Below are 72089 nucleotides of genomic sequence, written 5' to 3'. Positions count from 1 at the left end.
TCATGTTTGGTCTTTCCAAGTATGTCTTGAAAAACTTGTCAAATTTGCATTCGATATTAATAACCTTTGCACGTGCTTTCGATCCTATCTCATCAACGGACATCTTATTATATTTGTTATTGGCTTTAAGTGTAACATCCGTGATTCGAGGTAATGATAATTATTTATTTTGTATTTAATTGTTGGATTATGAGAGCAATGATGGACTAATTGAGTTGGGCCTTAGCAAGTGGTCCGACAAGATTGGGCTACGTGAAGATGTACGTTGGGCTTAAGCTTGGCATACGCGAGGCGTAGTGCAACATTGGATGCGGGGAGTTCATGAGCGTACGCGCAACGTACCAAGGAGTACGCACAGCGTACGCGAGCAGACTCAAAACCCTAATTTTTAGGGTTCAAGCCATATAAATACAACATTATGTCCCAAACCCTAGCCTCTTTACCAGCCACCTCGATTCAAAAACCCTAGAAACCTTTCATTCATCATCCTTGTGTGTTTTTGGCCTTGTGAAGCTTATCTTGGTGATTCGAAGCTTGGAAGAAGAAGGAAGAAGTTGAAGAAGAAGAACTTGAGTAGCTTGAGCTCAAGGATCTAAGATAACATCAATATTTGGCATTCATTTGTGGTAAAAAGCTCTCAACTTGCCTCATGAATGCTTAGATATATGTTAATGGTGTTTTGGACCTTTTAGGTCCCAAGAACGGATTTTTATGGTTCCAATTCGTTTTTAGGCTTAGGGTTCCCACCCATAGTGCCATATGAGTCCCAAGAGCAGAAAAGTTTCAATCTTGAAGGTCCTTTTGTGATCATGCATGAGTTCTAGTTATTTCCATGGAGAATAATTGTTATAATTTAAGCTTGGTTCCATTTCGTGGGTTGCAAGCCACCAAGTAGTCGACTTTATGGGTTAAGACATATTAATGGACTTAGATCTGGTTATAAGCTTAAGTTCTTAAGGGATTAAGCACTTTTGAAGAATATGGCTTAACAGGGTATTACGTTGGGCGTACAAGATAGTACGCACAACGTACAAGCCATCCAACCTGTACACTTAGCGTACAGAGGAGTACGCCCCGCGTACTCACTGGTTTTGGGCTTTTTGTGTTTGGGCCTTGGGTTGGGCTATTCTTTGGACTTCTTAGCTGTTGGGCCTTGGTGGGCCATTAAAATTCAGTTATTGGGTAAGGACATGTTTAGGCTTAAAGGAAGGCCCATTTAGGGAGTTGGGCCCAATTTAGAAAATTGGGCCATAAGTGGGCCATTAGTGGGCTTGGAAAGGTTTTATAAAATTAGACCATTGATGTTATTGATTTGGGCCTAGACTATGTTCCTAATTAGATCAGGGTGAAATGGTCATTTTACCCTAAGAAGGATTATTAGATTTTGACTAAGTGTTATGTTACTTTGATGGCTCGAGGAGTCATCGGAGCAGCCGTTAGGGATTCCGTACCGTGAGATTCTTCTTTCAGCATTTCGAGGTGAGTTTTCCTCCTGTATGAACGGGTCGAAGGCACCAATGTCGGCCCGTATATGTATACTAGTTCCGGACCAAGGTCCGATGTCAGGCAGTGCCCGATGTAGGTTATATGTTTCCGGATCTTCGATCTGATGTCGGGCAGTTCCCAAGGAATGTTTGTATGTTTGATGTCTTTGTGATTCTTGCATGTGTCTGTTTTGTATGTTCCGGATTTTCTCCCTCAAGGTTTGACGACACTACCTCTATGGGATTCGTTGTACCATTTACACGGACCATAAGAGCTTGAGGTACCTGATGGATCAGCCGAATCTGAACATGAGGCAGCGTCGGTGGTTAGATGTGGTGAAGGATTATGACTATGAGATATTTTATCACCCAGAGAAGGTCAATGTGGTGGTCGATGCTCTTATCCGCAAGGCAGTGGCGGCTCCGATTCGAGACATATGTCTGAGGATTACAGTGATTACTCCGTTGTTGGAGAGGATCCGGGAGGCGCAGGTTGAGAGTATGAAGGAGGAGCCGCCAGAGGTGTGAGTGGATCATAGGCCAGGTGGACTCATTTGATTATGGCAGTCGTGGGTTGTTGACCCTGCATCGGAGGGTCTGGGTCCCATACTGGGGTGGAGTGCGCCAGGTTCTTATAGAGGAGGCACATAAGTCGAGATTCTCCATTCACCCCGGGGCAACGAAGATGTACCGGGATCTTCGCCATGATTATTGGTGGCCTTGCATGAAGAGTGACATAGCATGGTACGTAGAGCGGTGCTTAGCCTGCTGGAAATTCAAAGGCCGAACACCAGCGACCTCACAGCAAGATGCAGCCGTTGGATATTCCCGTATGGAAATAGGAAGATATCACTATGGATTTCATCACGAAGCTTCCCAGGACCGCACATGGAGTGGATTCGATATGGGTCATCATGGATCGGTTGACCAAGAGTGCTCATTACATCCCAATCCAGGAGAGTATATCGGCTGAGAAGCTAGTTGAGATCTACGTACATGAGGTGGTGGCACTACATGGAGTGTCAGTTATGGTTGTGTCAGACCGAGATGTTCGTTTCATTTCCATATTTTGGAAGCGGTTTCATGCCGAGATGAGTACTCGTCTTCACTTCAGTACTGCTTTCCACCCTCAGACGGATGGGCAGAGTGAGAGGACGATTCAGACTCTAGAGGACATGTTGCATGTTTGTGTATTAGATTTTGGAGACAATTAGGATACGTATCTTCCGTAAGCGGAATTTTCGTATAATAACAGTTACCACGCTAGCTAATGTGTGTGAAATGCACTTGTTTTATTCCTACTTTTAAATTATAAATTTAGCACACAAAGGCAGTGAACCTGTCTTTTAGTGGTATAGTTAGATAAGTAGGGTGTCGAACTCAGGGAACGGAAATTAAACTAATAACTAATTTTAACTAAGCAAGTAATAAAAGTAAAAGGATTTTTCTCTAGTTTTTCAAGACTAGAAACTTAAACACACCACCTAAGCACGTGATTAACTAAACAACTAGAACAAGTAACAAATTCACCAAGTTTGATAAAGAGTTTCTGTTTAGGTCCAACCAATTCACTCCTATGGTTATTTATATGATAATATGATAAATTAATTGCTATTGGTTACCAACTATAGTGGTTAGGTTCATGTTCATTACTACTAACCCTTAGACAATTAATCAATTCAAGCAGTGGCCAATTGTTTAAACTAATTAATTCCCTAGTTCAATTGTTTGGATTAAATAAGATTTGTAATTGGTTAATCAAGTTGGTGGTTCAATTAACCTCTTGTTTGTTGGTTTCTCAAACAAGCTCACACATTAATTTACCCATTCTCTAATTAATCCTAGTTTCATGTTCATTATTCCTAGGCATATGATAAAGTGTTCACATAAACATATGAGGTTAAAAACTAAGAGATATTCATGTAGCTTAATTGTCTTCCCATTAACAGGAAATAGTTGTGGTTAATGCATAAGGTTCTTTAACAAACTTAATTTAAAAAAAAAAACTCACCAATAAACAATCAATAAAAATAATAATTAAACCATAGGAGTAACTTGGTCTTCCTAAACAGAAACAATACGAATTTAGCTCATGGTTACAGTAAAAACAAACTTAAAAACAAATTCAACTAGGCTAGACATGCTTAATTCCTAAGATTAAGTGGAAAGTATAACCTAAATTGCCTTGATTCTTCAAAAGATCGAAGGTTAGGGTTTCTCAGCTCTCCAGAGGGTTCTTCAATCGCAGGTGTAACTCCCAAAAGCCAGAAAAAGTCCCTTGGAAAGGAGTGATTCGATTCAGGAATAGGGGCAAGTTGGGGCCCCGGTACATTGGGCCATTTCGTGTGATTGCAAGGGTAGGCCGGGTAGCCTATCGTTTGGAGTTGCCAGCAGAGTTGGAGCAGATCCACGACACTTTTCACGTGTCGCAATTGAGGAAGTGTTTAGCCGATGAGTCGGCAGTGGTTCCATTAGAGGATATTCAGGTGGATGCGAGTCTGAATTATGCTGAGAGGCCTGTGGCCATCAGGGATCGGAAGATCAAGGTTCTGAGGAACAAGGAGGTACCTCTGGTGTTGGTTCAGTGGCAACACCGGAAGGGATCGGAGATGACCTGGGAGCCGGAGCGCGAGATGCGGGAGCAGTATCCGGAGCTATTTTCAGAGCGACACTTCGTGGGCGAAGTCTAGTTCTAGTGGGGGAGAATTGTAATAGCCCGGAATTTCAGGTATCTTTATTGTTTAATTATTTTGGGTTTTGAGAGGGGACTCGGCGAGTTGGAGCTCAGACTCGCCGAGTAGGGTCGCGATTCTGGACACGGGGTTCGTCTGGACTAGGCGAGTCCAGGATATGGACTCGGCGAGTCTGCGTTGTTTAATGAAACCCTAATTTCCCGGTCCTAAGCCCTATTTAAAGAACCTTATGGCCCTCATTTGCGGCCACCTTGAACTCTAAGAGCCCTCATACGACTGTGAGCCCTTGTGAGTGTATTTGGAGGCCATTTGTTCACCATTTTGTGTGATATTGCAAGAAGGGAGGGAGAGGATCAAACTTGAGAAGTTGGGGAGCTTGGATCTGTTGCTAATTCATCAAGGGAGTCTTCTTGAGGTAACTTTCAGAGCCAAACTTCGTGTTTTGTGTTGATGTGTTAAATCTAGGGTTTCTTCTTGCTTTTCTTGGCTTAAATTGGAAGTATGAAAGGTTCCATGGAGATATGGAACCTAGATCTGGGCCTTAGCAGGTCCAGGAGACCCCATACGACTAGCTTTATGTTCATCCTTTTGAGTTAGAAGATAAGGTGGTCATATTAGAGGTTGTTTCCCCAAAATAAGCCTTGTACGCATTGCATGGCAACCAAGACTGAGACTTTACGTGACAAATAAGCTTGGGAAGGCGCCGGCGTGATCTGTACACACTGATAGATGTTTTGTGATCTTGGGATTCATATGATTTGTATTTTTACATGACACTTGAAATGTTTATGCCTTGATTGAATGAAAATACTTTGTTTTGAAATGAAAGCTGGGACTCGCCGAGTTGTTATTGAGACTCGGCGAGTTGAGTTGGGGTGGCCCCACGACTCTCCCAAGTGGAACTCGTCGAGTCGGGGGAAGCACTCGACGAGTAAGAAGGGAATCCTAGGGAGTCGACGAATACGTCTAGAATCGCCGAGTTGCCCATGTGCACTCGCCGAGTCCGGTCAAGTTGACCGTTGAGCGTTGACCAGAGTTGACCTATGTTGACTTCTTAGGGATAGTCAAACTTAGAAGATAAAAGTATTGACAAAAGATGTATGATGTTATAGGGAGATTGTATCTCGGCGGATCGAGCACGAGAGACTTCGGGATTTGCTAGTTTTCGATATTCACGAGGTGAGTCTTCTCACTATACCGTACCCGGAAGGGTTTGGCTGAGTGACCGGAAGGTCGGATATGATATGTGATATATGTGCTCTATGTGATAAGTTAATTGTTACGCGTGCTATGTATGTTTATGTGGGCCGGAAGGCATTATGTTATGGGCCAGAAGGCATGTAATGTGGACCGTAAGGTTGGCATGGGTAGGACCGGAAGGTTTACCCAGCAGGGACGGAAGTCCCCTGATACACATGGACCGGAAGGTCAGGGCCTGGAAAGGCGTATGTGCGTAAGTTGTATTTTGGGGAACTCACTAAGCATTTATGCTTACAGTTGTTATGTATGTGTTTCAGGTACTAGCGAGGACCGTGGGAAGGCGCCGGCGTGATCTGTACACACTGATAGATGTTTTGTGATCTTGGGATTCATATGATTTGTATTTTGACATGACACTTGAAATGTTTATGCCTTGATTGAATGAAAATACTTTGTTTTGAAATGAAAAATTTGTTTGAAAATTTACGTTGTTACAATTTGGTCTCCAAACTTCTCCACAATCCTTACCCTCCGATATAGTATAGTGTTGAACGGAGGGGGAGAAATGACGGTCAGCGCCCTCACCTCTTGCAAATCCAAGATCCCAAATGATCTTGCGAGCCTTGTCACGAACATTCCTCCATTGATTTTGGAGGTCACCTTCTCTTTAACAGCCCCATCCGCAAGATATTTGGCTATGCAGTAGGGAAGGCTGCAAAAAAACATCAGGAGTAATAATGCTCCAAAGATAGAAGATATCAAGGGTCGGGACCTTGTCATCGTCCTTCCTTATATTGATTGTGCTGGCGATGAAGCGATGAATGAGACGGTGGATTGGTGAATGGATGTGGCCCTCCTGCGCGGAAGATGGAATGTATACCCGGTTGGCAATAGTATTCCACCAGGTGGAAGCAACCACTTCTTCAGGGAGATCTTTATGGCAATTCTCCAAGAAAGTTTCAAAGTCTTCATTCAACATGGCGCTTTGGTCATAGATGCCAATCCTCCATGCAAACTCTGCCATGCTGCATTGTCGCAGCTCCCCACCAAGAGAAAAGGAAATAACATTGGGGCTATAATACTCACTACCACCCCGGAATGAGATGGTAGCGAAGAATTCCCAACATAATTCCGCGAAGATCAGTTCTTGGATTTTGAACAGTTGTAACCAACCATCACATATGATGGTAGAATCCCCCATATTGCATTCTTTCACCAAATATGGTGTCAACTCTTCCTCCATCCCAACCTTTCCCAGCCAATCCCAGTTTATTGCATTAGGTAAGTGGATCTCCTTCTGCTTCAAAGCTTCTAATCTATTTTTAGCGTGGGCTTGAGAAGATTTAGAGGTGATTTGGCGAAAAGAGAGTCACGGGATGTCTCCTTGGCTTCCCCCTCGTGAAGTTTGGCCTCTTCTGGACATGGTTCCTGCAAAATAACATTAAGAAAGCACAAAAAAAAAAACAACACCCAACAATTAAAATCGAACAGAACAGATCTGTAAAGCATCCTACTCACCGAGTTCAAGAACTACTCGGCTAGTATGAAGAACTTCGGGACCAGATTATCATCGAACCATTATAGGTCAGTTAAAACTTCTAATTCTTCATCAGGGTTTGCTATACTAAGTCCATAAAACACAAATCCAAAAGAAATTTTGCCTAAAACCTCCTAATTCATACTAAATTCAAAACCCTAGAAATTGAGGAAACCCCCAAATCCGAGTCTTGGACAAAATAAGGGCTAAGAAGTGATAAACCTTAACCTTTAACAAGTATTGGGAGTAAAAATCATACCTTTACGCTTGAAAGATGAAGATTCAACACAAAATTGCAGAAATGGCTTGAGAGAAGATACACACGGCGAGTATGAGAGTAATGGGTAAAATGAGTGAAAAACCCTTATTTACAGATTAAAAATTAACCCGTGTAAAATTGCTACTCGCCGAGTAGAAACGCGTATTCGCGATTTTTAGGGAATTTGGACAAGTACTCGTCGAGTAAGTCGCATATACTCGGCGAGTAAAGCTTGTAGTTAAAACTTAATTTTTTTTTATTTTTTTTATTTTTAACCCACCACCCCACACTCTAAGAATTTCTTGCCCTCAAGCAATCATTTTGAACATATTTTCAAAAGAAGAATGAAAATAAAACAGATCCTAAGAAATTAAAAAGAAAATAAAGGAAAAAAGAAATGCAAACTCTAAACTTGGGTTGCCTCCCGGAAGCGCTTCTTTTTAAGGAGTCATTAGTTGGACTCCTTCCATGCTACGTTTCTGCCATTCCTTCCAGCAACAGCCCTTCTTCTATGTCTTCATTCCTTGGGACTCCTTCTTCATATCTTTTTACTCTATGTCCATTGACCTTGAAAGGGGTACCATCTTTTGATAATAACTCTATAGCACCATGTGGAAACACCTTCTTTACTAGAAAAGGACCATCCCATCTTGACTTGAGTTTACCCGAAAAAAGTTTTAGTCCTGAATTAAAGAGCAACACCTTTTGCCCTTCATGAAACTCTTTATTACCCTTGATCCTCTGGTCATGCCAACTCTTGGTTTTCTCTTTATAAATTAGAGAGCTAGTGTTGGCATCATTTCTAAGTTCCTCAAGAGCATTCATTTGCATTAACCGGTTGTTCTTGAGCTCCGCCATGTTGAAGTTGCACATTTTTAAATCCCAAAAAGCTTTATGCTCGATCTCCACTGGTAAATGACATTGCTTTCCATAAACTAGCCTATATGGTGTAGTACCAATAGGTGTTTTGAAAGTTGTTCGGAAGGCCCAAAGTGCATCATCTAGCTTATCCGACCACTCTTTCCTATTGCTCCCCACTGATCTCTCCAAGATTATCTTTAAGGCTCTATTGGTCACTTCGGTTTGTCCACTAATTTGTGGATGGTAGGATGTAGAGAATTTATGGGTTACCCCATATTTCCTTAGCACCTTCTCTAGTTGATCATTGGCAAAATGAGTGTCTCGATCACTTATAAGAGCTTTTGGGACTCCAAATCTTGAAAATAGCTTCTTCAAAAATCGCACCACCACCCGACCATCATTAGTTGGCAAAGCTTGTGCCTCCACCCACTTGGATACATAATCCACCGCCACCAATATGTATTTGTTACCTTTGGACATGGGAAATGGTCCCATGAAATCGATCCCCCACACATCAAATACTTCGCACACTTGAATACTATGTTGTGGCATTTCATTTCGGGATGAAATGTTTCCCGCTCTTTGACATGCATCACATTCTTTGACAAATTGGGTTGCATCTTTAAAAATCGTGGGCCAGTAAAACCCAATGTCAAAGATCTTCTTAGCAGTATAATGTGCTCCATGATGTCCACCCGTGGGCCCACTATGACAATGCTCCAAAAAAATTCGGCTCTCATTCCCGAACACACATCTTCGTATGATTCCATCCACACAGCTTCGGAAAAGGTATGGCTCATCCCAAAAGCAATACTTTATTTCGGAAAAAAAATTCTTCTTTTGTTGGCTGGTAAGATCTTTTGGGATGTATTTGCTAGCTAAGTAATTAGTTATGTCTACGAACCATGACTCTTCTCCCGTGGTCACCATAATGTACTCATCCGGGAAGTCATCTCCAACTTTATCTTCTTGCAGTTGCGGGTTTTCTAGCCTTGATAAGTGGTCGGCTGCTACATTCTCCATTCCCTTCTTATCGCGTATCTCGATGTCAAACTCTTCAAGAAGTAGAACCTAGCATATCAATCTTGGCTTGGCATCCTGTTTGGCAAACAAATACTTGATAGCAGAGTGGTCAGTAAAAACAGTTGTTTTAGATAGAACTAAATAAGGGCGGAATTTATCAAAAGCATACACCACAGCTAATAATTCTTTTTCAGTGGTGGTGTAATTCTCTTGGGCCGGATTTAAAGTTTTACTAGCATAATAAATGGGTCGAAAGTGCTTATCAACCCTTTGACCAAGGACAACTCCTAGTGCAAAGTCACTAGCATCACACATTATTTCAAATGGTAAATCCCAATTTGGGGCAACAATGATCGGGGCATTAGTCAATTTTTCCTTTAAGAATTCAAATGCCTCTAAACACTCTTTAGTAGAATTAAATGGTGCATCCTTTAAAAGCAATTGTGTTAAAGGTCTAGTTATTTTAGAAAAATCTTTTATAAAACGCCGGTAAAAACCTGCGTGTCCTAGAAAACTTCTAATGCCCTTCACATTAGTTGGTAGGGGTAATTTGGCAATGGTGTCAATCTTTGCCCGATCCACTTCAATTCCCAATTTGGAAACCTTGTGGCCTAAAACTATACCCTCCTTGACCATAAAGTGATATTTCTCCCAATTAAGGACTAAGTCGGTTTTTTCACACCTAGCAAGCATTAAGTCAAGATTTGTGAGACAATCATGGAAGGAAGATCCAAAAACAGAAAAATCATCCATAAATACTTCCATGAAGTTTTCCACCATATCGTGGAATATGGTTGTCATGCACCTTTGAAATGTCGCGGGTGCATTGCATAACCCAAAAGGCATGCGTCGATAAGCAAAAGTCTCACTTGGGCAAGTAAACATGGTCTTTTCTTGGTCCATTGGGTCTATGGGTACTTGGAAATAACCTGAAAATCCGTCTAAAAAGCAATAATAACTATGACCCGATAATCTTTCTAACATTTGATCAATAAAAGGTAATGGGAAATGGTCTTTACGAGTGGCATCATTTAGCTTTCGATAATCGATGCACACTCTCCAACCGGTTACCTTTCGTGTTGGAATAAGCTCATTCTTCTCGTTGGTTATGACCGCCATCCCTCCTTTCTTGGGCACCACTTGGACCGGACTCACCCACGGACTGTCGGAAATGGAATATATAATCCCCGCATCTAAAAGCTTGACTAATTCTTTCTTGACCACTTCTTGCATATTTGGGTTTAATCTTCTTTGGTGTTGCACAACTGGCTTTGCTCCTTCTTCCAGATTAATCTTGTGAGAACAATAAGAGGGGCTTATTCCCTTGATGTCGATAATGCTCCATGCTATGGCCCGCTTTCGCTTCTTCAAAACTTGAACTAGTTCTTCCTTTTCAGATTCGGAGAGGTCAAAGGCTATTATCACTGGCTTTTGATGACCATCTTCAAGGAAAGCATACTCCAAGTGATCTGGTAACGTTTTGAGCTCTGTTTTTTCGATCTGCATGGTGTACTCGCCGAGTGCAGGTAAGGGACTCGGCGAGTTGGCAGCTGAATTCACGAATTCAATTTTCTCTTCGCATGGACTCGGCGAGTTGATTTGTCAGATTGCTTCATCAATTCTTCATACTCAGCTTCTTCCAGCAGCCTCTCGATCTCCAGTAAGTCTTTTTCAGCATCAAATTTTCCATCAAAAATGGTGGACTTGTTGGGATCTTCATTATCGCATTCCTCCATCAATTCATCAAGCATGTCAATTGAGAACGCCATGTCATCACTATTCCTTGAATGCTTCATAGTTTGATCAACCCCAAAAGTGACTGAATCATCTTCTACCCGTAAAGTAAGCTTCGAGTCTCTCATGTCTATTATAGCACTTACCGTGTTGAGGAAAGGTCTTCCAAGGATGATCGGGACTTGAGGATCCACCTCCATGTCTAGAATTATAAAATCTGTGGGAAATACAAACTTTTCCACCTTGACCAATAAGTCTTCACATATTCCTCTTGTAAAGGTGACCGTCTTGTTTGCTAAGTGAATCGTCATACGAATTGGCCTTGGTTCCGGGTGATCCAGCTTCTTGAAGAATGAATACGGCATGAGGTTCACACTTGCTCCCGAATCGGCCAAAGCATGAATGGTAGCCAAGTTACCAAATTGGCAAGGCAAAGTCAAGCTTCCCGGGTCACCCTTCTTCTTTGGTAGCTTGTTTAGCATGGCAGCTGAGCAGTTCTCATTAAGAACTACCTTTTTTACTTCCTCCATCTTCCTTCTATTAGTGAGAAGTTCCTTAAGGAATTTTGCATATTTTGGCATTTGTGCGACAGCTTCGATGAAGGGTATGTTGATTTGAAGAGCTTTAATATGATCAAGAAACTTCTGGTACTCCTCTTCCTGCTTTTCTCTCTTAGCTCGGGCTGGATATGGCAATGGAGGCTGAAAGGGCTTTTTAGAAATCTAATTTTTCGAGTTTGGCAGTGGACTCGTCGAGTCCATATTCTGGACTCGGCGAGTAGGCTCTGCTTCATGAAGATCTTGATTTTGGTCTTGAGTTTCTGCATCCTCCTTCTACAATTCCTTGGGTGCTTCATTCTGAATAGGGGTCAGAGGAGTGATTATCTTCCCACTTCTTGTTGTGACTATGTTTATGTGCGCGCCTCGTGGGTTATTTTCGGTTTTACTAGGAAGTTCGCCTGGTGATCTTTGGTTGATTTGTTGAGCAAGTTACCCAAGCTGCGTTTCTATGTTGTGGATAGATGCTTGCTGGTTTCTAAGCATGGTTCTTGTTTCTTGAATTGCAGCATCATGATCACTATGCCTCTTTTCTGAAGCAGCTACAAATTTGGTAAGCATCTCTTAAAACTTGGTTTTCTTTCTTGTGTCGGCTCCTCCTTTTGGTAAAAACCACTTCCGTTTTGCTTGTACTTCTCCTCCTTAGCCTTCTTGTACTCTTCATAAGGGAGCCACTCTTTCTTTGTTTTTCGCCAATCTTCATCATATCGGTCCCCACTTGAGTAACATACTTGCCCTTTCTTGTTGCCATTTTCATCCAAGTCGCAGTCTCTAGTAAGATGAGGCACATTGCAGTTTTCACACCCCACCCGTATAGCATGTATCGTTTGGTCCATTTTGTCCATCCTCCTATCCATGTTTTTCAACATGGCCATCACTACTAATAAGTCTTCTGAAGCTGCATAGGCGGACCCCCTTGTTACATCATTTCTTGGATTATGGTATTCTCTAGAATGCTTAGAGAATTCTTCAATTAGTTGCTTTATCACTAGAGGTGCCTTCTTCATAAGTGGACCTTGCGAATCAAGTAATTGCCTTGTTGTAACATTTACTCCATCATAAAAGATGGGGACTTCTTGTTGACTATTGAGGTCATGATGCGGGCAATTCCTTAGCAAGCTCTTGTACCTCTCCCAAGCTTCATATAGTGACTCTTCAGCTTTTTGTTCAAAGCTGGCTATGGCCTTCTTGAGCTTAGATATCTTGGATGGTGGGCAGAATTGATCAATGAACTCTTCTTTCAGTTGGGCCCATGTAGTGATGGATCCGGAGGGCAGTGACTTGAACCAATCTTTGCAGCACCCTTCAATGTAACTGGAAGCATGCGAAGTAGCTGCGTTTCCCGAGGCACGTTGGGAACATTGAAATAATCAGCTACATCATTAACTTCATCCAAGTGCTTGTAGGCATCTCTGTGGTCTTTTCCAGTGAAGGGGATCTACTTAAGTAAATCAAGGATATGACCCATAAGCTCAAAAGTAGCAGTTGCAGGAATTGCGGGCTGCACAAGTCCCGGTCCAGTGTCATCGCGAATCCTCTTCTTCTATTCCCCCATGGGGACTTCATCGATATTAGCCATAGTAATAGCTAAATCGTTCTCAAAATCGGATTCGTGTTCGTATGTAGGTTCTTCTTCTTCCTCGGTCTCGTACTCGGTGTCTTCTTTAATCGAGTCTTCGATTGCTACAGAGGCGTTGGATGCTCCTGATTTACTACTCTTCTTCTTGTTGAAAACGGACTTGAGGTTCTTTAGTGGCGAATTCTTTGAAGAAACAGATTCTCCAACGGATTTTCCTTTGTTCCTCCTTAGTGCGGATTCCGGGTCTTCGAGAGGAAGGACCAGAGGTGTATCAGATCCTCGGGTCATGAAACAACTGCAAACAAACAAGAAAAAATGCGTAAAAAGAACAAAAATGAAACAGAACGAAAACGAAAAATAGTTTGGCAAATAGCAGGGTACTCGCCGAGTAGGTGCGAATGCACTCGACGAGTAGCCTGTTTAAAACTAAAAAATTTAAAAGCTAATTAAAAGACTTCTAAAAAACTAATAAATTCTAAAACCTAACCTACTTACTGTATTACTAAAAAAAATAACTTTGTGCAAGAAAAACTCACACAAAGGATTGACAAAATTAGGAATTAGACTTAATTTTGGAACCGTTCCCCGGCAACGGCGCCAAAAACTTGATGTGTGTGAAATGCACTTGTTTTATTCCTACTTTTAAATTATAAATTTAGCACACAAAGGCAGTGAACCTGTCTTTTAGTGGTATAGTTGGATAAGTAGGGTGTCGAACTCAGGGAACGGAAATTAAACTAATAACTAATTTTAACTAAGCAAGTAATAAAAGTAAAAGAGTTTTTCTCTAGTTTTGCAAGACTAGAAACTTAAACACACCACTTAAGCACGTGATTAACTAAACAACTAGAACAAGTAACAAATTCACCAAGTTTGATAAAGAGTTTCTGTTTAGGTCCAACCAATTCACTCCTATGGTTATTTATATGATAATATGATAAATTAATTGCTATTGGTTACCAACTATAGTGTTTAGGTTCATGTTCATTACTACTAACCCTTAGACAATTAATCAATTCAAGCAGTGGCCAATTGTTTAAACTAATTAATTCCCTAGTTCAATTGTTTGGATTAAATAAGATTTGTAATTGGTTAATCAAGTTGGTGGTTCAATTAACCTCTTGTTTGTTGGTTTCTCAAACAAGCTCACACATTAATTTACCCATTCTCTAATTAATCCTAGTTTCATGTTCATTATTCCTAGGCATATGATAAAGTGTTCACATAAACATATGAGGTTAAAAACTAAGAGATATTCATGTAGCTTAATTGTCTTCCCATTAACAGGAAATAGTTGTGGTTAATGCATAAGGTTCTTTAACAAACTTAATTTAAAAAAAAAAACTCACCAATAAACAATCAATAAAAATAATAATTAAACCATAGGAGTAACTTGGTCTTCCTAAACAGAAACAATACGAATTTAGCTCATGGTTACAGTAAAAACAAACTTAAAAACAAATTCAACTAGGCTAGACATGCTTAATTCCTAAGATTAAGTGGAAAGTATAACCTAAATTGCCTTGATTCTTCAAAAGATCGAAGGTTAGGGTTTCTCAGCTCTCCAGAGGGTTCTTCAATCGCAGGTGTAACTCCCAAAAGCCAGAAAAAGTCCCTCAATTCGGATTAAGACCCCATATTTATAGGTATCACAAAACAGGGGCTACTCGGCGAGTAGGTCGTGGACTCGCCGAGTACCAGGTGAAATCCGTGTACGGTAAGGAGTCTTGACTTATCTTCGGGAGCATTCTTGGGTACTCGTCGAGTAGCCTCGCGGACTCGCCGAGTTGGTGTGTTTTTCCTCTTTCTTCATTGTTTGGTCTCTAATTGTTTCTCCTTGTTCCTTTTTACTTCCAAGCATGTCTTTTGGACTGAAAACAAAATTTAAGTATTATTAAGTACCTTTCGTCCACATTATGCATAATTAGCTAAAAATGAATAAAAATGTATGCTAAACATATGAATAATTATGCAAATATCACTAGCATAGATCGGCCTCCCTTCGAGATGCTTTACGAGAGGAAGTGTAGGCCCCCAATTTGTTGGGGAGAGGTTGGTCAGATAGTCGTGGGGAGTACTGAGGTGGTACTCAAGACCATGGAGAAGATCCAGCAGGTCCGGAGCAGGCTCCAGACTACTCAGAGTCGGCAGAAAAGCTATACTGACAAGCGCAACTTAGACTTGGAGCTTCAGGTGGGCGACATGGTTCTCCTGAAGGTGCCACCTTGGAAAGGTGTCATCCGGTTCAGGAAGCGGGGCAAGCTGGGCCCCAGGTACATCAGTCCGTTCAGGGTTTTGGCTCGAGTCGGTCGGGTTGCTTATCGTTTGGATATTCCAGCAGAGCTCAGCAAGATCCACAACACTTTCCATGTCTCTCAGCTGCAGAAGTGTCTAGTGGATGACTCCGCAGTTGATCCTTTAGAGGATATTCAGGTGGATGATAGCTTGAACTACATCGAGAGACCAGTAGCCATTCTTGACAGGAAGACTAAGGAGCTGAGGAACAAGAGGGTATAGTTGGTGAAGATGCAATGGCAGCACCACAAGGGCTCGGAGTGGACTTGGGAGCCCGAGGAGGACTGGAGGAGATGAGGGAGCACTACCCGGAGGTATTTCCAGACGCATCGAACTTCGAGATGAGGGCCGACAAGATTGGGCTGCACGAAGACGTACGCTGGGCGTAAGCTTGGCATACGCGGGGCGTAGTGCAACATTGGAAGCGGGGAGTTCATGAACGTACGCGCAGCGTACCAAGGAGTACGCACAACGTACGCGAGCAGACTTAAAACCCTAATTTTTAGGGTTTAAGCCATATATATATATATATATATATATATATATATATATATATATATATATATATATATATATATATATATATATATATATATATATACACACACACACAACATTATGTCCCTAGTTCGAGCAATCATATCCTCCAGTGTCTTGCAGCTGGACTGGCGCACAAACTGTCTAATGTCGCTCCTCGGCATCTCGTGTTACCGAGCCTTCTTCATATCCTCATCCGCCACATACTGCGGAACAAGAAGGGCTCTCTATTTGAATTTGGCGGTGATCTCCGCCACTATCTTTGTAGTCTGCTAGAGGTCCTGGAACTCTCGTGCTAACTGTTGTACCTCAATAACCGGTGTAAACTTGGCGTTGAACCTGGACGAGAAGTCACTCCACGTCATCGCGTCCAACGCTGCATCATCCCCAATGGCATGTCCAACCTCCTCCTACCAATCACACGCTATGTCCTTCAGAAGACAGGGGGCGAGTCGGATCTTGTACCCCTCGGGACACCGGCTAGAACGGAAAGCGTTGGCGACATCTACCAACCACCGGCTGCTAGCAATGGGGTCTTTAGCCCCATGATAGTCTGGAGCTCCACAGGCTCTGAACTCCATGAACATCAATGTGCATGCCCCCATCATGGCCGCATTCTCAGTGCGGAACGCACCCAATCTCTTATACAAAATCTCCATAATGCCCTCCTTGACCGTACCAAAGATCACAAGAGTCTAGTCTAAAATATTATGTGTAATCTCAGTTGAAATAAATTGTCTCATCTGCTCATCGAGCTGCCCAGCTCTCGAGCCAAAGCCTAATCCCTCACCTGCACCTGAACTGCCCACTGGTCTACCACATAGTGTCACCATGCTGCAACATATCATAACAACCATCAAAATACTCATCATTATCAAGAGATCACACACACACTACAAGTTTATTAGTTGTATATCAGCCATCTTGACTCGAGTATGGGTCTTATGCTTTCAGTAGTACGGGCCCATGCTACCTTCCACATCTATCCGTACTTTCCTCAAGGATTGCATTGACTCCACCATGTCCCTTTCATTACTACTGCTCCCAACACTAAACTCATCCTAGGCTTTCCCAAGGGTAATCACCATCCCACTCTCCGCCATCAGCTGCATAAGAAGTCTCTGCTATCTACTGTTGTACCTCAATAACCGGTGTAAACTTGGCGTTGAACCTGGCCGAGAAGTCACTCCACGTCATCGCGTCCAACGCGGCATCATCCCCAATGGCATGTCCAACCTCCTCCTACCAATCACACGCTATGTCCTTCAGAAGACAGGGGGCGAGTCGGATCTTGTACCCCTCGGGACACCGGCTAGAACAGAAAGCGTTGGCGACATCTACCAACCACCGGTTGCTAGCAATGGGGTCTTTAGCCCCATGATAGTCTGGAGCTCCACAGGCTCTGAACTCCATGAACATCAATGTGCATGCCCCCATCATGGCCGCATTCTCAGTGCGGAACGCACCCAATCTCTTATACAAAATCTCCATAATGCCCTCCTTGACCGTACCAAAGATCACAAGAGTCTGGTCTAAAATATTATGTGTAATCTCAGTTGAAATAAATTGTCTCATCTGCTCATCGAGCTGCCCAGCTCTCGAGCCAAAGCCTAATCCCTCACCTGCACCTGAACTGCCCACTGGTCTACCACATAGTGTCACCATGCTGCAACATATCATAACAACCATCAAAATACTCATCATTATCAAGAGATCACACACACACACACTACAAGTTTCTTGGCTGTATATCAGCCATCTTGACTCGAGTATGGGTCTTATGCTTTCAGTAGTACGGGCCCATGCTACCTTCCACATCTATCCATACTTTCCTCAAGGATTGCATTGACTCCACCATGTCCCTTTCATTACTACTGCTCCCAGCACTAAACTCATCCTAGGCTTTCCCAAGGGTAATCACCATCCCACTCTCCGCCATCAGCTGCATAAGAAGTCTCTGCTATCTCCCCCCCCCCCCCCCTAACTAGCTCGCGAATACCATTACATATAACTAAGACTAGATAATACTTCGAATGAGAGATCATGCCCTACAACGGTTGGACTCAAACAAGAGCTGCGAAATAAAGCTAGACCTAACCTTTTGAAATTATTTAGTCCTTGCAATATGAACTTAACATATTCGTTTACTAGTTAGTAAAAGATAACTAAGACTCATAAAAGCACAGAGCAAGTAGCATTCGAGCATTGAGCACATATAATCAAGCATATTCTAATCAGGCCATCATATCACTGACTAATCTGTACTAGAATGCAGTTTATAAAGCTGATACACATATAACAGGCACATAAGGCATCATTCCTAGATCCTTAGTCCTAATCTAGCATGCAGTTCTCATAACCATATCATAACATAAACTTGTATGGGTAATTTGGGAGTACTTACTTAAGCTCGGTTGATTGCATGCACCATACCCTTTTCTCTTTTCAAAATTCCTTTCTTTTTTCAAAGTTCTTTTTATAAAAATGACTTTCTTTTGAAAATTTCTATACCAATTCCTTAGTATGAGTTCAGACACACCCGAGAATGTGCCCGAATCCCTCAAACCAAGGCTCTGATACCAACTTGTAACATCCCAAAAATACGGTCCAAAATTTTCGTTTTAAATTCATTTAAGAAAACCATAATTCATATAACATCACAATAGAGATCATAATTCATGTATCTCGAATCATCATAACAAAATATTGTATAAAAATCATTTATCAAATTATCAAAGTAAATCATTGCGGGCTAAAAGATGTGGTGTGTGTTATGCAGTCATCCCGAGCTCTTCCCCTGGCTAGTGGAAGTACCTGAAACCAAAACTGAAAACTGTAAGCACGAAGCTTAGTGAGTCTCCCCAAGCTACCACATATCATACACATAAGCACATATCAACATACATTTGGCCTAGCCCGCTACCTCGGGTTCCGCCCGACATCGGACGAATCTGGCATCAGGCCCTGCTTGGCATTGAGCCCCGCTCGGTATACAAATGTATTTCTACTAGACCCCGCCTGTCTTTGGGCCCCGCCCGCTATACACATACAAGCAATAACATATAATCATGCTAGTACATAATAGACAAGCACAACACTATAACTACTAGTCTCAAGGCCTCGCCTATCTTGGGCCCCGCCCGTACTCTGCTAATAATAATAAAATATGGAACCCCATCCACACTCAGCTAGTGATGAGATACGGTCTCCCGCCCACACTCACCTCCCTACCAGGCACATACACGTATCACAAAGACAACAATTATAACTAAACATGCATTCCTTCCTCGAGTACCACCCGACATCGAACCGTAGTTTAGAAACATACGTAATAACCTTCCTTGGGCCATGTCCGGCATCGGACCGAAATCCGGAAACATATAAACTACATCAGGCTAACCCCAATATCGGATCTAAATCCGGTATACACTACATAAACGGGCCGACATTGGTGCCTTCGACCCGTTCCTACTGGAGAAAACTCACCTCACAAGCTGACTGCAGAATCCTACGAATAAACCACTCGCTGCTAGCTAGCAGATCCCCGAACTGCTGATCACTCGACTCCCCAAGCTAACATTACCAACATAATACTTAGTCAAGAACTGATAATCCTTCTTAGGGAAAAATGACCATTTTACCCCTAGTCAAATTCAACGCTTGGTCAAAGTCAAAGTCAACACCCCGATTTGACTCAACCGCCAAGTCATCCTCCTGACTCGTCGAGTTCCTTTGCTAGTCATAGTCGTGGTAGAACAAGTCAACTCTTCGAGTCCCTCTTCAGGCTCATCAAGTTTTGCCCTGTAGAAAAATCAGGACATCACGACTCAACTCGTCAAGTCCCTCTCTAGACTCACCGAGTCCCCCTCTCTGTTTGGGCCATCTTAACAGATTAAGCCCCTATTATCCCGATCAAGACTCCGTACTTCTTTTACATACAGAAAATGCCTTCTCAAGGGTAAAGTTTCAAACTTTACCCGCTACTAGTCCTTCTTGGGTTTATCTAAAACCCTAGTTCTTTAGGACATAGATCTTTGTCCAAAAGCCTTATTACTCCAAACCAAAGCATGAAAACAGAGATCTAGGCCTTAAATATCATTTGAACACGTAAAGTCTAAGACTTTTCTTCCATGCATGGCCCTTTTGGGCTTAAAAGGCCAACATAACACCTTAAAGCTTGCATGGGGGCTCCAATGGCATAAAGTTTGCACCTTTATGCCTTAACAACCCTTAATGATTCCAGACTGAAGGGATCCTTTCTTGGGACGTCCAAAACCCAAGGGTCAAGCTTATTGGACCAACCCTCCCCCCCCCCCCCCCCCCCTTAAAGTGAAAATAAGAGATCTATCAAACTACTAAGCAAGGTTGAGACTTGCTTACTAGAAAATGGAGAGGATAAGGTGTTGCTTTTGGATCTACAACTCCCTTCTGAATCTCCAAGCTTCTCCTCTTCTTCACAAGCTTCAAATACCCAAAGTTCACTAAAAAATGGCTCACCAACTCACACAAAGCTCTAAGGTTTCGTGGATTAGGGTTTTGGGACTTGGAGGCTGGAAATGAGGCCATAAGGTGAGGATTAAGATGCTTAAATAGGGTACAAAACCCCGAATCTAGGGTTTCCTAAACCCAAACCAACTCGTCGAGTTGGTCCTCCCCAACTCATCGAATTGGCTTCTCAACCCGCATCCTAAAAGCTTATTTCTACTCGTCGAGTTATCCCCTTAGGACTTGACGAGTAGACCTTCAGTTTGCATAATATATTTCCTTAATTAGCCTTCTGGTTTTCGGATGTGAGAGAAGGGGTAGGTTAGCACCCTGAAATACTAGGAAGTTACCGGTTGAAAGAGACCGAAGGGGTAGGCCAGCACCCAGATATGCTTGGCAGTATTTGTATAGTATGGTATGTGGTATGATAGGGGAAATCACTAAGCTTTGTGCTTATGGTTTTCAGTTTTGATTTTAGGTACCTCTTCTTCGAAGGGAAAGGAGCCGACATGATTGCAGCGCATCACACCATTATTCCTAGCATGAGATTCTTGGGAGACATACTCTAAATATGTTTTATTGTGACATGTTTAGATTATTGACATATGGTTTTGTTATGGGATGACACGATGAATGTTTTTAATACTAATGATTTCTTTATTACTTATTTAAAAATGAAATTTTTGGTCTTAATTTTTGGGATGTTACATAAAATCAAGCGTTTTTATAGTCTAAACTTATCTACAAAAACTAAAAAACATGTAGGAAAAAGATTCAGATCAATGCAACTTAAATTGAGTGAGTTATGCACATTTGAACAAAAAAAATCATATTACGTTTAATTGCTGAAACATAAATAAATAAATAAAATCTGATTTGATATGCTTCCTTGCGGGGCTTGTAACCAATTTAATTTTTAACTAAATCAAGCATTTTTATAGTCTAAACTTATCTAAAAAAAACTAAACAACATGTAGGAAAAAGGTTCAGGCCAATACAACTAAAATTGAGTGAGTTATACACATTTGAACAAAAAAGTCATATTACGTTTAATTCTTGAAACATAAAAAAAATTCTTATTTGATATGATTCCTTGTCGGGCTTGTAAGTCATTCAATTTTTAACCAAATCAAGCGTTTTTATATTCTAAAAATATCTACAAAAACTAAACAACATGTAGGAAAAATATTCAGGTCAATACAACTTAAATTGAGTGAGTTATGCATATTTGAACAAAAACGTTATATTACTTTTAATTGTTGAAACATAAAAAATTTCTGATTTGATATACTTCCTTGCGGGGCTTCTAACTCATTCAAATTTTAACCAAATCAAGCATTTTTATAGTCTAAACTTGTCTACAAAAATAAAACAACATATAGGAAAAAATATAGGTCAATACAACCATGGGCGGATCATTTATAGGGCCAAGAGTGGATGTGCCCCCTCCCCCCTCTAGAATTTGGGTTAGAAGCAGCCCATATCACTTCAAATTTTATAAAATATAAGTTTCCTATTGTAAAATTTCGGAATCAACTAATTTCGATTTTAGTTTTCACAATCTATTAAATGCATTGTTACAGATTTTAGATGACATTATACTTGGCAATGAAATTTGTTCCTGACTATTGAGTTCCTCCGTTTCATCTTTATTTTGTAAGAAGATATAGGAGCTGCATGTTGGTGATTCTTGAAGGAAATTTAGTTCGGAATATGGAATTGGTCCAATTTTAATGTGAATATTACATCCCTAATTGTTCTCTGCATTGAATATGAAAATTTGACGAAATTTAGATTAATTTAAAGATATGGGTGCATGTTGGTTTTTATTATTTAGAATGGTTAAATATAACTTCTCAGATATAATTGTTTTTAATCTCTACCAGTTGGTTTCTTCCCAGGTTAATAAAAAAAATGGATTTACAGGTTTACAAAACATGCATCCCAAGTGTTTGATGTAGTGTTTCAAAGAAAGTTGGACCCAAATTTCACTACTAGTATCTCTCAACCTGGTATGAGTTTATCCTCCCATTTCTATTGGCTTTTCAAACTATTTTTGATTCTTTTATTTTATTTTATTGTTTCTTAGATTATGGAGATGGATAATTACTATCGTTTTCTTTGATGAATCTTTAGCCAAAGAGTGTGATGGGTCTTCACCAATTAGGAAATGCAATGATAGTTCTTGAATGTAGTCATTAGTTTTATTAAAGAATATATAATTCTACTCAAATGTCAAAATTATGCACCAGTACTTTAAAAAATAACTCATAATTTCCTTGATAATCTATACTACTTTTGCTCCCCCACCCCCACACCATCACCACAACATTAATTGTTCAAGCTTCGCCCCTGAATACAACTTAAATTGAGTGAATTATGCACATTTGAACAAAAGAGTCATATTATGTTTAATTGCTGAAATATAAAAAAAAATCTGATTTGATATGCTTCCTTGCGGGGCGTGTAACTCATTCAATTTTTAACCAAATCAAGCTTTTTTATAGACTAAACTTATCTACAAAACATAAACAACATGTATGAAAAAGATTCAGGTCAATACAACTTAAATTGAGTGAATTATGCAACTTTCAAAATTTGGACAAAATGCAAAATTTGTAAATATTGCTAATTGTTAGTGCTGAAACAGATTTGGTTTTATTTACCTTGATGGCTATATTCGAGAAACATGTCTTTCACATCGTATGCTTATCTTAGCAATTCAAAGGTAGAGTTCCACCGTGTTGGAGTTTCACCACACAAAAACCTTTGAGTTTCTACAATCGCATCCTTCATGGCTTGTTTAAAGGTCTTGATCCGTTGCGGGGAGGCTCTAATGTATTTCATCGCATCCTGTATGCTTTTTACATGGTAAACTTCGTGTTTTAACCCCATTTTCACAACTAGGTTTATGATATGAGTCATACACCTAATGTGAAAATGTTTACCATTATCGTAAATACCCAAAAGTTCTTTCACAATGATGTTGATTGTTGCGTCATTTGTCTTGGCACTATCAACGGTCATCGTCATGACATTCTTCATGCCCACTCGTTTATGCAAATTAGCAACTCTCGGGTCATGTCTTTAGCTTTTTGAGTATCAACCTCTTTAAAGTTTACTACCCTTTTGTGAATGACAAAATCTTTAGTAATGAAGTAGGCCATGCCAACCATATAATTTATCTTTTGACACGAGGATGTCCACGTGTCGGTTGTCAAGTGGATGGTTGTTTTGGGGTTGCTCAAATGTTTGTATAACTTCTGCCTCTCCATTAAATAGGACACAACATCACGAGAAATTTTATGCCTTAAAGGCAATTTCACCCTACCATTAAGGGCGTTTACAAATTCTATGAAGGCCTCGTTTTCAATGAATTTAAAAGGTAGTTTCCCGATGGTGAAAAGGCCTAGTAAGGCAAGTTGAATCCTCGTATCATCATGTTTCCATGTGTATACATGGCCCTCGCCATTAGGAGCTTTCGTAAATGACAACTTTTGTTGTTTGTCATCATCTTCATTTGGTTTTTTGTCCAGATTTAACTTGTAGTCATTAAAATGCTTGTTTATTGAAGTTGTCCCATTCCAGTTTGCATCCACGGCTAGTAATTTTAAACAATAATTACATTCGGCAAACTTTCTTTCAATTCCATCTTCCTCCTTTATGCATTCTATCTAGAAGTAATCCCAAACATGAGTAGTACAATTATCTCTACCCTCTCGTCTGGTTGGGTTAATCCAGTCCTTTAACTCCTTCTGAGCCGTTTTTTTGTTCTTGGGTTTTGGTTCTGTTGGGTATTGTTGTTGTGTTCACTTTTTTGGTATTGGTGGTTTTTTTGTTTGTATAGAAGAAACACCAGCATGGCATGTTATACCAAGTGACGAATCAGACCAAGAAGAGGAGCCACAAGAACAACAACCATCAAAAAAACGAAAATTTGCAACCCCAAAAAAACGAAGACAACCAAAAAAACCAACACAAACAGAAAAACCACCACTACCAAAAAAGCGTACACAACAAAAATACCTAACAAAACCAAAACCCAAGAGCAAAAAAAACGAATCAAAAGGAGTTAAAGGATCGGATTAACCTAACCAGACGAGAGGATAGTGACAATTGTACCGCTCCTGTTTGGGATAACTTCGAGATAGAATGGATAAAGGAGGAAGATGGAATTGAAAGAAAGTGGGTCGAATGTAATTATTGTTTAAAATTACTAACCAGGGATGCAAATCGGAATGGGACAACTTCAATAAACAAGCATTTTAATGGTTGTAAGTTAAATCCGGACAACAAACCAAATGAAGATGATGACAAACAACAAAAGTTGTCATTTACGAAAGCTCCTAATGGCGAGGGCCATGTATACACATGGAAACATGATGATACGAGGATTCAACTTGCCTTACGAGGCCTTTTCACCATCGGGGAACTACCTTTTAAATCCATTGAAAACGAGGCCTTCATAGAATTTGTAAACGCCCTTAATGGTAGGGTGAAATTGCCTTCAAGGCATAAAATTTCTCGTGATGTTGTGTCCTATTTAATGGAGAGGCAGAAGTTCTACAAACATTTGAGCAACCCCAAAACAGCCATCCACTTGACAACCGACACGTGGACATCCTCGTGTCAAAAGATAAATTATATGGTTGGCATGGCCTACTTCATTACTAAAGATTTTGTCATTCACAAAAGGGTAGTAAACTTTAAAGAGGTTGATACTCAAAAAGCTAAAGACATGACCCGAGAGTTGCTAATTTGCATAAACGAGTGGGCATGAAGAATGTCATGACGATGACCGTTGATAGTGCCAAGACAAATGACGCAACAATCAACATCATTGTGAAAGAACTTTTGGGTATTTACGATAATGGTAAACATTTTCACATTAGGTGTATGGCTCATATCATAAACCTAGTTGTGAAAATGGGGTTAAAACACGAAGTTTACCATGTAAAAAGCATACAGGATGCGATGAAATACATTAGAGCCTCCCCGCAACGGATCAAGACCTTTAAACAAGCCATGAAGGATGTGATTGTAGAAACTCAAAGGTTTTTGTGTGGTGAAACTCCAACACGGTGGAACTCTACCTTTGAATTGCTAAGATAAGCATACGATGTCAAAGACGTGTTTCTCGAATATAGCCATCAAGGTAAATAAAACCAAATCTGTTTCAGCACTAACAATTAGCAATATTTACAAATTTAGCATTTTGTCCAAATTTTGAAAGTTGCATAACTCACTCAAGTTAAGTTGTATTTACCTGAATCTTTTTCATACATTTTGTTTATGTTTTGTAGATAAGTTTAGACTATAAAAACGCTTGATTTGGTTAAAAATTGAATTGGTTAAAAATTTAATGAGTTACAGGTCCCGCAAGGAAGCATATCAAATCAGAATTTTTTTATATTTCAGCAATTAAACATAATATGACTCTTTTGTTCAAATGTGCATAACTCACTCAATTTAAGTTGTATTCAGGGGCGGAGCTTGAACAATTAATGTTGTGGTGGTGGTGGTGGTGTGTGTGTGTGTGTGTGGGGGGGGGGGGGGGGGGGGGGGGGCAAATTTGAGTAGAATTATATATTCTTTAATATAACTAATGACTACATTCAAGAACTATCATTGCATTTCCTATTTGGTGAAGACCCAGCACACCCCCTATACCTATAAGTTACAAGTAGTTGTCACCTCTTTGGCTAAAGATTCATCAAAGAAAACGATAGTAACTATCCATCTCCATAATCTAAGAAACACTAAAATAAAATAAAAGAATCAAAAGTAGTTTGAAAAGCCAATAGAAATGGGAAGGATAAACTCATACCAGGTTAAGAGATAATAGTAGTGAAATTTGGGTCCAACTTTCTTTGAAACACTACATCAAACACTTGGGATGCATGTTTTGTAAACCTGTAAATCCATTTTTTTTATTAACCTGGGAAGAAACCAACTGGTAGAGATTAAAAACAATTATATCTGAGAAGTTATATTTAACCATTCTAAATAATAAAAACCAACATGCACCCATATCTTTAAATTAATCTGAATTTCGTCAAATTTTCATATTCAATGCAGAGAACAATTAGGAATGTAATATTCACATTAAAATTGGACCAATTCCATATTCCAAACTAAATTTCCTTCAAGAATCACCAACTTGCAGCTCTTATATCTTCTTACAAAATAAAGATGAAACGGAGGAACTCAATAGTCAGGAACAAATTTCATTGCCAAGTATAATGTCATCTAAAATCTGTAACAATGCATTTAATAGATTGTGAAAACTAAAATCGAAATTAGTTGATTCCGAAATCACAACAACTAGCAAACAGAGGAACTCAGGAGTCGGGAACAATTCATCCAAATTTGACAATAGCATGCTTATATTTATAACTTTTGAAGTGATACGGGCTGCTTCTAACCCGAATTCTAGGGGGGGGGGGGGATAGCCCCTCCTGATCCTATAAATGATCTGCCCATGGTTGTATTGACCTGAATCTTTTTCCAACATGTTGTTTAGTTTTTGTAGATAAGTTTAGACTATAAAAACGCTTGATTTGGTTAAAAATTGAATGAGTTACAAGTCCCGCAAGGAAGCATATCAAATCAGAATTTTTTTATGTTTCAGCAATTAAACGTAATATGACTTTTTTGTTCAAATGTGCATAACTCACTCAATTTAAGTTGTATTAACCTAAATCTTTTTCCTACATATTTAGTTTTTGTAGATAAGTCTAGACTACAAAAACGCTTGATTGGGTTAAAAATTGAATGAATTACAATCCCCGCAAGAAATAAAATCAAATCAGAAATTTTTTATATTTCAGCAACTAAACGTAATATGATTTTTTTTTTGTTCAAATATGCATAACTAACTCATTTTAAGTTGTATTGACCTGATTCTTTTTCCTACATGTTTAGGTTTGTAGATAATTTTTTACTATAAAAACACTTGATTTGGTTAAAAATTGAATGAGTTACATCTCTTGGAATATAGCATACCATATATATATATATATATATATATATATATATATATATATATATATATATATATATATATATATATATATATATATATATATATATATATATATATATATATATATATATATATATATTTGCAGCAACATACATGGAAACTTTTATTGTATTTTCTTTGTTGTTTTTTATAGATCCAATGTTTCAAAAAAGTGTGGAAAGGATACCATCGCATTCAGACATTGAGATGATTACAAAGATGATGGAGTTCCTTGAGAAGTTTAAGAAGAAAACTGAAAAAGTTTAGTGTTCAACAAAGCCTATCTTCCATACTTATACACGGGAGATCTTAAATATAGAGCAACGAATTAGGAAATAGGAAACCAACCCGGATTTTTTGTTTATGGTACCGGGTATGAAAGAAAAATATGACAAATATTGGAGTGACTATGACAATATAAGTGATTATGTCTTCTTTGCGACATTGTTAGATCCTCAATGCAAGTCAAAGTTTGTGAAAATTGTTTTTACCCAAATGCTTAAAGCCAAGAACAAAGATAATAAGATGTATGTTGATGAGATAGAATCGAAAGCACGTGCAAAGGTTATTGATATCGAATGCAAATTAGACAAGTTTTTCAATACATATTTGGAAAGACCAAACATGACACCGTCGTCTCAACAAGAAACTCTCGAAGAAGTTGTTAAATTTGATGACGAAAACGAATTCTTTGGAAGCTATATGACCTCGGGAAGTGTCTCATTGTCTTCGTTGGAAAGTCAATTGCAACGATACTTAAGCGAGAACCCAATTGGATTTGACAAAGGATATGATATCTTCACATGGTGGAAAAATAACATGGTGCGGTTTCCGATCGTTTGCTTGAATAGCAAGAGGTATCGACTTTTACTTCAATTTTTCATATTTATTTTATAAATTCATGTCGTGTATTATATACTAATTTGTTTCTTAATAGATATTTCGGGGAAGCAAATTTCCACCGTGGCATCTGAATCCACATTCATCGTCGAGTAATTACCGACTACCGTACTAATTTGTCGGTTGTGATTGTGGAGGCATTAATATGCACCTAAAATTGGCTAAGAAATAGTAGCTTGCCTATATATGACTATGACAAAGTGCATGATGTGTTAGTTGACAATGACCTCGCTATTGGTAATACACTAATATTTGTTACATTTTAAACGTCTTATTAGTAATTGTTACATTTTATTAAGTAATAACGTTTTTCTTTTGTATTATATATAGACATTGTGGATGCATTACACAACTTGAAGCTAACGGGGAAGAGATCGGTGAATTAGTCAAAATGTCAATAGATGTTGGAATCCACATATTAGACTTTTTTTTGTTGGGGAAACTTGAAAGTATATTTTGAATTTTGAAAGTATATTTTGAATGTTGGATAGCTAATGATGGTGCAATGGTTGTTTGAAAGAGAGAAACTGACTTATTTTTGATAATATCAAACTTATAGTTTTTCATATATTGTCTGGCAATCGCTTGTTTATATAGATTATATTTATAAATTAGTGCAGTTTCCTAAAATAATAATACATCCAACACTTGACAAGGTTTCAAGACCCGACAAGAATCGTCAAAAACCGAAACCGTAACCGAAATATTTCTCAAAATACAGTGCTATTTCTCGAGGACCGGTTCCAACATCGAAGACCCGACAAAAATCAAAACCGACGGTCCGATTCGGTTCCTAAATTCGGTCAACTTCGGTTCCTGGGTCGGATCCGATTCAGGTCGGTTCCTTTGCTCATCCCTAGACATAATGTTTTAGTTGAATTTTAGATTTGTCTTGATTTAAAAGAATAAAGCACAATAAATACCTCACATATTGTGCAACTTTTTAAATTTTATATTTTCTTTTATACACATTCCAAGTCCAATAGTTTCTATAATATGGCAATTAGTGGGGTTATAAACAAACCAACAAACACAAACAAAAGACTTGTTCATATTTACCTTTCCAGATTAATATAAATAACAAACAAACAGATTTTCTTATTTGTGTTCATTTGTTTAACAAATTACTTTCATGTTCATGCACGAAACGTAAATGAACATAAATCATTTATATTTTAGTTTGATAGTTTTTGTGGCAATGTGGCATATGGCAATTTATGTTTTTACCAAGAACAATCACAAGCACATAGAAATATTTTGAGAAAATTCATTTATTTCATCAAGAAAGAAAAAAAATATGAAGTTTATACATGTTTAGGCAAAAATATAAATGGAGGAAAAGTGATAGTTATATCCTTAGCCACCCCTATACATAGTATCTTTCAGCAGTATGCCACCAACAACTCCAATGAGCAAAAGAATATATGATCAAATAGCCACAGGTTATTCTATGACCTATAAGACATCAATGGTGTGTCCACGTGTCATGATCCTACATGGTCTCCTGCAGCAATGAAGTCAATGTTCAATGTTCCTTTAACTCAATGTTAGTTTGTCTTAATCGGTTAAGTCAATGTTCAATGTTCCTTTAAGATATCTTATCTCTAAAATGGGTGATAACTGCACAATTAGCGAGTCTATAATAAGAATGGAAAAGCTGAGAGCAAATGTAATTAGAGCTTGCTTAAGCATCCACAGTAAAGAAAAGTGTTGTAAAACTCGGCCCACTACCAGGCAATTGACTGAGTCAAACTTGGACCAATTTGGTCAAGCACGGTCAAATAGTCAAAATTGAATTTAAAAAAAAAAGTCAAGAATTTTGATAGAAATCTTAACACAATAATGAAGGAACCGCAAATTGAATGCTTGATTCCTATGGAAGTGAAATGGAATTCAAAATAACAAATCAGGGAAAATAATCAAATGATTATCCTTCCTACCCTAAATCAGAGAGGGTCTAAAAAGAGATGACCTCCTGATGACCATAAAAATGAAAAGTACTCAATCCCCCAATACTCTTAAGATAATAGTTATTTATACTAGCCTAGGGATGATTCTAGAAAAGGGTGCAAAAACAGAAAATAAAAAATATTACAAGCAAATATTTGCTATAAACTGAGTTAGGATTTAGAAAACAAACAAACAAGAACCCAAAACTATTCATTGTATTGATTTAAGAACCCTAAACAAAATTACAAAAAAGATGGTTTGGCAAATTCGAGAAGCCACTCTCCCAGGGTATGAAATACCAGATTTCTCACAAAAGATAGATGATGATACCCACATACCCTCTTGATAAGCCCCGTCAACTATTATTACCATTGTGGGGAGGGGAGTTTCATTGTTTTATTGCTTTTCTCTTATTATTAGTTATGTTGTGTCCACTTATCTCTGCAGGAGGTCCTTTTTGGTGGAGGATAAGTGTCCTTGTCCTTTTGGTCTGATCCTCAGAGTACAAGTAGGCATTTCTTTTTTTCCTTTTGTTTTAGTAAGAATATTGTTTCTTCCTTGGAGATACCCATATCTCGAATATTGGGATTGTCTAATACAATTCACGTCTTGTTCATTTACTATGTCTTAAATCCGCATTCAACTTGATAGATCCAACTTAGGTCTATCAATTGGTATCAGAGCAAGGTGGCTCCTCGGAAAAAAGAATGTTCCATCAGACAAGAAGTTAAGAAGCTTTGGACAAAAATCTGGGAAAATCATGGATGAGCAACAACAGAAAGTGGTTAACCAACAACAAGCCAGAGCAATTGAAGATAACAAACTTAAACAGAATGAGATGATGAGGAAGCTTGATGTTCTGGTGGGGAAGATAGAGAAAATGGAGCGTGGAAAGGGTTCCAAAACACCAAACTCAGGCCTAATCACTCCCGATGGGAATCTCATGGACAAGAACAATGGTCAAGGAGGCAGCGGAACAGCGGTTCTAGTGACAGAGGTATGGGATTGTTTTTTGGGTCCTTCTAAGGAACAAATCAAGGGAAACTGAAATTCGAATTTGTGTCTGTGTCTGTGTCGCGTTCATGTCAAGTGTAAAAAACATGATGTCGTGTCATGTTCGTTTTCAAAATTCGACACAAAATTGACACAATCTACCATTTGTTTGTTGTGTTTGTTGTGTTAAGTATGCTTAAGTATTAATTAAATAAACTAATTGTTATTTTATGTTAGTTAAAAAAACACAACATTGTGTCGTGTCGTGTTCGTGTTACAAAAAATCTTGTCGTGTTGTGTCGGACAAAAGCACGACATGATTGCCTGATTTGCCACTCATATCACAGATCAATGTTATCTTGGTGGAAGAGGCAGAAATTCACACAGACTCGGAACCACTCAGACAAGTTGATAGACCCGGAAGTAAGATTGGATTCCAGCGATGTTAATCATCTTGTGGAAGTCTCCCTCAACTCCGTTGCCAGGTTGACCTCTCACCACACCCTGACCGATCCAGGAGCAACTCATAACTTCCTAGCTTTCAGGGTGGTCAAAGAACCGAGCATTCCGGTCACCGATACTGAACCATATGGATTGAAGATGGGAACGGGGGACATTGAGGAGGGTCGGGGTGTGTAAAGGTATCTTTTTACAACTCCATGAGATCGATATTGTCGAAGAATTCCTTCCCTTAAGACTCGATAGCATTTGATGTCATACTAGGGATGAAATGGTTGGAAACTTTAGGTACAACCCAGACAAATTGGAAGGAACAAAAAATTGAATTTGACTTTGGGAAATCAAAAGTAAAATTGAAGGGAGAGGTTGCTCTTGGAAAATCTATAGTCACATTGAGGACCATGGAGAGGGACTTGAAGAGGGAGAAGGCAGAATTGCTTATTGAGTTCGGCAACACACAACACTTATTGAGTTCGGCAACACACAACACAGATACCTAGTTAGGTACCTAAATTTCTAACTCAAAATTCTCCACAAATTTGATGGAATCTTTTGTTCCTGAACTCCCACAAAAACGCCATTTAGAACATCTGATAATTCTAAAAGACAACATCCCTCCGATTAGTGCCCGACCCTATCGGTGTCCCCATTTCCAAAAAGACGAGATAGAGCGGTTGATCACAAAAATGTTAATCGCATGGGTCATCCAAGTCAGCTACACAGTCCCGGTGATTTTGGTTAAAAAAAAAAGGATGGGTCATGGCGGTTCTGTGTCAATTACTGTCAATTACTGACACTACAGGTCGCTAAATCGGGCAACGGTTCCCGACAAATTCCCCATTCCGGTTATTGATGAGCTTTTAGACGAATTACATGGATCGATCATTTTCAACAAGTTAGATCTAAGATCTGGGTATCATCAAATCCGAATCCCAACACAAGACATCCCTAAAACCGCCTTCTGCACACATGGCGAGCATTACAAGTTCAAAGTAATGTCTTTTGGGCTTACAAATGCCACAACCACCTTCCGGTCGCAAATGAACGATATCTTTTGTCCATATTTAAGAAAATTCATTTTTGTGTTTTTTGATGGCATACTTGTAAGTTGTAACAGTGACACACACACATAGTAAAAGTTCAAACGAGAATGGAAAAAGGTTGAGAAGGCGAGAACAAATTTCAACCACTAATTTATTGCCATTAAGTTATTTTCCAGCCCATTAAATATTTTTCAACCACTTTTAAACACCTCCCTTAAGTCGAATGTGGTCTTCTACAAATCATACATGGAATTTATCTCATTTGACAATCACCACACAAGAATTTCTTCCCTTCTAAGTCGTACTATTTTATACTTTTTAACTTTGTAATTCTACTAGTTGAGTGTCTAACTAGCTAATGTATCTTACGGATTTTTGAACACATTCAACATGATAGTTGTGATCTTTTAGCTCATCTTTGATATTAAGGTTTAAAATATGGGTCATGCAGGTAAGGTGGAAATGTTTTCCACCATCATACGATTTGGGCAATTTTTTAATCAAAAATTTTATCGTCTTATCATCTGAAGTAGCATTGTCGGTAGTCATGGTCATCACGTTCTTTATCCCCACCCAAGTATACAATCCAATAGCAAATGGGTCACTTCTTCCCTTGTGATTATCTATGGATCTAAAGTTTAGAATTATTTTATGCATTACCCAATTATCATCAATAAAGCGACCATTTACAACCATATAATTTATTTTTTGATGAGAGAAAGTCCAAATATTTGTAGTCTTAAGTGTATTGTGTTACTTGGATTACTAAAGTAAGGATTTTTTTTCTTTAATAAACATAATATTTAGAAACATCACGATTAATCTTATGCATAGATGGTATAGAAACTTTTTGTTAAGAGCATTTTTGTACCTAATAGAACTTCATTTTCTACAAACTTAAACGGTATTTCACCTACAACAAATAGGTTAAATAAAACTTTCTTAATCCTAAAAGCATCATGTTTCTAAGTTGTGACACTACTACCCTCTGCACAAACTTGTTTTTTTAAATTGCAATTGTTTTGCCCTTTATCGTTTTCTAGGTTTTTTGGCTTCTACCAACGTGTTTATTTAAACTAGACGTTTTGTTTATCGGCTTTAAATAACTTTAACTTTTTAATCTTTTACTTTTGTTCGTATCGGCTTTAAATAACTTTAACTTTTTAATCTTTTACTTTTGTTCGTATCGGCTTTAAATAACTCCAGCTTTTTATGTTTTTTATGTTGTAGATCTTGATTCTTCAATGTTATTGATGTTGTAAAATTGTAATCATGATTCTTGAATGACATTAACAATAATTGTTATGTTGCAACATTATTGGTGAATGCCACTGATGTTGCAATCTTGATGTCATAGTTGTTGACTTTATGTAATGTGATAGAAGTAAATGTTTTTTTGTAGTGTAGGATGACAATATATTTGTTGGATCCACCCCCACCCATGTGATTGTTGATGATGATTATTCTGAAAAGGAAAAAGAAGAGCATATGGCATTGAAAGTCACATAAAAGAGAATAGGTACCACCAAAAACAAGATGTTAAAAACATTTGTAAAGGTTTGGCTACAAAATGATGTGGAGTGAAAACTAAGCATGCTAAATGTAAGTTCTGCTCAACTATCCTTAAAGTCGACACGAACAAAATGGAACATCTACCTTAAATAAACCCGTCGGTAGATGCAAAAAAATAATCCGGAAAACATCAAAGAGCAAACCAATTTTTAATTTAAAAAACAAGCTTTTGGGGAGGATAGTAGTGTCACAACTTGGAAACATGATGAGGTTAGGATTAAAAAAGTTTACTTACCGTATTTGTTTTAGGTGAACTAGAGTTTAAGTTCATAGAAAACAATACTTTTATTGAATACACAAATGCTCTTAACGGGAAAGTTACTGTACCATTTAGGCATAAGATTAGTCGTGAAGTTTCTAAGTATTATGTTGATGAGAAAGAAATATTTACTTACTACATTAATCCAAGTTACATAACACAATATACTTGACTACGGATACTTGGAAATCTTCTCATCAAAAAGTGAAGTGTATGGTTGTAGCGTGTCACTTTATAGATGATAATTGGGTTATACATAAAAGAATTTTAAACTTTAGACCCATAGATATTCAAAAGGGGAAGACGTGGCTCATTTGTTATTGGATTGTATACATGGGTTGGGGATAAAGAACATTATGGTAATGATCGTCAACAATACCACTTTAAATTAACGATAAGCCAATAGAATTTTTTATTAAAAAATTGTCCAGTTTGTATGATGGTGGAAAACATTTTCACATTAGGTGCATGACCCATATTTTGTACCTAATTGTCAAAGATAGGGTAAAAGAACACAACTATCATGTTGAATGAGTTCAAAAAGCCGTAAGATACATTAGACATTCAACCGATAGAATTGCAAATTTTAAAAAGTGTATAAAAGAATGCGGCTTAAAAGAAATAAATTCTTATGTGGTGATTGACCAATGAGATGAAATTCCACGTATGAGTTGTTGAAGACCGCATCTGACTTAAGAGATGCGTTTGAAGGTGTCCTAGAAAATGACGTAATGGGCTGGAAAACAACTTAATGGGGCTGGAAAATAACGGGTTTTGGAACGAAAACCGGTTTAGTCCATAGCAGTCTGGTTCCCAATTTGATTCAGCCGATTCTTTTGGTTCTAGTCCAGCCTGAGCCGATCCTAGAGCCGATCCTAGAACCGGGCTCATGCCTATCTGTAAGTGCTTTGTAATAAAGACGTGGGGGTATTTTGGTCGATTATTATATTAGTATAAATACGAGATCTTGGGAAGTCAGTTGGTAGTTATTGATTTGTTCAGTTAGAAAAAGTTCTTGAAAGAGACATCCTCTTGAAAGGTAGATTTCATTTTAAATCATTCAACTATAATCATTTAATCAATTGAATCTTCTACCAACTATTATCATCAAATCTAGAGTGTAAAAACACCAAACGAGACTATTTCAAAAACTACCATCCCACAACCAAGATTCTCTCCCCTTCCTCGTGATTTCCTAAATGCTAAAAACAAAGACCTAGATCGTAAAAACTTAAGACTTAAGATAGGAGAATACAATAGAGATTTGTTAAGTACATATTAGGCACCATATTAGACGTCTTTTACTTTATTTATACTTTTATAGCATTTTGTAGATAGAATTCATGTATGGCACCTTCATTAGGGTTTGCAGTTGATTTGTATAAAAGTGATTTCTTTATGCAGTTGATCATAAGTAATGTGTAGATGGCTAGTTGAGTCATACATCACAAAGGTTGCTTATAAATCTTGTATAAATATTGATACCATTGTAAAAGAGAAGAAGTGTAACTTACCATCATTGAGATTACCACGTAAAAGAAGGCAATACATATGATGGATAAGCATCATACTTCAATGCAAGAGCATGCACAGAAGACACGTCAGCAAGTTCTCCAAATCCACCAAGTCCAAGTTCATTTGCATGGATCCCACAAGTGATAAAAGCAGATTCAATCCCAGATGCATTTGCACCTTTTATGTCATGGTGTAAAGAGTCCCCCACAGCAATTGAATCAGAAGCATCCACACCAGCCATAGCCATAGCTGCTTTATAGATAATCTGATGCATTAATGAAACCATAATAACTTAATAAGCAACCAAGAAACAAAGTTTGCAAAACAACTAAAGAATCACAATAATAAATCTCGTTTTGCAAATCTAAAATTGAAAAGAATGTTAAGAATATATAAAAGCATAAACTTTATTTGGTTTTGAATACTAAAATCACCTCATGAGGCTTGCCCATCCATTTAACTTCACCACCAAGCTTTTCGTAAGTAGCTGCTAAAGTACCTAAAAAGAACATAAACAGTATAATAGTCAAGTGTAGTTTTACCTAATTGCCCTTCTACTTTTTTCCTCTCAACTTCTCTCATGTTAAAATCCATAAACATTAATAAAACATATGGCTTATTCACTTTAAAAAGAAACAGAACTTATGTGTACAACATTTTATCCAGATAGACATCATTTGGTTACTTTACCTATACATGACTTAATACAGAAGAAAAAAAAAAACCTAAGATATAAATAATAAGAGTCTCAAGTAAGAAAAAAAATAAAAAGTTACCAGGCATGATGCGTAATTCTCTAGCTTCAACAGTGACAAAATCAGGATTTGCTACCACCATAGGGATACCTTTAGCTGCACAATGTTCTAGAATCTTCTCAAGCTCCTCAAGCTTCTTGGAAATAGAGTCACCAGAAGAAAGCCCTAGAGCTTCAGTACCATGGACCAAAATAAACTCAGCTTTTTCGACATTCTCTACAACCTGTAACCCTAACCCCTGCAGCAATATGATAAAGAAATATAAAAAAGAAATATCAATGTGCTTTCATTTATTTGTTTCTTTCTATTGCAACATTTACCTCAAGTGATATAGCACCTCGATCACTCCATGTCATGTGAATGCAGGTCTTTCCTAAAACACGAAACCAAGGATCATCTCTCCTGTTCATGGTAGATCACATATTAAAGATATTATTTGCATGCTTCTTGAAGAAAATAAAGAAAAAGAAGTACACGTTACATAATTGGTTGTTTTTCATAAAAAGGAGAATCTCCAAGATTTATAAGGCCACTAAGCCTATAACAATGATACTCATCAAATCTAGTAAAAGTCGATTTGTAATGAAATAATGAATTAATCTTTGGATTTTTGTCACACTACCTTTGAAGATGTTGATATGTTAATTCTCCACTGGTGATAGCTCCAATGAAGAGAGAGGGATCAAATCCAAGGCTTTTCAATTTATCCAATGTTGTTGATGCACGTCTTGATGAATTACTAATAATGACCATTTTAGCACCACGAGAAGCCAGATTTTCCACTGTTAGAAAAGTAGGAAACTTGACTATATGATATATCACCCCCAAAATGTCAAAAGAATAACATACTTTGGAGAGAAGAAAAAAAAAAGGATCTCCAATTGACATGACATCCCTTACCAAAATGTCAAAAGCTCATAACATACATGTAGATATGGCACCAGGGTAAGGTTGTTTCCCATCATGAAGAACACCAAATTGATCCAACAGCCATGCCTGCACCAAATATCACTTGGGTAACTAAAAATTATCAATTTGAAAGGTAAATGGTTTGAGATTGACACAAGAAGCACATAACATTCTGCAATTTTAATCCACAAATCAAGACTAAAGTCTAATGATGCAAATTACTCAAAAGATACTTGGAAATATCAACAGATGAGAATGAAGGGTTCATTATACGACGACATGATAAGCTCGAAGTTAAACCCATATTTGATACCATAATACACCACAAGGAGGGCGTTAAGGGTTGCCGGCAACATACAAAAGGCTATTAAGGTTTTCCTCTAGGTAGATGGGGGCAGGAGGCGGTAAGAAGGGCTGTGCGCGGCGGACGGTGGCTATGGGGAGGAAGAAAGTCGGAAGGTCGCATTTCTACCTTAAATACGGTTTTCTTTTGAACTGTAAATCGGAAAAATAAGGATAGAAGTTGGAAAGCATGCCTTGTAATGGCGAGATTCAGCAATTTGCTGGAGACCTGTGAAGATCTTGATGTCACTCGCATTGGATGCAGCCATTGCCATTATGTTCTCTTCAACAGCAGTTACGATTTCCGGCCACAACCTGCAATCCAGGAACGCTCTTTTGGCCGACCAATCTTTAGAGAATCTGGGAATTGAGGCCGAGCAAGATTTATTTGAGCTAATGATAAATCATAAAAATACAAATTTTGGATTTTATTAGGGTTCTACTATAAGGAAAAAAAAAATAGTTAAATCTTCGAAGTTTAACTAATTAATTTAAAAAAGAAAACTTCTATGTACATTTTTTTATTTAATAAAGTACTACAAATCGGTAACTGTATTTATTTGACTATTCTAGCAGGCATCATGTTTTCAAAATTTATATTTTTTTTTAGATTTTAAACTTTATTATAAAGTTGGTCTAAATTTTATAATTTTAACTAAAAATTCAAAGAAATTTATGAATTCTATCATAAATTTGGTTTTTTTATATATTTTTTTTCAAAATTTTGTTTCGAATATATTTTTTTTATATAAAAACATATTTATATAAAAAAACATATTTGTACATAAAAACCTTCTTTTTTCTATATTAAAAACTTTTTAAAAAACAATTTTATAGACGAAATACTTATTTATAAAAACATTTTTACTTTAAATACCTATTTATAAAAATATAGTTATATAAAAATGCAAAAAATACACATATGTAAAATATATTATTATATCCATATATACGTTAAAAGACTTTTATAAAATAGATAATTATTAAGTACTTGAAAAATATTTTATGTGCATACAAATACATAAAAACATATACAAATACGTTTTTATAAAAAAAAAAATGTATAAAAATAGGCATTATATATACATATATATATATATATATATATATATATACACACACACACACACACAAACACGTATTTTATAAAAATATACACAAATGTTTTTTTTTAAATATGGAGATTTTTTTAAATATTTGTTTAAACTATGATGTTTTGTTAAATGGTTTCTGTTAAACCTTGTTTTTGGATTAAACCGTAGTTTTAAATTTATTCTAAAAATATGTGGTGTTACAGTTGGTATCAGTGTCATGTTTTAAGCGAATTAGGATGGATCATTCAACTCTTAGACGTAGACTTTGGTTATGGAATATGTGAATGAGACATAAGATTGATATGCCTTAAGTTAGATGGACTTGTAGGATGTTACACTGAATGTTTTTATAGTAGTAATGAAAGTGAAATTGATATATGGATAGTCTAAACCAATTGAACAAATCTCCTAAGTGGTAAAGTCAAGGTTGGTTATGTATGATGTTGGTATAATAGTAGAGGGCTCGTACTATTATAAACATATGATACATACTAAAACTTGGTGGAACCATGAAAGAGTTTTACAAGATGAGGGATAGACATATACTATGAAAGTTACTAGAAATTGCATATCTTTAAGAAAGGCCATGATAATGTTTGAAAATTTTAACATGGATATATGAATACTAGTGTATAGTAAAGTGTTAAAATGTTATAGAGTGATGAGACGAACAAGGAGTCAAACCTTCGGCGAAAAAGGATGAGGATAAGGTCCAAATCAAGTCTCGGGTGAATAGGTCGCCAAGAGTGGCCAACCAAGGTAGTAATGATGGTGATTGTCACACCCCAAAACCATGAACGTCGGAAAAGTTCTGGGGCGGAGAACGTCATGTACAGTATCACAACAATGAAAAGTAGTAAACAAGCAACAACATCATCCATTGCATTAATAATATAATTTTAATACAAGTGTTCTGATATGTCTAATAGACACTAAAGTATAAATCAAAATGAAAGATGAGTCTTGAACGAGCTCCATCTTCTCTAAACCTTGCATCGGTACCTGTCTAGCGTTGACCTGAGGATACAGGTTATTTTGAAAGAGAGTATCAGCTTTAAAGCTGGTGAGATCATAAGTATTTTAGTGTCTTAATTTGTATGTAAGTATTTGTACGAATGAAATGTAAGTATTTGTACGTGTATGGAATGTAAGTATTTGTACATGTATGAATTGTAAGTATGAAAACGTTTTGAACATCCTAGAAAGCCCTATGCTTCCTACTGAGAGTAGCCTTCTACCAAGGCATCTAGTATCTGTGTGTGTCTCCTGTAAGAGTGTGTATTTTCCCAAACCCGACTATTATTAACCAAAATATAGCTTCCACATTACCGTGCATCGTGTGAATGTTCACGAAGTGAATGTAATGGGAAAATGAAATAGTACTATGGTTCAGTATCAAATAACTACGACCGTACTAACTACTTTAAATCTATTGTAATTTAAAGTAACATGTGATTGACCTGTATCCTGCTACCGACTCTAGTAAAACGACGATGTAAGACGCCGTAAGAAATGACATTTGGCACCCGTAGACTTGCAAGCCCCACTGTAGCGAGCAGCAATGTGTAGGATAGTCAATCCAGTATAGATCTATACGCAAACTCATACGCTCCCCAATTAAGGAGATTCGGGATACAAAAGCGGTCATGGCAAGAAGTGTCATGACCTGCTCAATGGTTCACATAACTGCATGAATGTATATGTAATGAATGTGCTAACTGAAAGTGTACTCTTTCTCTGTCTAGCCTGTGTGTACTGTAATGTTCTGCGTGTACTAGTTGTAATGTATATTATCTCTATCTAGCATGTATAGTAATGTACTGACTCATGAATGAACTGACTCATTGTATGTTTCATTGTTCTAGTAATGGTATTAGTATCCTCCTGTGCTACTCCTATGGTAACTTACTAGTGATGTAACTGGTACGTATGAACATGGAAGTATACCCTTGCTACCCAAGGGGTATTGAATGGACTGGAAGAACCTTTATGACTATATATGTACACATGATATATAACTAATAGTTAAACGACCTTCAGATGGATACCTAATACCCCACCAGACAACATCCCAACGGGGAAAAGGAAATAAGTCGGGTTAGCCTTCCTAAGCCCTTCAAACATTACTTATATAACTATACATATCTAGGCATGCAATTGACAATATAAAAGCATAAAATAAGTTTTGTAACGCCTTTGAACATGATTATTATCTAAGAAAATGTCGACTTGATGTCAGCCTATAAAACGGGTTGAAAGTATTTGTTTGATAAAACAGTTTAAGTATAAAGAAACATTTGTTTGAAACACAATTGTAAATGAGTTTGAAATGAAACATACAATGTATAATGAACAGTTTAATAAGGAGTTTTAAACAAATAAAACGTTTATGAAAATCATTCGAAGAAAACTATTTGGTAAAACAGCTAATGAGTAGTAAATCATTTGAATGTTGCTTATTAATCACGTGTGATTGATATAATAACTAGCATGATTGTACTTGTATCCCCTCCCCCCATAAAAACATTTAAAACATTGATTAAGGGGTATGAACTCACCTGTAGCAAGTGGTTGGGATGAACGGACTGAAATAGGATGCTAGGTGTCAAGTGAAGACTTGTACACACTCTATGATCCTAGATAACATATAATATCACATATATGTATCCAATTAGTCTTTAAACAACTAATAACCAAAGTCAAGACACCCTAGGACATGCTAAACACCTTATACAAGTGTTATAAGTCTCAAGGATTGCATCTAAGTGTTGTAGGGAAAGGCTAGTGTGTTTGGGGTTCAAGGAAAACTCCATTAGGGAGTTTACGGTTTTGTGGTCTTAACCAAAAGGGTTTACGGTCGTAAACCCTTGGGTTTACGGTCGTAATCTCACCCTCTTTGTGACCATTTGTTGTTTGAAGCCTTCTAAGCTAATCCAATCATTCCTACTTCATGTTTAAGCCTTAGGAAGTGTTTTGTGGCGTCAATACACTCCTAAATGGAGTTTAAGGTCCATGGACCATTTCTCCATGAGTTTACTACCATAAACTCTTATGGACTAAGGTATTTTGATGTTTTCAAGTCCCAAGCATAACAAGGAATAAATCTAGACTAGTTTCCTAAGCTTGTGAAGGGACTAGGGCCATTTTTACACCTCTTTGGGGTGTTTACAGTTTTGGGAGATCCCCAAACCGTAAACACATATAAATGAGGGATTTTGGTGGTTTTCATGTGCTAAACACATCAAAGAAGGATTCTAAGTTAATACCCAAGGCTTAGGATAAGATAAAGCTCACTTTGTCACCCTAAATAGGGTTTATGGTCCAAGGTATTCTTGGACTGTAAACACCTTTGATCTTGGTGTTCTTGGACTATTTCAAGATGTATAGAAGTGTAACAAAGCTTGTAAGACTCTAGGATAGAAGCACTTACAAGTTAGAAGCTCGAAAAGGTGCTAAGGGCCCAAGAACACTAGTGTGTGTTCTTGGTGTTCTTGGTGTTTTGGAAATTTAGTCAAAACACATAAATGGATGGATGAAAAGATGTACAATCACTAGATTAAGTGATATACTAACTTGAAAGGGCTAGAAACACTTACTAGATTGAAGATATTGAATAAAAACTTGGATGATACTTGAGAGAGTTTTGGAGTTTACTCTTGAGGTTGCAAATGAGAAATGAAGTGTTTTGGGGAGTAAACTCATGCTTAAGCATGAGTTTACGGTTTTTGGGGTAAATTAAGGCCCAAACATAAAATTTTGGCCGTGAACTTCTAAGCTACGTGGTATTCGCGATTTTGAAATTTCAAGACTCGAGACGGCACATCCTTTCACCCCGATCGTTTAAAGAATTATTATTATAATAGTCAACTAACTTTAAATTGTTAAAAAAAATTAGAAATGAAATTGAATTATAATATGAAGTGATTGACTTTTAGGGTTTGGCCGAATGAAAATTTCGGGTTGTCACGGTGATCCAAATCCCCCTCCGGTTACCCTTAAGGTAATCCAATGACTTTTGGAAGCATACCAAGAATAAAATATAATTGAAATGAGACGATTGATTGAGGAACGAATGGGGGATTCATTGAGAACCATGTCGGACACTTGTAATCAAGGTGACACCCCCTGAGGTTGTTGACCAATCTGAGTCGTCCAATCATGGACCCCCTCCTCATCTACCTCTACCACCCCAACCCCATGTGGTTACTCTTCAAGCACCACAATGTGGACAAAAAGGAATGAGGAGGTGTAACATCAAGGACTTCATGGTATGTCGCCATATGGAGTTCAAGGATGAAAAAGACCGAAAGGTGATGATGAAGTGGATTGTCGAAATAGAGCATGTCTTCTACACATTCAAGCGTAAAGACAGATTGAAAGTGGGGCTTGCTAGCCACATGCTTAAAGATGGTCCCCTCAGATGGTGGAACGACCTTCATGAGGCGATTGGAACCGAAGGGATTATATCCCTCACTCGATAGGAATTTGTGAGGAGTATAAAGGCCAAATTTAGCTCCCCAAGGCGCCAAGATAATTTGGTGAATGAATTTTTTGCTCTTCAAAAGGGCAATATTGATGGGTTTTGGTCATAAGACATCCTATGTGCTCATACAAACCCTAATGCTTGGATCTAGGTTTCTCTATTGTACATGCTTTGAATCCAAGACTATAAACCCTAATTCTAGCATATGGAAATCAATATTAACATATAATTAGGTTTAAGAACATACCTTGATTGTTATATAGCAATAACAATCCAATTCCTCCTTGAATTGACCTTGGAAAGCTGAGAGTCACAAGTGTCACTCCTCTAATGGCTTACAAACACCATAAGCAAGTGGAGAAGGTATAAAGAGAGAGGAGGGAGGTAGGAATTCGTCCTTAGGACCTCTTGGGAAGGGTTAGACGAATTCATAAGCCTTAGGGGGTTTATATAGGTGTAAAGATTAGGGTTTTAGTCTTTATCCTTATCTAGTTGCTTGCCCACCAAGCAACCATAAGATAAGTCTTAGAAACCCTTATCCTAGTCGAATTCTAAGGCATTATCACCTTAAATTCGTTCACCCTATATATAAGATAATCCTTACCTTATTTTGTAACTATCACATAATTACAATTCAGCCCCTCTAGTTTAATTAATTACACTTGATCACAAAATTAATTCTCAATTAATTATTGACCAATATTAATTAAACAAATATGATTTCTCCTTTAATATATTATTCTTATAACATATTAATAAATCATAATAGCCTCTCTCTATTTATTTCTCTAATCAAGTTGCTTTGGTGAAGGCAACCCAAAAGGACCATGCACCATCGGGTCAAGTACATACCAAAATAGTTATGGACTTAGACACTAATCCAACAGTCTCCCACTTGGTAAGTCTAAGTCTAATAACTATTTAGCGTATGACTTCGGATCCTGATCTGCAATCGTAGCTTTCCAAAGCCGCTGTCAACTCTGATCATATCAGATACGCGTGTCCTTAGATAAGGGATCATATATTCCTCCATTCTAGATATCATATGAGATATGATTTCAAATCATTCTCTTTGTACTATATCTCGATTTCCGATTTATGACGACTGACTAATTGAACAAATCAAATTAGCCCTAGCCCGGCCGAGCATTTACGTTTGTCATCACTAAACCATCGAGGGGCCCAAAGATATCGCTTTTATTCTACTTTGAATAAAAGGAATGGATAAACTTTGATACAATGCTTGCTTGCAGTCACTCACCGAATCACACACAACAATATGTTTTATAACACCAAGTTACTAGTGCGTTTACATATTATCAATGTGCAACCGATTCGCAAGATACAACTCACACATCTCGGTTTCAAGAATATAAGATGTTATCGTCTCACCAATCACTCGTGATACAATCCATGGAGTGATCCAAGTGAGCGTGGGTCTAATCCAATGCTCAAATCACATTCATAAGCACTCATGAACGTTGCAGCAAACATTTGCTTATGTCTAATACTCTTTTAGACAATCCACACACCAATTCACGACAGTCTTCATTCATATCTACTTCCAACATATGAACGACTGTGGCCCGTTTGAATAATTTGATTATTCTTAATAAACTCAATTATTCTGGAAGTCAAAACATGCAAAGTGAAACACAAGAATAATACTAATCCCATATGGCCTCAAACCTTTGAGTATAAATAAAACGCCTTTTATTTATCACCATATTGATTACTCATTATTTGTCGTTTCGGGTAATCAACTTCTTACTTGAATTCCAACACTTGTCCCATGCTCCTAGCATGCACACAATGTTTACCTATGGTTCTTACTTTGTGAAATAGATCACATTGAACACATTTCCAATCATTCTCATTTCGCAACTCCAAATCCTTTTTCCATAAGTTAAAGAATATCAAATTCTTGCTACTTATAGAATATGCCAGATTCTAACATTCTATGCAATTTATCCTTTCGTAATGTCACTGCACCAAAGTCACAAAGACTATTGCCAATGATATTACAAAGTCCTCTATTGGAGATTGTTACAAGACAATTCCATAGACGTGATGTCTCTCACTCAAAGTACATTCTTTGAACATCCTTTTGCATAGAAGTTTCTAATCTAGTCATAGATTTCTCAATATTCAATTCCCAATATGGACACACTTCCATATGTTCCATATGACAACTCATTCTTAATAGAATCTTATCTATTCGTAATGATGTCGATACGGTCCATCCAATATGGAAACATTTCCATATTTTCCAATACTATACTTCCAACTACTCACAAGCGACCAATCCTCGTCGAACTTTGGGTTGTCCTTTGATAGTTGTTTAATTGTTTTAGTCAAAACCAATTCTAGTCCCTTTTCCCTCTAAATGCGCTCGACAGTTGGAAAATTTTAGAATGGTCAAACATTAAAGCATTTGCAATCGATCCTATACCCGAAGCGTATGGGACACGACGCATAATGTTTTATTTGCTATGTTCTCAAAATTCGAATTGTGAAGAGGGATGTCGTAATCATAATCGAAATTTTAAGAACACACTATGTACCTTTGACTAAATTCTATTAACATTCCACAACCTAAGCCTTTAGATTTGAAATGAAGCATAATATTCTCTCCCTTAATTATAGCAAAACAATTCTTCAACTATTGCGACTTTGCAAAGTATGACTCTTGTTTTCTATAATTAATATTGCTAACCTTGCAATACTTTCCTTAATAATCATACAATCATAACTTTTATGCTCCCACGATCTTGATGATTATTATAAAACATAACACTTATGCTCCCACTAGCGTCGACATGTATTCTTAAACATCTTAACTTCCAGAAAGACAATACCTATTGAATTTCTTAAGTCCATGTTTCTAATACATAGTGCTTTGATAATCTTTTATCAAGGCTTCTTGAACTTATACACCTTTGCCTTCGATAGTTCATATGTGTGTCTAAACAATTAAGACTAATTTCCAAACCTCACAATTCAAATTATGGAAAGGGATGTCGTAACCATGATTGAATTTGAGAATGCAATTTTACAATCACTATTTTCTTAAAACTTTCTTAGTGAAAGCATTTCCTCACAATCATTTTCATGAAGGAGGAAATCTTATGACACTTAGATTTGAGCGGTGTATGTGTTCCTATCCATGTGAATTTGTCAAAACCAAAGTTTACGACAAATTCAAACTCTTATGGATCGAACTTTCTTGATCTCGATTTCTTGCCTTTATGGTAGCACAGCTGCCCACCATGTCTTCCAAGTAGTTAAGTAGCTCACCCTTTCCTATCAATGCACCTTTCATTGATTAAGGTGCTTTGCCTTTTATGCGTTCAAAATGAGAACTCATAGAACTCACATGCATAATTTACTCGATTGGATTGGCACAAAATCAAAATAATGTCAACACGATAGGTTGTAAACCTCAACTCGTGTGCTAGTGATGATCGATAAGGTTTATTTGATTTGTTCTTGAAACCTTTCAAGACAATTAAGACTCCCACTGAATCCTTGACATATAAGGTTCTCTTGTCAATAACCATTTCTTGACAAACAAATATTCAAGAGTTAGTGTAGCTTTTATCAAAACACTTCATAAATTGGTCCTAGTTGGTCTTTGTCTTATCCAAGACATCACAACTTTCCACATTTAATGAAAGTTACAAACCTTCTTAATACCTTTCACTCAATGTCACAATCTTAACTTTAAGACTTGTTATTGGAACGAAGTATGATTGACTTGTTGATTTAACCATTTCTTCAATTCTTGATTCCTCTTCTTAGACATACAATTGTACTAAGACTCACTTAGAGGATCAATTGAGATATGGTTCTTAATCATTAAGACCTATCATAAAGCATAAAAGGTACTCTCCCTTCTTCTTAGAATGGAGAAACTTTTATCTCTCTCCCTACTTGATTCTTGTTATTCGTTCTACTATTGATCTAAACATTTTCAATCAATTCAGAATTACACTTAATCTTATAAGCATAATCATATTTACTAAACCTTTAGTAAATCATGACGAATATCTTGTTACTCTTATGGTGGACTTTGATCAACACACAACTTTGTGTACTCGATCTCCTAGTCTTTCACTTGACACTTTGTCAATGAATTAGTCTAATTTCCAAATACGAAATTTCTCATTCATCGTGCATCCACGTTGCATGATTCCAAGTTTCTGTCCAATTGAAACTTGGGCGATGAGAAACTCTCCCTATTTGGTAAATTCTCGAATTTCCATAAATAACATAATAAGAACCAAATCCATTATAGAACCATTTTAACATCAATTTTTCATACACGCCATTGTAAGGATAAATAAATAAAATTTAAAATCAAAATTTATTTTATTTGCGGAAAAATTTTGTCCTTACAATGCAACTCATTTGAAAACTTATGCTAATACATCTTTCTTAGCAATCTAATTCTAACTCTAAGTAGTAGCTCAAGAATCTAATCTTCGAGAAATGCGATCGAAATCCATTCCTTTACGGTTAGATTTTGCTCACTTCTTCCATTAAGCTCCCTTTCTTTTCTTCGATCCTACAAAACATCAATTGTAATCTTATTACATTATGTATTAAGAATCTAGAATAGAAGCTTAAAAGAGTTAGTAAATGGATTTTACCTATATTAGAGTCATACGTTTCGACTCTCCCATCTCGTAGATCTCTTAGGTAAATGGGGCAGCTTCGTCTCCAATGCCCCTTCTCTTGGCAATAAAAGCAAATCGACTCTTTTGGAACAGGACATGGAACTACTTCAGACATTGCCTTTATCTTATGATCAAACTTTTCGATCATAGCATGTCTTTCGTTGCCATTGTCTATATCCATAGAGGTCTCGAAGGCAGATTCATCAATCAACTTTGCTTTTCTATTGCGCCAAATCATTGCAGATTCAGCAGCAATAAGCATATAGGTGAGATCTATAAGGGTCACGTCGTAGTTCTTCATATAGTACTCTCTTACAAACTCACTATATGAGTTGGGAAGTAACTGAAGAACCCAATCAACAGCCATTTCCTCACAGACAACGGATCCCAACATTCTTAACCTATCAATGTGTGACTTCATCCCTAGGACGTGTGCACACACCGACTTTCCTTCTTTATGTTTACTTGCCAAACGGGTTTGAGTGATCTTGAACTTTTCAAGCCTTTGAACTTGTGGGTTAGGGAGAATAATTGGAGGAGGAGGAGGAAGTGAAGTATGATCTCTTGTTCCTCGATCGAATCGTGGAATATCATCTTCATGTGGAATGCTTGTTCCACGGGATTTGGGAAGATCATAGTTGTCGAACTTTGACATCTACAATACGGGAGAAAACGAATTCAAGTTAGTTGATTGATTGAGTCCTTAGCAAATCACCCAAATGAGATACTAAGGCTAGGACCCAACACAATATTCTACAACTCGGGAGAGGGATGTCGTAACCCTAATTGCAGAATATTTGAAGGTAAGTGAATGACGATTCACTAATTTCCACCTCGAAAAACGAAAAAGAAATTTAAGTTTTAAATCTATGAAAACTCCTAGATCCTTTGAGATTCATTGAACTTTCAATGGCATGTTTAAATCTCGATATGCCCCTCTTGTTTGTGACTGGGATGCCGAGGATCACAAAGCGGGTGTGAATAACCATGCAAACTTACATGGTGCCCTCACATGTTACGGTCGCCTATTCGATGTGCCGGTAAACCACACACGCTCCACCGAACTATGACAAACATTGAGTCACCCTTTGCTACCTTTGCTTAGACCCATTTAGTGTGTCGGTTAACCACACACGCTCCACTAACGTCTTCGCAAGGGCACAAAGTGTAATTTCATGGAATTGCATCAATTCACTTTTGCCTAAGTAACTAAGATTGGGAATTTTATGAAACATTTAGTTACTTTAATAATTCATTATACTTATAATGGAAGGTTTCGTCCTATCTTACCCGTTCGGCTAACGACCCTCCACTAGTCAAGAGTGCGGTGGGTAAGAGTGGATACCCATTCAATCGCCATTTTATAGGCAATTTCCTTAAACACCCCTTATAGACCAGCTTCGAGAATGAGGCCTACTAACGGTAAGACTGACTTTTACTCATACATATATATAATGTTAGACTTTTAATGTTATATATAGTATAGGGTGTATTTTACACTTTTAAAATATTAGGTGGTTCAATTTAACAATTATACTTTTAATTCACTTAAATTGTAAACCTAAACTTTTATGGATTTATTAAACCTCTTTAATTATACACCTTAATTAGTTAATAAAACCATAAGGGTGTGATTTGAACCTTTTCAAAACAATACAAGAGTTTTAGAATTTAACATTCCTAATTAAACTTTTAGTCAACTTTTAAATTCCAAAACTTGAGGGCAAGTTTTGAAACATTTCAACACATTAGGGTTTAGAATTTAAATATGCATCAAAATTAAACCATTTAATCAAAATTTAAATTCCAAAACTTGAGGGCAAGTTTTGAAACCTTTTTTCAAAACATAAGGGTTTCAACTATTTAAATTTCAAAACAACAAAACTTTTGGGTTCAAATTTAAACTATAAAACCTAAAGGGCAAAATATGAAACTTTTCATAACAACAAGGATCAAATAACAAATAATTTAAATTAACATTTAATCACATAATTATCCATATTTGATTTGTTTAATGATTTCTTGCAAAACAATTTATCAATTTAGTCAAAATAATTAATCAATTATCTTATAAGGAAACAATTATCTTATTAATTGATAAATATCTTCAATTAGATCAAAATTATAGTCAAATATATCATATAATCGGATTAATATTGATCTAGCATGATAAGGTAACTATCTCAATGCAAAAACAGCAAGAAATCCTGAATTACCCTCCATCTGACGAGTTGACTCGTCGAGTTAGGCTTGGACTCGTCGAGTCTGCATGGACTCGGCGAGTTCAGCCATGGACTCGGCGAGTCCAGCCTCCAGAAACCCAAAAAACGAATTTTTCAGTTATACAATTCATCAATACAATTGAAACCAAGCTAGGCTCTGATACCACTGATGGGTTTTGGTCATAAGACATCCTATGTGCTCATACAAACCCTAATGCTTGGATCTAGGTTTCTCTATTGTACATGCTTTGAATCCAAGACTATAAACCCTAATTCTAGCATATGGAAATCAATATTAACATATAATTAGGTTTAAGAACATACCTTGATTGTTATATAGCAATAACAATCCAATTCCTCCTTGAATTGACCTTGGAAAGCTGAGAGTCACAAGTGTCACTCCTCTAATGGCTTACAAACACCATAAGCAAGTGGAGAAGGTATAAAGAGAGAGGAGGGAGGTAGGAATTCGTCCTTAGGACCTCTTGGGAAGGGTTAGACGAATTCATAAGCCTTAGGGGGTTTATATAGGTGTAAAGATTAGGGTTTTAGTCTTTATCCTTATCTAGTTGCTTGCCCACCAAGCAACCATAAGATAAGTCTTAGAAACCCTTATCTTAGTCGAATTCTAAGGCATTATCACCTTAAATTCGTTCACCCTATATATAAGATAATCCTTACCTTATTTTGTAACTATCACATAATTACAATTTAGCCCCTCTAGTTTAATTAATTACACTTGTCACAAAATTAATTCTCAATTAATTATTGACCAATATTAATTAAACAAATATGATTTCTCCTTTAATATATTATTCTTATAACATATTAATAAATCATAATAGCCTCTCTCTCTATTTATTTCTCTAATCAAGTTGCTTTGGTGAAGGCAACCCAAAAGGACCATGCACCATCGGGTCAAGTACATACCAAAATAGTTATGGACTTAGACACTAATCCAACAAATATAACGATTGATGAGTATACCAAGAGGTTTACCGACATGCTTCCCTTCCTTAGGAATACACTACCCAATGAAGAAGAGCGGGTGAACCGTTACCGTTACCTTGATGGACTTCCAGGTGACTATTCCCTAGAAGTGGGAAAGACCACAATACTTGATGAGGTAATTAAAGCGGACTCTAAAGTGGAAGACATGATACTCATAAGGCAAGTGAGAGATAATTGATTGGTGAAAAGAGGAAATTCCATAGACATTTAGGATCACATGATAGGAGTCACTCCACGTCTAGCTATTTCAAGAAAGATGAGGCCAAATATTGTAATAAATGTGGAAAGCGACATGTTGGAGAATGTAAGTTAGGAACATCTGATTGTTACAAGACTATTCAACTTATAAAATTTAATTTATGATTAATTGAAATGTTGAATTGTAACTCCCAAAACTTTGTAAATCATCTTATTTAATTGATGGGTTAAATGAAATATTTAGCCTATATAAAAACATTGTAGCTTGCATATTGTATGTATGTAAACACAAAATGATAGATTACTTTGGTAGGGTTTGAAGAGTTATGTGAATGATTCTATCGATGTAAGAGAGCAATTGCATTTTTTCCAAATGTAAGTGCAAGTAAATTCAAATTGGGTGCATGTAAAGAGAAATTGCAACTATTTATCGGTTAGAGCAATTAACGAGGTTAATATGTATGTATCGTTATGTTTTCTTTCTCTTTATGTTAAGACAATCTATTTTTCTATCCAATATAACATTATTCAAAATGTATTGTCTGCTATTGTTTACATGTTATTTTAGTTTCTATCCCTTATTTTGTTGTAAATAACATCGATATAATTTTTGGTAATTGATCATTCCAAATTATTGGTGATACTAACGAATTAAAATGGATGATTTTAGATATGATATAACTTTACTATTGAAAACCAAAGATTATTTATGTTTTATAAAAATATATTTTTTATGTGCATGCAAAACTAATATGGATGTACCCATTTTTTAAATATTTTTATAGCAATAAAACTAAGTAATTTACTATATCTTATTAAATTTGTCAATTTTATTTTTTCCTATTTGTTTTTCATCGTAAAGAAAAAGTAAAATATGACATGATTTTATTGTTGAAAATCAATGATTATTTATGTGTTATAAAAATACATTATTTATGTTCTCGCAAAACTAATATGAATATATCCATCTTCTAAATGTTTTTGTAGTAATAAAATTAAATAATCTATTATATCTTATTACATTTGTCAATTTTATTTTTTCCTATTCTTTTTTCACCGTAAAAAAGTAAAATAAATAAAATATTAATACTTTAATAAGAAAAATATAAGTGATAAAAATATAACTTAAGTGTAACACTTCCCCCTTCCATAACCCACTGTTAACTTAACATGTTTTGTTTTTTTAAATTGGTCTTAATACTTAATAATTACTATAGCTTTGAAATTCAAATCACCGTTTTACTCTGACCATTCATTATTTTCCAATATTTCAAAATTTTAAAATCAAAAATAAAAATACAATACTAAAGTAGATATTTTTTTAAATATAATAATGAAAATTTTTCAAACATGTAGTTTTTAATCAAGTAAAAATAATAATAGCTTGAAATAACATAAAACTAAATAAAAATTATATTATATTAAAAATAGTGTTATTTGAAATAATATAATAAAATACATGAAATAAAAAATATTCAAATGAATTATTTCTAAATTAATTAAAAATACTTATAATTAAAAAAATGTTAAATCAAAAACTTTATTTAATTCAATCCAAACACAACTTATTATATCTATCTTGTCATATACTTAAAAATTATAGTATTAGTTGCAACTTAGTATAAAAATAATTATTGCAATGATAAATGCCGATAATATTATTATTATAACATATAATTGTCAGTACTCATATTACATTATTGCGCATAACTTAAGAGTTCAAAACTCTCATTACATCTCAAGAGTGTTCTATTTTCAATGTAGTTATAATTTCAAATTTAATGTAATTAGTCATGTCTTTCTATTTTCCATTACATTCAAGATTTTTTTTAACTTATGGTTATTAATGTGGAATGTCTTTTTATTTTTTTACTTATTTATAAACATTATAACTATATTAGTAGTATATAATTAAGTTTTGATAAATAAAATCATATATTTGAAAAAGTTTGTGATTCAAATATGAATTTTTTTTTTTAAAAAAAAAAAATGAGTTATGCCGCATCAATGGTTATTTTAACACAACTTTTTGTAACAATGCTTTTATATATCAAGGTATGTCGATTTATAAATATTCATTTTGAATGATTCATAAGTGTTTAATAAATTTCATTTGATGTAAATGTTATAGTAGATGATGTAAATGTTATAGTAGATGTTGTAGTGTTTTTATGTTATTAAAAGTTATAGTATTTTTTAATACTATTTGTTATTTGTTTTATATACAAATCAACTTATGTTTTATATATAATTTACACAATTTAAAGTGGTCTATAATGTAGTATTTATTTTTTCTATAAAATCATCAATGGTTATTTCAATGTGATTTGTTTATAACAATGTTTTTATATATCAATGTATATCAATTTATAAATATTCATTTTGAATTATGTATAACTGTTTAATAAATTTCATTTGATGTAAATGTTATAATACATGTTGTAGTGTTTTTATGCTATTAAAAGTTGTAATATTTTTTAATACTATTTGTTATTTGTTTTATATACAAATCAACTTACGTTCAATATATAATTTACACAACTTAAAGCGGTTTATAAAATCATCAAAAATTGTAGTATTTATTTTTTCATACTACTTTGCATTTGTTATATATAAAAATCAACATACGTTTTACATGCAAATTATACAACATAAAACAATTTATAAAATCATCAATTAATAGTATAAATGATCAATGATATAAACTTGTTATAGTTAATAAAACTAATAGGTTAACTATGGGTTTTTGTTTTGCTGCTGACATTGGTTTTCATGTATAAATATTAAATCACAATTTATTAAAAGTTATTATTTTAATTAAATAACTATATTTGAGCGCAATGCGAGGGGATTCGCCTTGTAAATAAATAAAAGCCTGTGATTAGAGATGATAATTAGAGCAAACTATGATTAAAAATGATAAAACATTTTAAACCTAAAAATAAAAAATAAAAAACTCACCCACAAAAAGATGACAAAATGGCAATGTACCCTCAGGTATTAAGTACAATCTCTAAATACAAAACCATTCCTATCAATCACTACAACTGCCCGAACTCAATTACTAAAAACTGCCCGAAAGCATATCGGTCAACAAGACAGCATTCTCGGGCACCTGACCGTCTTTCCACACCTTAAAATCAGGCTGGAAGTAGCCCGCATCACTCCAGCATTTCAACTCGATTCTTGAAACAGGGCCTTGGATTTTTCCTTGTGGATCCAAATAAAACCATTGTTGAAGGGATACATCACACACATTTTCCTCTTGTATTATATTTCCTTGTGTCTTAATATTATTATTATTATTATTATTATTATTATTATTATTATTATTATTATTATTATCATCATCTTCATCATCACTTAGCTCAATCACATTTGTCACGTTGTTGTTTAATTCCACCAATGTGTCACTTGGACTTTTGATGTCACAAATCTTCACGGATTCAACCCACTCGAAACCTCCTGTGGTTACTTTTTCTCCTGAATTTACATGTGAAATTACTTTAATACCCCTGTTCTCCACCGACTGTTGGTTGCCTTCATTAGCTTCATCAAGATCCACCACTTGTTCTGCGTCTGTACAAATGGTTGGATAAATGATGATTAAAAAAAGGGTTAATATCATAAAAGACCTTATATTTTGTATTTTTTCCAGATTAAACCTCAACTTTATTTGTTTCCTGAAAAAACCCTTGTATTTTATCATTTTTCCTAAAAAAACCCTCAACCTGTTAATTGTTTCTGAAAAAACCCTCAACTTTTTTAGTTTTTTCCGGAAAAAACCCTAAGTTATTTCGGAAAAAAAATGACTAAAAGGATCAGATCGAAAAAATACAAGGTCTTTTTCTGGAAAAAAAATAAAGTCGAGGTTAAATCCGGAAAAACACAAAATATAAGGTCTTATATGAGATTAACCCTTAAAAAACAGGTGAATGCAATAAATAGCAATGTACTTTCATTTTTACTACAACATTGTACTTTGAAAAATTACCAGATTAAGGGTTTGTTTCTTTTGTGGACTGAATGCAAGTAAATGACCATTTTACCCTTTTGTATAATTTGAGAAACAACAGCAAACTTTGGGAAATGGAAGAAAAAACAAAGGAGGACAAACAGGCTGGTAAGAAAATGACGGTTTTACCCTTCTTCTTTTTAAGTGTTGTAAGGATACAATACATGATGTTTGTGTAGAGTAAGTGTTGTAGAAACAAATAGTTTCCTTTTGGATTGAATGAGTAAATGACGGATTTACCCTTCTGAAAATACATACCTGCAGCATCTGGACTACATAAGTCTTGTATATCTTGTGGATCTAGTACATCTGGAGTCACCTTTGGGACCTCGGTCAACAACTTTGACTGTTCAGAAGGTTTTTGAAGCAGATTCCTTCTTTCTAAATACTCATACAATGTAAGAGCTGAAGCAAGTAAAGGTTTCCCAAGTATCTAAATTATTTTATTCAATAATAAATATAAACAGGAACCTCAAATTCAATCATGTAAAATGCCATTTTTGTACATCATAAAAAAGGATATTCCCTACGCCACCCCTTCTCATTTGCACGATCTATGAGGTTTTGTAGATAGCTTAGTTCTCTAGGAAGCCACTGTAAATTAATTATAGCAATGTCATTTAATTACTATAAAATGGTAAATTTTATAAATGTGATGCTATTTCTTGTATTTTTCATAACAAGTGAGTATTACTTACATGTTTTATTATATCCTCATGTAAAAGCTGTGCCTTTTTCTCAACTTCCACCTACAAAGGAAGCCAATAAACTCGGATTAAAAAGTAATTAATAATAATAATTTACAGAGAAGAAAAAACAAAAAACTTACAACAGTGGGTCTCTTTAGCAACCCATCCTTAACTTTTTGACATAAATCATCACATTCTTCCTGAAAAAGATGAAATAATTAAATAATGAAGATGAAACTGAATCATGTAAGAAATGTTAACTACCTTAGAAAAGTCATGATCAGACAACATGTTTATAGTTATGTCTTTCACCATGTTTGGAACTTGAAGGAGAATGTCTTGTTGTTCATCAGTATTTCCAGTTACCAATTTTACCCCTGTAATGGGAAGAAGTTGATGGGAGTTTTTTTGAGAGTAATCATTTGGGTCACATTTTATCCTTATGTAACTACCCAATAGTTTTTCTTCAAAACTCTCGGGGTGTTTAATGAGCTCTTGAATTAAACTCTTTTTTAAATATAAAAGCTTTATGTTTTCGGGGATAATAGCTGCAAAAGAGCTCATGGGTGTTTTTTTCTTTTGAGAGGAAGCTTGAGGTTTCTTCTCTAAATCTGACACCTTCTGTTTCTTGTATGTTATATTGGAATCTTCATATTCATCTGAACTATACAAATAATCATCTTCAGAGGATTGATGATTATCAGCAAAATGGGATTTTAGCAAATCTTGGATTTTGATTCGAGGTATTGATTTCTTTCCGAAAAGAGATCGAAGCCTTTCATCACATACAACTTTTTTCTTTTTTGTTTGGTGGAAAAGATTTAATGTGTGCACATATTCAATTATAATGGCATTCACATCTCTCTCAGAGAGCTGTTCATCAGTGTCTTTGCCAATTGATTGGAGAAACTCAATTAAAGATTTGGAACCCCATCCAACAAACTCTGGTTTTGCCTTTACTTTTCTTTTATGCTTCATGGGGATTGGTGTTTGCTCATGATCATTAGTCTCCTCCAACCAAAAACATGATCCATTTGCCTCTCGATTTTCCATATTGCCACAAAAATGAAGATATAGAGCTTAATAATTAACACACTTAACTAAAACTTAACATATTGCTCATAACAAATGCACCATGGTAGAATCAAACTTCATCACAGGCTTCACAGCATAGTCTTTCTTTGACTATCAAGTCTCAAGGGGATTTCTACAACAAAATTAACAAAAGCTATTTCAGTTCATACAAATAAAGTTAATAAAGATATACTATAGGGTTTATATATTAGGCTGAACTTTCAAAAGCTAAGTAGACTTTTTTCGATAGGGATACACCACTCTACTTAGGTTTAGGGTTTTACAATTACACGCAGAAAATGTTTAAAGTGAAGAAACTAAAGGAAATTTCCAGAGTATGGGCCCTAAAAAGAATATTTTTTTTCGTCCTCCTTTATGCAGTGCCCCTTTATACCTTGAACACCTCCAAGAAGGAGGTTTAATTGAATAAAATTCCAAAAACAATTTCCACATGTGGTAAAACAACCACCTGATAACTAAACCGATCTTCAATTTGAGTGGGAAAATAAGCATTCATATGAAGAAATGATGAATGAGTCGATGCATAGCATATGTGTATTAAATAGAAGGCATTGATGGAGAATAACACGATATTCGATTACAATTAAATATGCATCCTAAAAATTGACAACCGGAGAAAATGTCCAAAAGTTATCCTATGCCCAAGTACCTTTTATATGGTTAACATGTTCAAAATCGGGAAATTATGCAAAAATGGGGGACCGGTGTTAGCATACATACCTATAACTTCGAATTCAGAATTCCGAATTTATCATGCTCCTCTGTGGCTTGATTTTGGTTTCAGGTTTCATCTTCCGAGCTGCGAGGGTGAAGTATTATGGGAAAAATAGGTGAGGGATGAGTGCGAGGAGGTTGAGAGAGAGCGATACACGACGTTCGTACAGGGTTTTTAACTCCCGACTCAGTACTTGTCACAAAATAGGTGAGTATGACAAAACAGAAGCAACTTTTGAAAAGTACAGAATAACCCCCTTCAACAATTCAAAAATACATAATAGCTCATTTAACTTTTCAAAAATATAATATAAACCGGTTTATCAATTCTATTTGTGTAAGCGTATATAATTTTTATAAATCTTTTACCAATCTATGCAATAAAGTTGATTTCTTACTAGTAGTACATTCATAATTTGTATCAAAGATTATTTTTTGACATAAATTATAAAAAATATAAATAAATATACTTACACAAATATACATTTAATCTTGTGTATAAAACATGGTAATTGATGCAACCAAGGCCTAGAAAGGATTGAAGGTGAAAGAGTATGTAGCAAGAATATAGGATCTTCATGGAATAACTTGATTCTTTGGTACATATTGATCACACAGGTAGACTATGGTCAATAATTCGGGATATGGTTCATGATTATGCTCTGACGTTCAAGTTATGGGTGTTAACTCAAAAAAGTGTTCAAAAAAATAGAGTTAGAGAGTTAGGAATTGTTTATTAATACATGTTGGAACCCAAAAGTGTCATCCACATGAATAGCCATTTGAAGAGATGAAGCCCTTCGGAGAGCAATGTGCAAAGAAGATTAGCAGTGACGAGGCTATGTATAAATAAGGTGGGTTTAATGAGCCACCTAATTTTTCTAATTTATGTAAACTTTCTATAGAAAATTTTTTGTGACCTACCTTAGAAAAAGATTTAGGATCTACCTTACTAATAAAATCTTTGAATTTGTGTAGAAAATTTCATATACAAAAATTAATGAACCATATGGTTTTCTATTATAGACTCGCCACTAAAGATTGGTGACCCCATAAGATCGTTTCGAGAAGTTGACTTTGTATTCTATGTATTTGTGTTTTGTGTAATGACAAATATGTTTTGTTATTATCTATTGTAATGTATATTAGTCGATCTTGTGGCAACATCTATTTATAAGATTGACATCATGTCTTCCCTTACACCTTTCTAAGAACACTTCCATTGTTATATGGAATGTTCTTTTCTTTATTACTGAGTTTCATTTATATACTTTAAGTTCTTCTCATACAATGTATATATATATATATATATATATATATATATATATATATATATATATATATATATAGGAGTAGGATCAAATGAGAACACCAAAAAGGTTGAGAACGCGAGAACAAAGTATATTCATTTTCGATTCCATGTATTCATTTGTGGAGAAATGATAAATTTTTACGGCTTTAATTTCAATTAAAGAGGAAAAGCATATTCATGTTGATTGTGCGTAAAAATTTATCATTTCCCCACAAATGAATACATGGATTCACAAATGAATATACTTGTTCTCGCGTTCTCAACATTTTAGGTGTTCTCATTTAATCCTTTCCGTATATATATATATATATATATATATATATATATATATATATATATATATATATATCAATGGTTAAGTTATTTACAATATGCACTATATATTTTCCTTAAATCATTATCATGGTTTACCATTTGGTATTAGAGCCTAGATTGGGTGTTTATTATCTATCTTCATTATATTATCGTTGTAAGAAACATTAGTTTCTTGCATTTATGCAAAACTTAGAAGTATCATTTATATACAATCGTTGCTCAAAATGTTTTCTAAAAAACAAATGGTAAATCCTAACTTACAATTGATTTATGTTGTAAACATCTCCAATAGCTTGGGTTGTTCGACTAGATCACCATTCTTATTATAGAAGAATATGAGCAATAAAAAAAGACCATAATTGGTAACTATCTCAAATGTTAGGAAGTGATGTATGGTGTTCTGTAATTAAAGGTCCCCATGTAGTTGTTAGAGAAGTTGCATATAATGTTGCCATAACCACTATTGGTGGTGAAGCAACACCACAACATGAACCTCCAACTACAGAAAACCTTTCAAAGCTTGAAAATGATGAAATAGAGTTCCTAAAACATATTGTTGGTACCAACACTATATCGTAGACTGATTTCCCATGAGGGGCTGTTTTAGGTATTACAACTCTGAGAACTGGTCACTTCCCCTGGGGGATTATTGTGAAAAATTGGTTCAACCCTCCCCCTACCCCGGGCTAAGGGGGGCACTTATTATGGCTAACAAATCCTTTACCATTCCCCCCCCCTAAGGGGGCTTATGTAACGACCCAAAATTTAAGTATTTCTTATACTCTAAGTGGGAATGACAAATAAGGAAGTAGAATGTTATTTAGTAAAATAAAAAAGTCAATATTTGAGGAAACGCGGTGCATGACTTTTTACGCACGACACATAAAGCATTTATATGGCGCGTACTGTTTAGAAGCTCGACGCGTCGATAATTGTGAGTCATCAGAAATGTGTTGCAAGGTAAGTGACATGTAGTGAAAGTTGGGACACGAAGCAGATTCTATGTTGGACATGTGGACGCGACACATCCACATAACTGACCCAGCGTGTATGTGCGTGTTCCGACGGGGTATAAGTAGTTGAAACAGTTTCTTCGGTTATACATTTTTCCGATCAAGATTTCCGAACATTCGGGTGATGACTCGTAGTTAGAGGAAGTGCATAACGATACTGTTTACCATGGTACGATCGTTGAGTGAGTGAAGGTATTATCTCGACTATTAGTACATAATTGTGTTTACATAGCATAGATCATGAAGGGTTGTTAAGACCCGAAGTAATTATTGGGGTTCATGATATGGTGCTATTATGAACTTAATGGTAAGTTTGACAGATGAATTTTGTGGAGGAATTCTTGATTTTGCTAGTGAAGGTTATAAACCCTAGTTTACAAAAATGTCTAAAATGTGAGATTTTTACTAACATGTTACAAGGTTAATCTGTTTACTAAATGTAAGATCCTATTAGATGAGTTTGATAACAAGTATTTACCAAGTCGGTTAGTGAGCAGAAAAATGATCACTGTGATATGTATTATGGTTAAGTTTTCAGTAAATTGGGACAAGTTCTGAGAAACTTGGTATGTTGTCCAAACAGGTTTGGACAAGTGATTGAGAATAGAGATGGCACATAATTGGAGATTAGAGTAGAAGATACTTTTCACTAACTAGCAAGGTGAGTACATGAGGATTTTCTAGGTACGTATCAATGTTTATATGAAACTGTTTATATAAAAATTATAACATCCCAATTTCCAGGTATGAGATTTATTCCATTTATGCATGATTTCCCTTTTGAACACGACGTGGTGAAGCCTCACCACAACTTGTTGAGAACTTCTGGGCTGCGCGTTTTTATTAGCCAACACGGTGTGTTGATGGGCAACACGGCGTGTTGGCAGCTGGTTGAGAAAACCCTAAATTTTAGGGTTTTGTACCCTATATAATCTCCTTAAGTCCCAAGGGCTGGTCTTTTATCACCCTCCAATCCCCATATTAACTCTTGAGAACCCGAATCATCTTTCCCTCTCATTTGTGATCTAGTGTGGTGTTTTTGGAGCCAAAGAAGAAGGAAGCAAGGATCCAACAAGCAAACCCTCATCTTTCAGTTTGGTACTCTTCTGGACCTTTGTAAGTATCCAATATCCGATTTTTATTCCTCTATGTTTCTAGATCTTGAGTTTTTTCCCTTTTACTTGTTGTTCTTGAGTGAGGGGATGTTTAGATCTCATAAAGTTAGCAACTTTATGAATATCTAGGTCTAGGTGACCTTGTAAAGCCTTGGATCTGGCCTATAGTCAAGTTTTGATGTCATGCATGGAGAGTAGGTCATAAATCCCCAGTTTGACCTATTTTGGGTTCAAGACATGCATTGACAGGTTGGGAATGTTGGGTGTTATTTTCCCAAGGAAGTTGGCTGTTGACTTGGTTCTTCAGTCACTTCCCGAGTCGTATGGCCAGTTTGTTAAAGACTACTATATGACAGATCATGACGTGACCCTTATTGATCTTACATATTTGCTTATTGCTGTTGAATCAACAATGATATGGTGCACTGGTAAAGCAAATTCGATTGGAAGATATACTTCCCAAACTTTCATGGACATTGACAATGGCAACATTGGAACTCCAAAAAAGTTTTCTCTTCCCAATGGAAAGGGATCGACCAAGGTCAAACTGTTTGACCAAATGGTAAAGAGAACGGCTGGGTCTGAGATAGTCTCATGTACCATTCCGAAAGAATTTGTTTGTTTCTATTGCCAAGAGAAGGGGCATTGGATGCGAAGCTGCCATATCTACCTGAAAGATCTCAAGGATAGTAAAGTCAGAATGTATGACTCTACTTCAAGTAATTATGTTATCTAACTCTATTAAGTTCATGTTTATAGATTCTTAATACATGACGTGATAAGATTGCATTTTGATGTTTTGTATGATCGAAGAAAAGAAAGGAAGCTTAAAGGAAGAGTGAGTTGAGTCTGGTCGCGAATAGATGGATTTCAATTACATGGTTCGATGATCAGATTCTTGAGCTCCTGCTTAGTATTTATGATAGATTGCTTAGGAATATTTAGAAACATAGTTTTCATATGAATTTGCATTGTAAGGACAAGTTTTCCGCATTTTTATAAATAAAGAAAAATTTTGATTTTGTTTTATTTATATTTCCTTGCAATGGCATTTGTAAAAATTGGTGTTTATATATTTTGAGCAATATTGAAAGTGGATTTGATTCTTAGTAATATCGTTTATGGTAGTGTTAGAAATTTACCAAATAAGGAAAGATTCTCATCACCCAGGTTTCAATTGGATAGAAACTTAGAATCATGCGACTTGTATTGTGTGATGTATGAGAATCTTCATCTTTGAGAAATTAAGACTAATTTCTTGTTCACATATGTATGTGAGTCAAGTGAAAGGCTTAAGGATCTAATGCACATTGATGTGTACAAGCCAGATCCACCACAAAGAATGATATAGGCTATTCGTCATGATTTACTAGTGGTTCAGTAAATATGGTTATGCCTACAAGTTTAAGTATAATTATAATACCTTGAAAAGTTTCAAAGTATAAGCAAAACGAATAAGAAGAATCAATTAGGCAGAAAGATAAAAGTTTCTCCAATCTGAAAGGAAAGGATAGTACTTTAGTATCGTGTTTTATGATCATCCTAATGATTATGGAAACATGTCACAATTGATCATCTAAGGACACCTTAGTGAAATTGTATGGCTAATAAGAGGAATCGTGAGTTGTTGAAGTGGTTAAATCAAGATATGAGTCATACTTCGTTCCAAAATCGAGTCTTAGAGTTATACTCCAAGATTGTGCCTTGAGTGACATACCTTGAGTAGGATTATGACACCTCATGAAATGTGGAGCGATATGTGCATATCTATACACATAATTATACAACATATCTTAATATTTTAATTACTTTTATTCCCTTATTAGAACAAAAGATACTTAATTTGCTATGAATCGTGTTGTAGGGACCAAAAGACAAGCTTGGAGCAAAAAGGAAGCTGGAAGCTAGACATTGGATGCTAGAAGTTGCGAGTTTGGAACCAAGGCTCTAAAATGAAGAAAAATATGTCCAACACATCATGGTGGATTCCACATGATGTGGCGACTTGAAGAATCCCGATCAACTTCAAAGACTTGGAAAACACGGGATAAACACGATTACCACGGCGTGGTGGCTTTACAATGATGTGGTGTTCTGATTTTGAGAAAATTATAAATAAATCACTTAAACCTCCGAATGGGAACTTTTGGCTCTGGAGAATTCGACACTTTTGAAGGCTAAACACTGGTTCTAAGGCTTGGAAGCAAGAATTTCATTCACATACCTTGGAAGAAGGAGCATTAAGGCAACTAAACTTTAAACTTTGATTTTTTATTAGATTTTGCTATGTCAAATACTATGAATTTCGTTTTTGTGATTTTGTTTGCTGAAATCATGAGCTAAATACTCATGACTTTCGTTTAGCCTAGGATGACCTGACTATTTATGGTTGATTTCATGGATTGGATTTAGATATTTGGTTATTTGTTGATTTAACTTATTAAAGAACCTCAGGTACTTTTGATAACTAATTTTCTCTACTTATTACTGAATTTGATTAAGTTAGTATGACCATCTTTTTTAGTTAAATTTGAATCTTATGATCTTGTGATTTGCAAAATTGTAGGACTAAAGTTTTGAATAAAATCTAGGTTAAGTAGAAAAGTGGGTAAAATGGTATAGGAGCTAATATATGACGACAAATCATGTATTAAATTGAATCAATAAACTAAATTGGTCAATTAATTATAATTCTAATCAATTCGAATTGAACACTAGTGAACTTGTAAGTTTGTCAGTCTGATCACCGAATAAATAAGCTAGTTTGCTAAAGGATTAAATTAGTGAATACTAATTTGGTCATCTTATGAATTGGTAACTAAAGAAACTATGTAACACCATAAATTTCAAAACAATTTTTCATTTAAAATAATCGTTTAATTCTTAGAAACACTTGTTTAAAATCTCATTCATAATCGAATTACAAAACATAACTCCATTTTCACTTGCATAGAAAACCAGGATCCTCCAAAACATGACTCTTTCTCTGGTGTGTACAATCAAGCCAGTACCGTCCCGTGATACTGAAAGAAACCTGAAAAACAAACATAACACAAACACTGTAAGCACGAAGCTTAGTGAGTTCCCCAAAATACCACACATAACACATATTAGCCACTCGAGGCTATAATAACTCTATGGGTCCGTGCATCCAAACTCTATGAACCCTCAGGTTCTAACTCTGGGAACCTTCCGGTTCCAACTCTATAAACATGCACAGCATAAATCACATAGAAATAATGCAGTACAACACATCACATACATATAGCATACAAATACTCTGATCACATAACTCTGGTTACCTACTCAAGGTAAAGAATAGTGAGAAGACTCACCTGGCAAGCAGAAAGCAGATATCTCCACACTTGAATCTCGAACTCACCACCGCCTAACACGTAAGGCAAATACTCTCATGACTAAAACTCTCGAGACTAGAATCAACCCTCTCATGGCACCCTCTTAAGGGTAAAAGACTATTTTACCCCTCACTTGGCCCAAAGGCCACATCGCTGACCAAACTCTAAAGTCAACGGTCAACTCTTGGTTAAGGACAAGGTCAAAGTCAACCCCTGACTGAACCTACTCGCCGAGTCAACCCTATGACTCGCCGAGTTCCCAAACTCATAACTTCACTCAATCCGCGACTCAACTCGCCGAGTCACCCCGAGACTCGCCGAGTCCCACAAATCTGAGTCCACTCGCACACAACTCACCGAGTCATCCCTTGACTCGCCGATTCTCGACTCAACCAGAAAATATTGGGACTCTTCGATAAGACTCGCCGAGTCTAAGGCTATATTCAACCTACTCGCCGAGTTGTTCATACAACTCGCCGAGTTCTAGGCCATCTTCATCCAACTCGCCGAGTTATTCTTCCAACTCGTCGAGTCCCAGCTCATCTTCAAGCAACTCGTCGAGTCCACCCATGTGACTCGCCGAGCACCACCGGTCTGAATCCATACATAAACATTCCAGACCATGCAATTGATCCAAAACATAGATCTAGCCTCCTACAACTCATCCATCACGTAAAGTGGCAAACTTTACGTGAATCCAAAGAGATCTATGCATTTTGCACATTAGGGATAAGGTTTGGGACAAGATAGCTTCATCCAACACTCAATACAGGGGCTTTCCTGCATCCCAACTCCTCTCCATTCCAGATCTGAGGTAGCAACCTCAGATCTAACCTCTAGACTCCAATATAACTCAAGATAAGCTTCCCTCAAACCCCAAAATGAAGAAACAAGATAACAACAGCCTAAGAACGAGATATTACCTCAAAAGAACTCCCCAATCTGCAAGGAAACTCGAATCCAAGCAAAGCCCCTTGCTCCACACCTTCAAACTCCCAAACTTTCTTCAACAAATACTTCTCCAAGCTCCAATCCACTGAACAATGGTGTTTCCTCACGAAATCACGGCCTCTGGAACTTATGGGATGATAAAGAGGCTGTGAATGAAACATAATGTTCTTTATATAGGGCTCAACCCCGAGAATTAGGGTTTTCTTCACTCAGCGCCTACTCGCCGAGTCCACCACATTGACTCGCCGAGTCGGCTACTTAACACGCGACCAAATCGCGACTCTACTCGCCGAGTCCATCCATGGACTCGCCGAGTCACTCTTTCCCAAATTACTCTTTTAGCCCTTCAACTCTACCCTTGATATATCGGGATGTTAAAATTCTCCCCCACTTAAATTAGGCTTCGTCCTCGAAGCCTACAACAATTCAACTCCGAAGCTACTCCCACAACGCGCCACCTGGCCTCAACCAGAACAGGTCCCTCAAGGCACCCATCGAAACTCGAACACACTTTCTCTTTCCTTACGGTGTCCTGACCACCGTCTCGAGCCGGGCACCGGCTGTACCCTCTGATAATCACACTCAACAACCGAGGATTACCCATGATGCATCACTGCCCCAAATCTCAACAATCACTCGACCCATAAGGGCTAGAAAACCATGAACCATCGGATCCCCGATCCGAATCCCACTCTACCATTCCGTGACGACGGAAAGACGCATTCTCAATCTCAGAGCAACTCCCACGAGTTCTCCTCTTGCAATCACATACACATGCTGAACTAGCTCCAACCCCCTCAGGTTGGAAAACCCGATACACTAATGATATCCTCAAACATCCCCCCAGGATGAACCACTGATACATACCCAATACCCTGATCAGAATCACACTGAGAGTCCAGGACTCTCTTTCCCTGTATCCCTTCTGAGCCTCCTGGCTCTACACCCGCGGAATCTCTTCCGCGTCCTCAGCAGACATCCCGTCATGATGTCATTCCATACCACTGTCACACACACAGTGTTCAACCCCCATACTCCAAATCATCCATTCTCACTACTACCTTCACTTCCGTGAACCAACACTCCCCCCCCCCCCCCCCCGGGGTTACACACCTTTCTCTTCCCTTACCCAGGGAAATCCACTTGACAACCTTGCCACTACTCCATGTATCGCACATGATCTGGATCTGCTCGCAAGGACTCTCGGGTCCATGCGCTACCTCTCCTCAGCAAATGAGGGTCCGACACCTCCTCCCATACAACAGCTCAAAGGGTGGCATACCAATGCACTAATGATGGCTGTTGATATAGGATAACTCAACCAAGGATAAATACGTGTCGTAACTCCCTCCGAAATCTATTACACATGCCCGAAGCATGACTTCGAGCGTCTGAATCGCTCGCTCGCTCTGAAGTGTCCTCAGACAACATCATGATAAGCTCTAGCTCATTTCTCATATCCCTCTTCGAGACTGAGCACCAGGTCAGCTTTTGACTCCACAGCTGAGCCTCCAAAGGTCACCCATATCATGATCCAAATATCTCACTAACTTCTTCCCCCATGACCACTATCCTGGCCCAGTGACACGCAAGTCACGAAATTCTCTTTTCCTCATGCGAGAAAAATACAATCCAACCTAGGATCATCTCAACTCTGATCTCTGGTTTCTGCTGCGCATATCCCTTGCGCATCTCACCACATCTCCCGACAGAGACGGACACCCCAGTCTCGCCCCCGGTTCAACATCCAAGCTCCAAAAACTCAATACTAGGGCTACTCAATCCCAAAACTCTTCCACATCATACACTGATCGGAGAACATTCCATCATCACATTCTCTTGCCATCTAGTGAGTACTACGGCTCCCCGCAGTATCACAACACCCTCTGACTAGTGAGTACTACGGCTCCCCGCAGTATCACAACACTCTCTGACTAGTGAGTACTACGGCTCCCCGCAGTATCACAACACCCTCTGACTAGTGAGTACTACGGCTCCCCGCAGTATCACAACACCCTCTGACCCCACTAGTTCATGCTTCGCAGACTATCATAGGCAGCTACCCATACTCGACTCGAATATGCATCACAGACTCTGGAGGCAATTGACATAACAAATGCCCACCCTTGCGAAGATCCACTCTCTTAAATAATCTCCCTGGATGCCCATACTCTGAGGGATCCCACTAGATCCATAGTTACCTGATATGCCACAAGTCGTCTCAACTCAAGATTCACGAGTAACTCTGAAATAAAGATATCATACCCGGATACCTCGGAATACCCCAACAGAACATCACAAGATCCTGCCACAACCACTGATCTCCTGCCCCAAGCGTCATATAGATACAAAAATACATTTCCTCTGAACCCCATAATTAGATCTGCATTTCCCAAATTGCAACTTCGGTGTATCCAATTTCTCAATTGGAATACGAGAAACGCTAACGCTACGAAATACGCTGATAATTCTCCGAAACCTTTTTTCCACCGCTCAAAATCCAAGCAAGGATACACATCGACCCGGGAGTTTCTGCCCAATCATTCTCTATCTACTTGCAACAACACTGACCACTAAACACCTGCCGTGGAGACATTCATCCTTCTCAACAAGTACTTCCTGCATTAACTTACCCTGACCCCTTTCCTCGATCACCGACATCTCTGGTCTCATGATTTCTTAACGCAGATCTCTATACTCCACTTATAACTGCTCTTGACAAATCTCTGCTTTCTTACATACGGTACCCGGTTCTCCCCCACTTAGGGTTCGAACCATCACCAAATAGCACACAACCAACCCACAACTATTTTCACCAGCGAAATCGCACCTGCCCCCGGAAAGTGCTACACAACGCCCGATAATCCCCCCTTAAGGAAATCAATCGACCTCATATACTCTGAACCTCTGATGAACTCCTCAAGAACCTCTCGTCACGACTGCCTCTGGTCGTTCCGAATCTCGTACCGATCTAGCACCAAGCAACTCAACTGCTCAATAACAACTCTGGCTCATAGACTGAACCACAAAATCATCGTACCCCTCACCTCAACTCATCAACCAACGCTCCAACACCGGGATCGTCCCAAGAACAGGGACCCACTCCCATATTCAACACCCAACATAGATAGAAAACTCTCTGCACTGCTAAACTCGACTGAACTCCCCACTGATACCACTACAATACATCCTACTATACTCAAATAGGTGTAGTGTGGTCCTCGACTATCTCAGCCCCAACTGACTATCTGCTCATGATAAATTACTGCCTCGCGGCACACATGCTACCTGATACTCTGATGCGAAATCGTCATCAATAACGACCTGCAGGGTTTACCCCCAAACCCAAAACTTAACATCATGCTCCTCATATTTGCACACGAACATAATCAGAACCACCCAGATCATAGAAGGTGACATCTCCTTTATTGACTGATCGCTCAACTCAGATCGAAATTCTCCCTTCTCACTGACTCCTTACTAAAATACTCTGAGAGGCTCTCGATCTCCCTCTCAAGGGACGCCTCTCCAAACTCAATCATAACCGGATAGCCGGAGAACCACAAGCATCATTCCCTACGAACCATGGTATTCATTCCATGACATCTCTTCTCAATATGCTCCGGCGTATGGTACTCGAACCATAACATCACTCCTCAATCCACTCCGATGTATGTTACTCGAACCATAACATCACTCCTCAATCCGCTCCGATGTATGGTACTCGAACCATAACATCACTCCTCAATCCGCTCCGATGTATGGTACTCGAACCATAAAATCACTCCTCAACCCACTCTGATGTATGGTACTCGAACCATAACATCACTCCTCAATCTGCTCCGATGTATGGTACTCGAACCATAACATCACTCCTCAATCCGCTCCGATGTATGGTACTCGAACCATAACATCACTCCTCAACCCGCTCCGATGTATGGTACTCGAACCATAACATCACTCCTCAATCTGCTCCGATGTATGGTACTCGAACCATAACATCACTCCTCAATCCGCTCCGATGTATGGTACTCGAACCATAACATCACTCCTCAATCCGCTCCGATGTATGGTACTCGAACCATAACATCACTCCTCAATCCGCTCCTTAGAACCTTCAGAATACTCCCTGTATCAAGTATGGGTCCTCTGCTTTCAGTAGTACGGGCCCATACTACCTGCCACATCTACCCATACTTTCCACACGGACCATCCCAGAGCTCCTAAGTAGCTGCTCGACCTGCTCTTTCACCAATCCCATCGCGCATGCTCGCTCCCTAGCGAAATTCTCTACTTTACCAACGCACTCATCTGGTTAGGGCTACTCCCTAGGCTCTTCCTTGGTCCTCCCACTTCTTTGCTATCAGCTGCTGAAGAGCTCCTAATGATGCCAGCCATCTACCTCTTGAATATCGTCATATTCACTTGGTACCTGACTCCCATCATCAAGAGTTCTACAAAGCACAAAGCAAGCAGCATTTGAGCATCGAAGAATACATAGAACTCTCTCGCGGTGATAACTCCCAAACTTTCTCGGCTCATCCTCGAAAGTACCACCGAACTCTGCAACTCTACCCCTCATGGGTTCTAACTGGATACTCTAACTCATCACATACTCAAAAGCATAACACATATAACAAGTCCTAGGCTAAGGCATCACAAATCAGGCCACTCTAGTCCTAAGATATGAAATACCTAGCCTATCTCTAGCATGCGATAATATCTCATAAAGTGCATCATAAATATCTCATAACACAAAAGTAAGGGTATTTTGGGAAATCACCGTTCGGGCTCTGGCTGATTGTACACACTGCTCTTTCTTGCTTTCTCTTTGAACTCTTATTCACTTTTAGAAATTCATTTCTTTTGAAAACTTTTCTTACTTCCTCAGCTTGAGTCCAGATTTACCCGAAGGCGCATCTGAATCCCTCAAACCAAGGCTCTGATACCAACTTGTAACACCGTAAATTTCAAAACAATTTTTCATTTAAAATAATCGTTTAATTCTTAGAAACACTTGTTTAAAATCTCATTCATAATCGAATTACAAAATATAACTCCATTTTCACTTGCATAGAAAACCAGGATCCTCCAAAACATGACTCTTTCTCTGGTGTGTACAATCAAGCCGGTGCCGTCCCGTGATACTGAAAGAAACCTGAAAAACAAACATAACACAAAACACTATAAGCACGAAGCTTAGTGAGTTCCCCAAAATACCACACATAACACATATTAGCCACTCGAGGCTATAACTCTATGGGTCCGTGCACCCAAACTCTATGAACCCTCAGGTTCTAACTCTGGGAACCTTCCGGTTCCAACTCTATAAACATGCACAACATAAATCACATAGAAATAATGCAGTACAACACATCACGTACATATAGCATACAAATACTCTGATCACATAACTCTGGTTACCTACTCAAGGTAAAGTATAGTGAGAAGACTCACTTGGCAAGCAGAAAGCAGATATCTCCACACTTGAATCTCGAACTCGCCACCGCCTAACACGTAAGGCAAATACTCTCATGACTAAAACTCTCGAGACTAGAATCAACCCACTCATGGCACCCTCTTAAGGGTAAAAGACTATTTTACCCCTCACTTAGCCCAAAGGCCACATCGCTGACCAAACTCTAAACTCAACGGTCAACTCTTGGTTAAGGACAAGGTCAAAGTCAACCCCTGACTGACCCTACTCGCCGAGTCAACCCTATGACTCGCCGAGTTCCCAAACTCAGAACTTCACTCAATCCGCGACTCAACTCGTCGAGTCACCCCGAGACTCGCCGAGTCCCACAACTCTGAGTCCACTCGCACACAACTCACCGGGTCATCCCTTGACTCGCCGATTCT

At 37.1% G+C, this 72089-nt stretch overlaps 3 protein-coding genes and 1 non-coding gene across 13 annotated transcripts; 1 reads left to right on the top strand and 3 right to left on the bottom strand.

Moving 5' to 3' along the window:
* Positions 1-10613: 10613 nt before the first annotated feature.
* Positions 10614-11372, bottom strand: LOC111886279 (uncharacterized). The gene has a single exon (XM_023882515.1). It carries the CDS (start codon positions 11370-11372, stop codon positions 10614-10616), a length of 759 nt encoding a protein of 252 aa, XP_023738283.1.
* Positions 11373-12437: 1065 nt separating this feature from the next.
* Positions 12438-12544, top strand: LOC111911766 (small nucleolar RNA R71). Its single transcript, XR_002856964.2, has one exon. It is a non-coding gene; the product is annotated as a small nucleolar RNA R71 (small nucleolar RNA).
* A 1752-nt stretch (positions 12545-14296) lies between these two features.
* On the bottom strand, positions 14297-38380 carry LOC111886299 (uncharacterized). 10 transcript variants are annotated; one of them, XM_042899138.2, is made up of 8 exons: positions 38160-38380; positions 37641-37710; positions 37337-37496; positions 37035-37116; positions 36736-36952; positions 36394-36458; positions 35959-36224; positions 14297-14798 (listed from the first exon to the last, which is right to left on the bottom strand). In XM_042899138.2, exons 1-7 carry the CDS (start codon positions 38238-38240, stop codon positions 35970-35972), a joined length of 930 nt encoding a protein of 309 aa, XP_042755072.1. In that variant the 5' UTR covers positions 38241-38380; the 3' UTR covers positions 14297-14798; positions 35959-35969. The 10 variants fall into 10 exon arrangements, with proteins under 10 accessions (XP_042755072.1, XP_023738302.1, XP_042755069.1 ...); XM_023882534.3 differs by lacking the exon at positions 14297-14798 and adding an exon at positions 18361-18573; XM_042899135.2 differs by lacking the exon at positions 14297-14798 and adding an exon at positions 22011-26182.
* Positions 38381-54546: 16166 nt separating this feature from the next.
* Positions 54547-58361, bottom strand: LOC111886309 (uncharacterized protein At5g08430). Its single transcript, XM_023882547.2, has 7 exons — positions 58172-58361; positions 56621-57563; positions 56497-56556; positions 56366-56416; positions 56191-56261; positions 55926-56065; positions 54547-55231 (listed from the first exon to the last, which is right to left on the bottom strand). The coding sequence occupies exons 2-7, from the start codon at positions 57407-57409 to the stop codon at positions 54717-54719; spliced, it is 1626 nt and encodes a 541-aa protein (XP_023738315.1). The 5' UTR covers positions 57410-57563; positions 58172-58361; the 3' UTR covers positions 54547-54716.
* Positions 58362-72089: the final 13728 nt, after the last annotated feature.

The sequence above is a fragment of the Lactuca sativa genome, chromosome 2 (genome assembly GCF_002870075.4).
Source record: "Lactuca sativa cultivar Salinas chromosome 2, Lsat_Salinas_v11, whole genome shotgun sequence".
NCBI lineage: Eukaryota > Viridiplantae > Streptophyta > Magnoliopsida > Asterales > Asteraceae > Lactuca > Lactuca sativa.
This window is presented reverse-complemented; position numbering and strand designations above follow the sequence as displayed.

What these genes read in the sequence shown, in the direction of transcription:
- LOC111886279 (XM_023882515.1), bottom strand. Translation starts at nt 11,372, where the DNA reads ATGCCAAAATATGCAAAATTCCTTAAGGAACTTCTCACTAATAGAAGG.
- LOC111886299 (XM_042899138.2), bottom strand. Translation starts at nt 38,240, where the DNA reads ATGGCAATGGCTGCATCCAATGCGAGTGACATCAAGATCTTCACAGGT. An exon ending in CTGAATCTCGCCATTACAAG is followed by an intron (nt 37,711 to 38,159) that starts GCATGCTTTCCA and finishes TATTTGGTGCAG; the next exon opens with GCATGGCTGTTGGATCAATT. An exon ending in GGATGGGCAAGCCTCATGAG is followed by an intron (nt 36,225 to 36,393) that starts GTGATTTTAGTA and finishes TTAATGCATCAG; the next exon opens with ATTATCTATAAAGCAGCTAT.
- LOC111886309 (XM_023882547.2), bottom strand. Translation starts at nt 57,409, where the DNA reads ATGGAAAATCGAGAGGCAAATGGATCATGTTTTTGGTTGGAGGAGACT. An exon ending in CTGATCATGACTTTTCTAAG is followed by an intron (nt 56,557 to 56,620) that starts GTAGTTAACATT and finishes CATCTTTTTCAG; the next exon opens with GAAGAATGTGATGATTTATG. An exon ending in ATGAGGATATAATAAAACAT is followed by an intron (nt 56,262 to 56,365) that starts GTAAGTAATACT and finishes ATTAATTTACAG; the next exon opens with TGGCTTCCTAGAGAACTAAG.